The following is a 71,460-nucleotide window of genomic DNA, read 5'->3' as shown; positions in this document are numbered from 1 at the left end:
TCCGGGTGCCAATTGCAGAGTCCTTACCAAGTGCTACTGTCACGGTGAAACGAGATTGTGTGGTCTCTCAAGCGTCCCTGGAGTTGCCTACGTGAACTCTCCTGGGTCGTGTCTATAGAACACCATCAGTCCGGCTCAGATCAAGCAAAGCAGATGTGAAAATTATTGATCGATTTCATCTCCAGGGCCAACTGGATACAGAGGAGATACGATAAGGATCTGAAAAAAAAGAAACGCCTCCTTTTCACCACCACGTGCAATTTCCCCTCAAGCACTCTTAGACCGAGCGTTCAGTAGAGAGCTTGTCTCCTCCGCTGTTTGGCAGCACCTTCCGCTGCTGTTTTCTCCGCTCACAGGTAGATACTCCAGGTCTCTGCTCAGAATGATACAAGGGTCCCCAGCCAGTGGCACCAGGAGCGGCAAGGACAGAGAACCGTGAGCTCCATGTTGCATCCAGCTACATCCCAAGAGCTCCTTTGACCCTGCGGTCATCACTCAGCGAGTGCTGCTTTCTTATCAACTTCCCTTTGTGTCTCTTCCTTGACCTTCCAAACCTTTGAGCCCGTATCCTTGCCGACACTCCATTTTACTTACATGTACTAGCATAACTCAATTTATGTCCCATAATGAACACAGGAAATGTTCTGTAGCCAAGTGATTGCCTTCTTGGTTGGTGTGGGATTCTCAAAGCAATCTAGTTGGAGAGGGGATGGAAGGACATCGGTCGGTATGTAAATAACATGGGGCACCCCCGCCCAGCGTTCGGAGGAAACCAGCGAGTGACTGTTTTGTTGAACGCCCCTATGCTAAGGGTTTGAACATCATCTTTGAGGAGGATAATAATTATTTTCTCAGTATGATGGACTCCTATCGGATGCCAACAGCCAATCCAGCTTCTCCTGCCCATAAGTGCCCATGTGACGTTTTCCAGAGACTTCTGTGGACAACATCCTTGGTGGAATGGGGCCTTTCAGACTGGAGTGAAGAGAGAAATTCTTACATGTTAAAAATGTTTGAGGAGGGGTTGGGGATTTGGCTCAGTGGTAGAGCGCTTGCCTAGCAAGCGCAAGGCCCTGGGTTCGGTCCCCAGCTCCGAAAAAAAGAAAAAGGAAAAAAAAAATTTGAGGAGTGCATACATATCTAAACCCTAACAACACAACCACTATGTCGCGGTGTGATTCCTGTTATCGTCTCTGTGTAATGTAGTGGTGGGGTTGCGTGTTTTCACAGCTACACATGGAAGGCCGAGAACCTAGCTTGTCTCCAGCACTCACTCCCCACTTTGATTCTGAGATGGGATTTCATTCCCCACTTTCCCAAGGACCTTACTAGTTTTGCTAGCCTGTCAGGTTAGCCAGCCCAGCCCCAGGGACCTGCCTATCTGTCTATCCTCATCACGGGGATTACAGGAAAGTACCATCGTGCCCTGCTTTTAAAAGTAGGCTCTGGGAATCAAACTCAGGTCCTGGCGATTGCACACCAAGCACTTCGCAGACCAAGTCCCCTCCCTGGCTTGTGCTTTCCAATATTCTGGAAACATCTGAAATAGATGTGAAATCACGTTCCCATAAAAGAGAAAAGCAGATGTCTACTGTTGATTTCAGGGGGTTGTCACCTATCCTGGGGCCACCTCTACCAGAGGCTCTGGTCTACATTGCGCCATTCCCACAGGGCATCGTGTTCTGGAGTCCTGGTGTCATTTACATCGGAAGGATGAAGTGATGAAATCATTGATTATAACATGGCTCAGGTCTATTAAAGCAACAAGCTAGAGCCTCCACTTCATCTTTAATGGTCTTGTCGCTGTAACCTAATAACAGCGTCTGGTTATCGGAAGCAACGGAGCCTTCTTAGACGGTTTTAACAGTCAATTATTTAAGTTTCCTGTTTCCACTTAACAGTCTCCGTATGAGACCGTCACCCCCATCCCTGCCCAGTTTGCAAATTTGTCTAATTATTGTCCTCGGTGCCTCTATGCAGAATGTTCTCGAATGTGCTCATTCTGATCTTGGGGAAGGATTGCTGAGCTAGGACATCTGTAGGTAAGAGAAACTTCTAGGGCCAATTTACTAATAAAACCTGGCATGGTGTTAGCCGGGAAGATGCAGCCTGTCAAAGGCTTAATCAGGGAGAATAATCTTGCCCACTGTTGCATCCTGGAATGTCAGTGTTTATGACTTCAGAGAGTCCTGTCTTGTTAACTTAAGAAATAAACCAAAGGGGACCCCCTGGAGGAAACAGGCATAGAGGGGCGGGGGTGGGAAGGCACTGAGGGTGCCTTTCACTTACATATATTCAGGAAACCTAAAAGAACTCTGGAAGTCTTCCGGATGGGGGAAGCTGCTGGGTGATCTTTGACCTCTGCCCACAGACTTCACCTACCTGACCCTGAGCAGCTCAACCACAGCCAGCCTTGGGGAAGAGGTCAGACATAGAGGAGCCACAACATTGGTCCCTACCACCTGCAGTGAAGGTCCCAGGATGCTCATGTCCCCCTCACCTGGGAGCTTGTTAAAGAAGCATAAACCCAGGCTGTGCCCCAGATCTAGTCAATCAAACCCTACATTTTTATACAACCACTACAATCAAACTCTACAGTTTTATAATACTGATGTTAAAACCGCTGGGGAGGCACTGGAGGGAGGCGCACTGACCTCCAATGGTACCCGAGGAGATCCCTCAGGGGCATGTAAACCATGGTAAGATGTCACTCAGCTCCGTACACCTGTGTGGTTTCGATCTCCTGGTGCTGCTAATGTGCTATTGTAGAGTCACAGGTAAACATTATGAAGAAACACGTTTGTTTTTATCAAGAGCTACCGGCCTTGCCACAGTCTTCTTCAGGGCGTGGTGCAAGGTTTTCATTCAACCAGGTCTGGTGGGGGCTGATCAGAATTCAGAGCTCTGGGTCCCACTCTGAGTCACTGGAAAGGATCTCTGAGCTTGGCATGAGAACTTATTCTAAAGACTCACGGGCCACTCTGCCACACACTGATTTGGGCTTCAGTGCTGCCTTGTTAGACCATCCATCTGGTTGGGTTGGAAAAGAGTGAGAGCTGGAGTTCAATTGCTTTCCATCATAATTCACTGTCCAGCGTTTGTCAGTTTGGCTCCACATCCAGCAACAATTTCATCCTAACCCTTGGTGACCTTTATACCACGATGCCCTTTCAATGCGTCTTGGAATATTCCGAGGCTCCGGAGGTACACGTCAAAGAGAGCAAGCCCATTCCTAGGCACTCTTCTCTCTGGAGCTTCTGGATGTCACCCTTCTGTTCAGCCCCCTCGGTCCCTAAGCCTGCGAGGTAACAGAGGACGCTGAGTGGGGATAGGCAACAGCTGGGTGAGGCTGTTCATACACGTGGTGTGTGTGTGTGTGTGTGTGTGTGTGTGTGTGTGGGTGAGCTTGTATATGTGTGAGTGTGTGTACATGTGAGTGTATGCATGTGAGTGTGTATGTGTGAATGTGTATGTGTGAGTTGTGTGTGTCTGTGTGAGTGTATGTTTATGTGAGTGTGTTGTGAGTTTGTATATGTGTTAATGTGTGTATGTGTGAGTGTATATGTGTGAGTTGTGTGAGTGTGTCTGTGTGAGTGTGTGTCTATGTGAGTATATGTATTTGTGAGTGTGAGTGTGTATGTGTGAATATGTATGTGTGAGTGTATATGTGTGAGTAGTGTGAGTGTGTCTGTGTGAGTGTGTATATGTGTGAGTGTGTATATCTGTGTGTGTATCTGTGTGTGTGTGTGTGTGTGTGTGTGTGTGTGTGTGTGTGTGTAACCCCAGAGCTGGAAACACAGAGACAGGAGGATCCCTGGGACTCACTGGCCAGCCAGCCACCTTTGACAAATTTGTGAGCTCTAGGTTTGGCGAGAGATCCTATCTCAAAAAACTAAAGAGGATAAGAATTGAGCCAGACAGAAGACATCAAGCTCTGGCCTCCATAGATGCATGATGGACATCTATGTGAACGAGTGAGAGAGAACACACACACACACACACACACACACACACACACACACACACACACACACACACACATCACTCATTGCACCAGCTTGTCACTCTAGGGATTAACTGTGCTCCACATGTCACACACTGTGGCCTGACATACACTCAGTGTGACACACACTGCCCTGGCCTGTGCACACGTGTGACCTTTAAACATTTTCAAACTCAAGCTAAGAAGCTGGAGAGTAGGAACAGAAAGTGTGGGGAGTTTGCCCCACGTCACTCAGCCGGTATGAGGTTCAGAACAAGGTAAACAGAGTCATCCGTGCTACGGGGCAGGGGTGCCAGGGATAAAGCCAAGTGTCCCGTCCATGACTCCAGACCCCAGATTAACTCTCCAGGCCAGAGTAAGATCCCAAGCTGTTGTCCCGGAGTGGAGGCTGACCTGTCCCTGCATAAGTATCAGGTACCACATTATTTTCATTCCTGAAAAAAAAATGTGATTTTTCTAAAATGTTGTCAATTGCCTAGCCAGCTTTAGAAAGAAAAGTTCCTGCTGTTTGGGGAGCAATCAGGAGGAGCTCTTGGTGGCAGGGGGATGTGAACCCTGACACTGAAGACCCCAATACTGACCTATCTCCACTGTGACTTTGGTCTCCCTCCCACTTGCTGCTCAGTTTACGAATCCAAGTCTCCAGGACTGAATAGGGTCCTCTTCCTCAGCCCTAAATTTCTCCTAAAATTTATTTTCCCAAACATTATTTTTAATGTTAAACAACCCCCAAACGCATTTTTCATGTTTATTGCTAGTACATAAAATTACAATGCTGCGAACATTTTTTTAGTCACATACCGATATGGTGATCCGTGATTTAAAGGCTGCCTTTAGTGTTGCCATAAATTCCGGGAGACATTGGGACCTCTGCAGGAAGGATGCAAATTAGGGGCTGGCCACCAAGCCAGCATCTGGGGGTGGGGTGGGAGGCGGTTAATTACTGTTTCCTCCATTAGAGAAATCTGTGGGGACAGTGGGTGGCTGCTCACAGGAGGAACTGAGGTGTGAGAAAGAAGGGGAGAGAGGATTCACACACTCCCGAAAAGGAAGACGCTGCTGACTGTTAGCACATGTAGTTAGGGAGGTGGAATCAGGGTGGCATATGCCTTCATCCCCACCTCAGCCCCCAACCCCAGTTCGAAGAGGAGAAAAATCAAAGCCCATGCACATATACACATATGCACACATGCACGCATGCACGGTCCACTCAATGGTAACCACTCAAAAGTAAATGCCCTTTCTGGGTGCCCTATTAGCTCTCACTGGCTGGGTTTCACAGATTGAAACCATTATTATTATGTGCTTTCACATATATATTATTATATTCTGTTCTCCTGGGGTCATGACCAAAGGCTGCTTTGTCAGAGAGAGTCTTTCATTCATTCGTTTGTTTGTTTGTTTGTTTGTTTGTTTATTCATTTATGAATTTTCAAGGAAGGTAGGTGGGGTACTGAACAAGTCAATCACTCCTTCAGAAGTCCACATCTGCATGGCCTCCCACTTCAGCGTCTCCTAAACTGGAGGCAACTCGGGTTTTTTTCTTTCGGTTTCTTCCCCAGGACACAAGGCCCAGTTAGGAATATGGGAACCGTTTTCACTGGGCAGGAAAACCCATGCATCTCTGATTTCCCTCAGGGAGCGTGACGGCTAAAGGAGGCAGGGTGGTATTCTGGATGGCTCCCACAAGACTCAAAAATGACAGACCTGCTTAGTGGGCCACTCTGTGGGCTCCCAGGAAAGGACTTCACGACAGCAAGAAGACAATTACCACAGAGTTCTAATAAAGCCACGGCCGTTAGCCCGCCCACGAAGTTGCAGGCCAGAAGCCGCTAGCACTCACTGGGGCTTGCGCCTCGTGTGCCTGCCCCAGGCGATGGCGTTTAAGATGGCTCCCGCATTGGCATTGCTGTCCTATGTAGGGTAATGACGTCTGGAACAAACGGAGCTATCACGGTCCTGAAAATGATAAGTACCGTGTAGAAAGGCCCCCTGGGAAAATTTGGCCTGTTAGCTTTACAGGTCTGATGGATTTTTTTTAATCTGTCTGCCAGACTGTTTGAAAGCTAAATAGATGCCCATCAGCAGGCTGTCTGTCAGCCATCAACAACTTTACATATTTCGCTCATGTTGACTTTGTTGTTGTTGTTTCAATCGAGTGGGTTGCTTGCCAGATGGCTGCTGTCCTCATTAGGGACTCTTAGCACATCAAGGGAGTATCCTCCATGTGCAAATGGGCTGGCCCTTCCTTTTGTTCCGTGGAAAAGTCTGAACTGTCTGAGGGGACACGTGTCTGCGGCTACCATGGAGGCGATGTAGGGCTGACAGAGTGGGCTACAGCCATGCGGTTCTGTCTGCCTGCATCCTAAAGACTGTGGGAGACTACGTCGGAACAAAGATATGGGTGTAGCAAAGCTAACACGTCTACACAGCGACTTAATGGGAAACAACTGGGAATTTGATTTCATCAGACCAGGCATCCATCTCTTTCTCATGGTCGCTTCTGAGGGCTGTCACCAATCTCATGGTGGCTCACCTAGGAAGGGGCACTCACTCACAGCCCCCATCTTTCCTTAGCTGTCCTCCTTTAGGGAGTTTCCTTGAGTTCATGGTTCTAGTCAGCACCAACAGTCATCGACTTCCAAATTGTATCCCCAGTTGATGCTTTTGTTACTACCATTCATTTGATCTCTCCCTTGGATCAGTATTCCCTCATCTCCAGCTTAACACACTCATCCATCACGTGTTGCATTTTCTACCCCTCCCTAAACTGAGCCTCAACGTCTCTCAGTATGACGCCCCTCATTGACGGTCAGCTTGATTGGACGGGCTGTGGACCAACAGACAGGCCTCTGAGTGTGTTTGTGAAGGCATTTCCAGGAAGGATTAATTGAGGGGGAGACCCTCTGCCAGAGTGGGTGGCAGCTTCCCAGATAGAAAGAAATCCCAGGAAAAACAGTACTGAAAAGCTGCCTGCCTGCCAGTCTTGCTGGTAAGTGTATGTTTCTACTGCCCACAGCCATCTTTCATGGGCACTAGAACCCAGATTCTTCAGCCTTCCGGTGTAGACCGGATGTCAATTCCCCAGGAATCCTCAGGAATCAGCACAGTGTGTGGACTCCTGAGGCTTCCAGCCTTGTGTACTGAGCAGCTGTTGCTTTCTCAGTCTCTCTGTGGGGCAGGTGGCCATCACTGGACTACCCAGCCATTGTTGTGGAAGCCAATCTCACATGCTCCCTCTGTAATACACGACATTGTCATTGTATTGGTTATGCTTCTCCGGGAAACCCTGACACAACCACACTGGCAGCACCTCCTGTTCAGGTCCTCAGGTGGGTGTGCTGGGGGTCATCTCTGAGTTCCCTTTGGGTCTTCTTCCTATATCCCATTCATCGTCATTTGCTCTCAAAACAGCTCTCATCTCTTCTCTTCTGTATTTGTTCCTTGTTATGGTCACCTCCTCGACACAACCAAGAGTCACCTGGGAAGAGGGAACTTCCACTGGGGAATTACCTCTGTCATATTGGCCCATGGGCATGCCTTTAGGACATTTTCTTGATGGCCAATTGATGAAAGACCACTGTGGGCAGTACACTCCCTAGGCAAGTGGGTGTTGGGTGTATAAGAAGGGCAACTGAATGTGAACCTGTAAATGAGATGGCATAAGCAGGGCGGCTCAGCGGTTTCTGCTTGAGCTCTGCATTGGCTTCCCTCAATGATGGACTGAAACCTCTAAGACGAAATAAACCCTTTCCTCCCCAAATCAGTTTTGGACTGTGTTTATCACAGCAACAGAATGCAAATAAAGACAAGCCCTCTCTCTTCCTCTATCCTGCACAGCTCCTTTCTTCGATGATGGGAACTGTCTTCTTTATTTGCCTTTTGACCCCTACTCTTGTTTCTTGACCAAAAGCCCCTTGACTTTTCACAGCCAAAATGGTTATCTCGATACACTCAGCAGGGCCTTCTCGTCTTCCAATACAATTCCTTCCTTGGTTTCATGATATATGCACAGTGACTTTCCACTCCTCAGCATCTTCAGTACCAAGTAGGATGGGACCATGACAACCTCTTGGTTTCTATCTCTTGCTACTCCAAAGGACAATGCACCAGAGCTGTTCCAGAACATTCCCTTCCTATTTATCTTTGGGGCGTTTCCTTTTCCTCTTACGGTGGCTTTGTTTTTTCAGGGTGGGTTGCTCCACCCTCAGACTTCATACCTTGTCTTTTTGTCTCTTGGGTTCCATCTCAGAGACTTCTGATTATCCTCTCTGGAGGTTGACACCCCATAAGCCAATCACGTCCCCCTGTCTCAACTCATCTCCGTCACCACCATCAACGGTCGTCTTGCTCTCAGACTGGTTTTTGGGCTCATGGTCTCATTTCTCTGGATGAACCTGTAAGTTTTACTGGCTCTGCTGCTGCTCATTCTTGTGTGTCTGACACTTTGGACAATGGCGAGGTAACCAAAAATAAATAGTTATTTCTTGATCAAAGAGTCATAGACATAGGGGTTTCATCACCCATAAGACTCACATTTAGATCCTAGTTGCCACCATGCTTCCAGGAAGGAAGACCTTTGAAAAAGAATGCATTTCAAGGGCAGAGCTCCTGTGAATGTACTGGTAAGAGACACAGTGTTGGACCTCAGCCTGTGTTCCGTGAGAAAACCCAGTGTTGAGACAGCCCCCTGTCAACTGGATTGGACATCTTCCCTGATATCTGACCTGCTGGCATGATGACCCGGGACCTGCTCACCTCTAGAGATGTGATAGACAGCTGTCGCATACTCTATGAAATGGATGAAAGTTGGTATTTTATTTTGATGCAACTTACCACAGAACAATACACATAGTTTTTCTATTTAATAAACCATGAGTCTCAAAATTCCTCAAGTAAACTGAAAGTTTGAAAGAAGAAAGTACCAGTAAGGGTTCATGACCACGTTAACGTATAAAATGGATCTGGTGACGCCAATCTGTGACCCCCAGAGGATCACACCTATTAATGAGCTCCAAGCTCAGTGAGAGGAACCATGTTAAAAGATCAAGAACGATAAAGACACCTGATGACTTCTGACTTTCACATGTGTGCACCACAGGCTCTAACACACACACACACACACACACACACACACACATCTATAACTACCTATAAAGAAGAAGATCAAGCCTTATAATCTTTGTAAACTAGTCCAGACCAATTGCCGTAACTCTGTTCTGCTGTCTGTTTTTATAAATAAAGTTTTATTGGTATATCTTGCTCATGAATTTTTTTTTTATAATCCAGGTAGTTGTAGCTGCACAGTGCAAATTAAAATTTGTAACTCACACCAGATCTGCAAAACCTGAGTGTTTTGTTTACTCTCAGGCCCTTCATAGAAAACATGTTGCAGCCCATGATCTACAGCTACAGCCCAAGGTTATGGGCATGGCCTCTGGCCTGGACGCCCAGGGTGTGATGACCTAAGTAAGTTTCCTTTCTTTGTGCCTGGTTTCTTTTTCTAGAAAAACAGAGGCGATGAAGAATGTTCTTCATGGAGACATTCTAAGGGGTTTAATTAGTTGTTGTACCTGGGTTGGGGTAAGCATTCCCTAAGCATTAGCTGTTACCTTGACTTCAGTCCAAGACCTTTCTTTGTACATTGGTTGAACCCAAAAGGCTCTCAAAAACCACCTTCATAGGTGTCATAGTTTAGTGTGTGAGGTCATCGGCTATGGGCTCTTGTGCTTGAACATGGGGTGCCAAGCTGTTGGAGCTGTTTGGGAGAGGAACTGTGAAGCCTTTGGGGCAAGGAGAGCATGAATGGTAGAGAGGGAATCGCTGGGACCAGGCCTCTGACGGTTAGACTCCTCCTCTGCTGATGTCTGAGCTGTCTGCTTATGGGTCAGCCTAGTGTGAGCAGCTACCTTTGCAAGCTTCATGCTCTGCTGTGCCTTGACTCCCACGAAGGGATAAGCTTTTGTGAGCAAAATAAAGCCCCCTTCCCTTGTGGTGCTTCCTGCCAGTATGTTATCCCACTGACAAATAACTAACATAGCAGAGCACCTCTAGCTACGGCCAAAGCCAGGAAGATGGAGGCAGAAGTGGCCGATGAAGCCCATTGCTTCCTGCGTGTGCGAGGAGAGAGCCATCCCAGAGGCCCCGCCACACACACTCAAGAATGACCACGTTCTGTTTATGTGGCAGCTCCTGTTGTGTGTATGTTTTCTCTCTCTCTTTCACACATATAATTTTATTTTCTTGGCTTGGCCACCCCGCTGTCTGTTACCTCAGCTGTGGCAGCATTCTCTTAATAAATACCGGGTACGTCTATTTTTCTATTTTGGCTCTTTTCTTTTCGATCGCTCTCTCTGTACAGATCCACGACTTAAACCTATGCTACCTGGTGTTAAATTGATTCCTGTCCACCTAGAGGTCATGGTCAGCCACATGGTCTTGGACTGGAATGCCATCTTCATCCCTTTCAAGCTGGCCAACTTCTGTCAGCCTCAGTTTACCTACCTGTAAAATAGAGACACTCCCCTCCCCCAACTGCAGGCTTGGCATCAGGAATTGGTCGAGTGATATATGTAAAATGCCTGTCACATATCAGTGTGGGACATAAGTCTGTTCTACTCAGTTGTTTTGTTATGGAGTCTGACGCTGGGGACCTTCCGGTTCGTATTGCTGTTAGCGCTGCTCTGAAAAGCTTCCTTCCGATTATTCAGCAAGAGAAGAGAGTCTGCCCTCCTAGGAACACCGTATTTTTTTTTCCTGAAGCACACTTAGGCACTTTCTGACTGTTATTAAATTAAAATGTTTATCCCTCAGGAGAGAAAACAATAAACTCCCACACTGATTCTTTTTATGAAACAAAATGCGTTGTATTTTCCCTGATGCAGATCTTCCTTTGTATGTAATCTGTCTGAAATAGACGGTTTTTAGTGTGTTTGTTCACACTGCACCTGCATTCATTCTCCTCTCTCTCTCTCTCTCTCTCTCTCTCTCCTTTCTTTCTCTCTTTCGCCTTGTATGTGAGTGTGTGTGTGTGTGTGTGTGTGTGCGCGCGCGCGTGTGTGCAGGTATGTGTATGCATGTGTTTGTGTGCAGGTGTGTGTATGTGTGTGTGTGCGTGTGTGTATGTGTGTACATGTATGTATGTATTTATGTATGTGTGTGCGTGTAGGTGTGTGTGTGCGTGTAGGTGTGTGTGTGCGCGTGTGTGCAGGTATGTGTATGCATGTGTTTGTGTGCAGGTGTGTGTATGTGTATGTGTATGTGTGTACATGTATGTATGTATTTATGTATGTGTGTATGTGTGTGTGTAGGTGTGTGTATGTGTGTGTGCAGGTGTGTGTATGCATGTGTATGTGTGTACATGTATGTATGTATTTATGTATGTGTGTATGTATGTATATGTGTGTACGTGTATGTATGTATGCATTCATATGTTTGGGGGATTAACTGATGTTTGGGGATTGTCTTAAGAGTCACCGTTCAACCCATAAAGAAGGGGAGGGGGAGGGATTAGGGGGATGATTGCCCGGAAACCGGGAAAGGGAATAACACTTGAAATGTAAATAAGAAATACTAGAGTTAATAAAAAAAAGAGTCACCGTTCACTGCTGTAGGTGAGAAGGGCCTCTAGGATGGAGCTCCTAGCCATAGTGGACCACAGTAGACTTTATAGCTTGAGTGGTTTAGCACTATGCTCAGTGAGGACAGTGAGAGTCCCAGCATCAAAGGCCAGCAGAACCAAACTTTCAGAGACATTTGTTCTTTTCTATGGTGGGGGCGGTTCAGCTATTAATAGACACCAGCCAGTCTTCTATCGCCAGATCCCAATCAGTGTTCTGAGACTCAGTATTCACACACACATCTCTGCACTCCTGCACACCTCCCCTCTAGTCTCACTGTGCATTAGAAGCTGACAGGCCTGGGGACAAGCAGGTGTCCTTCTTAATTTCACTAACCACAATTCATGTCTTTTTACCCTTTTGAATGGAAACTCATTTACTTGGAATCAGAGATCTTGAGACCTTTTCCTAGTTTCTGTTCCAACACTGACATCAGCAGTTGTCCTCTCTGGGGACATTCTGATATAGTTAATGCCACCCCTAGGAGCAGGCCCTTCCCAGTGTTCTTGCGGCTTCCAATGGACCTCTTGCTTTGAAGCTCACCTGGCCGCACTGCTGTGAGGTTGTCTTTCTTTGGGCGTCAGGACTTGGTGTTTTATCTGTGAATGTCCAGTGTGCATCCTAGCTGAGGGCTTTGGAGTGCTCAGTGAGCTGTGGTGGAAGATGGAGTCACACAGGACGCAGAAGGCACAAGGGCAGCACCGAGAACGAGCCATGGTTGAGAACGAGCCATGGTTCCACCCACACCTTCTCAGTGCGGTGTCTGACTCAGCCATCTCGTCTGGAATGTTCCAGGCTTCACCGATAAACACGACTGAGGCTAACAATTATTCCTAGGTGAGGAATGTCCTACAAGCTGTGGCATCATTGCATGGTGCGTGCTCTCTCTCTTTCCCTCTCTCTCCATCTCTCTCTGTCTCTCTCTGTCTCTTTCTCTCTCTGTGTCTCTCTCTCCCTCTCTCCCTCTCTCTCTATCTCTCTCTCCCTCTCTCTGTCTCTCTTTCTCTCTCTCTCTCCCTCCCTCTCTCTCTCAAATATAAATGTGTGTGTGTGTGTGTGTGTGTGTGTGTGTGTGTGTGTGTGTGTGTGTGTGCGTGCGCGCGCACAGGTGTTTGGGGGTACATGTGTGTAGGGTGATGTCATTATACAGGTGAGGGCTGGCACAGATTAGATCAAGGCCATGATCAGACAGTAAAGGAGTAAGGCGGGGACAGAGGTTTTGTACGGAGGGAGGGAAGGAAGGAGAAGGAGGGAGAATCAAAATGGAGACCGAGAAGGATGACCCAGATCCGGGTGGTCCTGAATTGCCAGGGTAGCTGGGACAGATTTCTGTAGGCAAATTTACCTCATCTAGGTGGGCAGTTTTATCCTTATCAATTGATTGTAAGTCATTGTGTGGATGTATTTCACATTGAGTATTTAACATATAAATCTGGTTGTTGGGTTACAGTTTATTGATTCTTGATGTTACCGGGTGGCTGGGACTAGAGTTCCCGGCTGGCCAGGGCTGGTCAGGGTGACTAGTGGTGGGAGTGGAAAGACCACTGGGGCCAGAAGACGGCGAGGCTAACATGGGGTGGTACCTCACTGAAGCCAGCTGCCGCTGAGATAAATTAAGGTTAGTTCTATATGGCCCTGTGGTGCCAAAACTAATGCCAGGGAGTGACTGCCCGGGTCTGAGAGTACCAGGGGCCCAGCGTGGAGTGGTGACGCACGGGAACCCGTCGTGGCCATTTTTAATCTTACCGCAACACATGTGCACGTTTGCAAGTACAGCTCAGAGGTTGCCGTCCAGGGTCGTCTTCAAATCCGCTGTAGACTACGATGTCTCTCACTGAACTCGGTGCTCCTGATTCACCTAGACTGGCCAGCCACCAGGCTCCAGACAGGCTCCTGTCTCTGCCTCCCTGGTGTCAGTCAGGACTGCAGGCACCTGCTGTCACTTCCGTTTCACACTGCCGCTGAGGATACGAACCCAGGTCCCAAGCTTGTGAGTCAAGGATTTGAACAACTGAACTGTGTCCCCGCCTCTCCTTTAAGCCAAGGGAATAGTCGAATGTCTCCTGCTGACCCCTTTCCAAATTTCCCTTTTGGTTATAATGGCCCTTGGTTCTTACAGAAGCCATTCCTCCTCCAGGCTCAGGCCAAACGGTGGAATCTACTGTTGACTTAAGGCTCCAACATGTCCTCCAGGCCTGGCCAGTCAGAAGCACCTTTCTCTGTGTTTGCTTCAGTTACCAAGGGTCATGCACCAAAGCCCGGCCAGCCAGCCACAGTTTGGAAACTCTTGCTGGGGACAAGGAGAAACCCGTGCTCTCAGTCTCTCAGTCTACGGACACTTTTAGCGGAAAGGTGGAGCCTCTGATGTCAGAGAGGAAGCTTGTGACGAAAAGCGACTGGCCTCCTTGTGAAGTCAGTGACGCCGACTCAGAGAAGCTGAGCCGAGAGAGATAGAGAGAGGCACAGGCTGCCAACGCCTCTGAGCTGATGGATCGGCCCTGCCAGACTGTCCTGGCTGTTTTAGGGAAGTGAGTATATTTTTGTTCTTTAGTTTGTTTGATATGGAATTCAACTTAGAGCCAAAGAATCCTAACATTGTAAATTTACATCAATACAGGATGTTGAAGATCTAATTTTATATATATTCTTCCCACTTTCCAAATCTATTAAATTTCTAGTATTTTTTTTAAATCCTCCTTTTGCGATCCATGACTGTACAATTTTGTGTTTCTGTGCAGAGAGCGGAGTGAAGGGGAGGTTGTTTAAATAGTTGATGAGTGAAGGCAAAACAGAAAGGGGGGATTCCCTTCTCCCCTCCCCTCCAGCAGAACCCTGACTCCAATTAGAGACACCTTAAATGCTCCTTGCCTACTGCTTCCTGGAAGTCTAAAAGTCACCTTGGTGGAAGGGATGTATCTGTCCCCGTTTTCCAGGTGAGGTAACGGAACTATCCTCACAAAAGCCGCCTAACAACCGTCACACAGGCGACAATCAGGGGCCATGGGTGCACGGGCTATAAGCTAGTAAAAATGCATTCCTCTGTTTATGTGTTAAGCAAACGTGAGTGCCTGCTCTGTGTCAGAAACAGTTACATGTGCGGAAAGACTGAGGTGAGCAAGAGGGTCATGGGGATTTGCATTCTAACAGAGTGACATAATGCGTAAGAAACCACAGGAATATAATTTCCGGCACTTAGGAGAGCCCGGAGGAAAATTAAGGGATAATCGGTGGCTGGAATCAGGGAAGACATCAGATGAGCTTGTCAGAGTGCATTCTCTGAACAGACTCTTCCAGCGGAGGCCCGAGTGGTGACAGGAGCTAAGAGGACAGGAAGAGTGGGAAGGTGGATTCCTGGGCGGATGATGTAATACGTACCTATGGTTGGGCTTAGGGCTTCAAAGAATGCTTCTAGAGCAGAATGCTTGGCCAGTTGCAGGTGCCCATGGCTGCTCAGGTTTTGTTTTCAGTTGGGAACGGCAGTGAACTAAACCTCTTCAGGGGATGAGACACCTGGGACCCGGCTCTGTGTGTTTGGAGTTCCGTGGACACCATCTATCTCCGATTTATAGACTGCTCAGTCCCGCGCATGGGTTCCCTCATCGCCAAAGAATGCACACGTGGCACTTTGCACGGTGACTGCATACGAAAAGCACCCAGAAGTCGGCCTTCACCGAGATTTTTAATTTGGGAAACACAAGGGAAAGCATTCCCAAGCGGAAAGGATCTCTGTTCTTCAACACATGTCTATCTCAGCAGGTGAGCCCGTGAAGTCCTCAGACGGTAGCAACAGAGGTACATCAGGTGCCCCTGTGAAGCATGAAGAGAGTGCAGGAGAGAGAGCCCACAGGAAGAATATATACCAGAGCATCCAGTAAAGGGGAAACTATAGGACCAGACAGCGAAAGGCATAGGAAGCAGGACCACAGAGACAAGCCAGCTCCTGCTGTGAAGTGAAATCCTTTGTTCTAGCTGGGCTCTCATCCCTCTATCAGGCCAAGGGGCTGTGTAGAAACTTGACTGACACTTGCTAACTCTGAAACTGATGAGAACTGACAGAGAAGCCACAAGCGAAAAGCAGAGGGCTGGGCGGATGGCTTAGTGGGTAAAGCTCTCTGTGCAAGCATGAGGACTTCGCCTCCAACCCCTTTACAGCATCATCCAATTAAAAGTCACTGGTGGTGCTCACCTGTAACCTCAGCACTCTTATAGAGAGACGGAGGTTGAGACAGGAGCATTCCCAGGAGTTTTCAGACCAGCTATTCTGGCATATACGGTAACATGTTGTATGTTAATTTAAAAACAGGCTACCTCCTTGCCAAGGTCCGTGGCCCAGCTTAGCTCTGGGTGAGATCACACTGCCACCAGCCCAGGCTCCCAACCTGCACACGTGCTGATCTCTCCCGGTTTAGCTCCAAGATTGGTCGCTGGCCTTGCCCCCAAATTGCCCCTTCCCACTTGCTAGCTTTGCCAAGCCACTAGCAACCACCTCATCTCCTCCTCTCTTTCCCTTACCCACCTTAGCTCCATGGAAGAAAGACTTTAGACCGACGTATTATTTTAAAACTTGCCAGATGACACAAGTGCTGGGCGAAGGATTTCCTGCCCTAACCTCATTGGCTAGCCTATTCCAGCCATCCTCTGGTGGTGGAGGCCGCCATTTCTGATAGCCCTAACACCTTACATGGCTGTTACGTCCTACTGGATCCAAAGCCTGGTCTGAAGAGCCCTCCTCTCTCCCTGCATCTGCCCTTCCTCCTCCTCTCCCTCCTCCTGGGGCTAGGAAGTTCCACCCTTTCCCTTTCCCCCAGAAATGGGCTTCCTCCTCCTTTACTGACACCAAGAACCAAATATGGGACCAACACCTCCACCTGCAGTAGCGAACAGCAAAGAGATCCTGGCTGAAACGAGACGAGAGATACGGACAAACTGACAACCCAGATTGTCTTCTGACCGCCATGCCCACGGTACAGTACGGAATGCACATATACTCACAGACAGGAATGGACACCACAAGGCAGAGCGTAAATAGCCATGACACTGCACAGACAAAAACACATCACACTCCCCACAAGTAAAATGGATGCAAACTTCTACCAAAGGGAGACTTCTTCCTCACTTGTCAACAGGACGTAAGGGCAGAGAACAGGAGGGTCTAGTATAAAGTGGGTTTTAGAACTCGGTAGCCAATAGGAGCACGGGATCAGGCCGTTAGGATATGAACCACAAACATCTCCACCAATGAGCAGGGGCAATGTGATCACGTGACTCTCTCCTCCCACTCCTCTGTAACATCTCTGTCCCCTCATCTGGGAGGGGAATCTGCCTCATGAGCTGTTATCTGGGTGTGAGCAGCACCTTTTAGGTGTCCTTTCAATACAGCTACCACTGGCTGACACACTCTAAAATGGAGGGACTTTGGATGTTGGCAGAGTCTATACGCTGCTGAAGCTTGATACACAGAAATGTGTACATTGGCTATTTCCCTGTTCTTGTGAACATGGTCCTCCCATGCAGAGGACCGTAATAAGAATGAAATCCCCAGAGTGGAGACATTGATGTGGCATGAATATAGGCCCATGAAGCATGTGACTCTTCGAGGTACCACAGGAGAAATGGAGGAGCCTAAACAAACACCTCCAGTCGGAAGAACCACCATCAATATTCAGTTGCCTGATGATTAAAAATTTAAATTGTTCCATTTTCCTTGTGAATAAGGCATCCCAAACAACCCCTTTACGTATTTTAGTGTTGATTTTGACTGTTTTCTTTACAAAGTGTGATACTTGTGGAAATCACCTCGATGGTGGCTTATTATCAAGAACCAGTCTTTGGGTGTAAGGAACAAGTATTTAGAATGCCACTAAAGATTACACTGAAAGCTTTCAGCCAATGGACATCCAAGACGCTTCTCTTTGCAGCAGACAGTGACCATTGCCGAAATCCACAACTGGCCAATACGCAGAGAAGAACTGAGTGTGGGAGCCCAGCCCCAACTGGCACACTTACAACACAATCTGAGCATCCCTAAGGCTGAGGGAACACCTCAGAAGAGGCCGTAGAGAGATTGTAAGAACCAGAAGATCACGAAGTGTCTTACAGATATGATGGGGAAGGAAGTACCGCCCACGAAATTTCAACTTCAAGAGTATGGTTACCCGACGAAGACCCTAACAATCACAACACCGGTTACGATGGCAACATGGATAGAGGAACACCTCAGAAGGCGCCATTCCTAGATAAAGGGCTACCAATGAGTAATGACTGCTGAGAGAAGAAGATTGGTCACCCCCGGGAATGACCTCCCCCAACTGATCATCCAATCCCAACTGGTCAGCTCTGAAATCGTAGACACAAGCAGCACTGCGTGAACCAGAAGGTTGCATCCGTACGTTACTCTCTGTAGATATTCAACAATGACAACTAAATAGAGAGAGCTCAGGGTGGGGTGGGGTGGGGTGGGGTGCGGGTGGGATAGAAGTGGAGCTGGGAGGAGAGGGAAGGAAAGGTTGTGAAAGAATTAGTTATACATGTTTTAAAAGAATGAACGAGGTAATCTTTGTGTTCTGAGAATCAAACTCAGAAAGTCAGCAAATTAAGACCTGCTGTCACAATGGAAAAACAGTCAATTGTGTTTAATTTGACAATGATACAAATTATAGTTAAGGACAGTAGATTGCCAATAAAAACAAAAAACAAAAAATAGATGAAGGAAAAACCCCAAGGAAGAGCAAAAGCATCCTCCCTACAAACCAAGGGTGGTAGGTCTCTCCCCCCACCTCTCTCTCCTCTCTCTCTCTCTCTCTCTCTCTCTCTCTCTCTCTCTCTCTCTCTCCCCTCTCTCTCTCTGCCCCCCTACTCTCTTTCTATGTTTCTGGGTGTGATTTCGATGCCGGACTTCCCCTGAGGTGGGTCAAGAAACAAACAAGCTGGGGGAATCCAGATCGCTCCAGGGATGCAGGACTGAGCCCCATGGCGGGCCGGTCCTCGGTCTCCCTCATCTCTCTCTGTCTGCGTTTCCTTTAACACGCCTATGGTCATGGTCGAAATGAATAATGATATATTTTTGTTGTTGTTTGAGAGAAGCCCTTGAAAGCCATTCTGAGACCGGGGGTTCAGAAATCTAATCTTTGTTTGATTCTTGTTTAGTGGGGATTCAAATCCCAACTTAATTTAATCTTTTGACTTATCCTGCAGGTTCTACTTGATTATATCCCACTGCCACCAGTAATAGGGTTGTGGGGACCGACTCTCGCCATTAGCACTTTGAGAAACAGGAGCAGAGCAGGAACCAATGCTGGCCCTGGCATTAGTCAATGAAACCCACCACACATGAATGACCTCTCCCCAGCTTTTCCCCACTGTCTCATTTTAATAAGCTATAGAGGAGATCGCCAGAAAACTTTGAACTTGACTGAACTACGTACAGAGTGTGATATGCTAGGCTCATAGACCCCTTAGAACAACCATGCCCTGCAACGGACAGGTGTTGGTAGGAATTAGTTTACAATTTTGTCTATGGGTCTACGTGATGGATTTTCTTAGGGCTTTATAGTATCCAGAAACACCGAATCAATACAGAAATAAGCTACGTCTCTGGAATTAGGATTCCTGGCTCACTATCCCGTCTCCTCCTCTTGCTAGAGAGGCATCCTCTGGGGAGGGCCTACCTTATTCTAGATTGAGTTTCCCATTCATTGCTGGGCTGTCTCTCGGATTTTTGTAGTTTAAGGTCAACCATGCACGGGAAGTCTTTGGGAAATTGTACAGCATATGCAACTTACACATAAAATGTCACCTGTGATACAGGCGGAAAGGGCAGGAGAGTAGACAAGAAAAGAAGGAGGAGGAGGAGGAGAAGGAGGAAGAAGAGGAAGAGGAGAAAGAGGAGGAGGAGGGAGATCACACATTAGCCCAAGAGCTATAACTATAGCTGGAGTCTCTGACTTCATCGCCCGTAGGGAGAGAAGAGTAACTTCCCTGAAGAGGGAAGGATGGTGTAAGATCCAGTCGATCAGGATGTGTATAAAACAACCCTGAGAGTCAATAACAACATTTAAACAAAGAGGCGTCAGGTCTCTACTCAGAAAGTAGACAGAAAGGGGTGGGGAGACACTGTATAGAAACGTTAGCGGTCTCTGCAAACCATGGTGACATAATTGGGTTGATTGTAGCAAGAAGGCAATTTATTATCATGTTATTGGGTCATGCACAGCCTCCGTGGGAAAGACGCAGGCAAGTCCAGTGTGAGCAGGTGCCTCAGGTGCCATGCAGAAGTGGCCCAGGGCTGGGTGAATACGCACTTCAGGTGCGTACACTTCACCTACACTTCAGGCGTTAGCCTCATGCTGGGACAGCTTCAGAAACTGGGTCTCCACTGCAGAGCCTCAGAGCTGCCAGGGAGACAACCTTGAGGTCTGCTTTCCACTCAGACTCCAGCCATGCCTGGGCTCGTTCCGAGGCAGGCCAGAGATGTCTTAGCTTCATAGATAGCATGGAGCATCCTCTACCCACAAAATAAGGGAATCACTTCAATACAGCACGACGTGGTTCAGAGAGGTAAGAGAAAGGCTCGGAAGGACAGGAGAATGAATGGAAATCTGCGGCTGCTGGGGGCGGGGATGGGGAGAATCTGTAGGAAGATTCCAGAGACTTGAGATGGGGGAGGCTCCCAGGAGTCAGTGTGGGTGACCTTAGCTGAGGTGCCTAACAATAGAGACATGGAACTTGAAGAGGCCGCCCCCTGTAGCCAGACAGAATCCCCAGTGGAGCATAAGGACACCAACCCACCCACAAAACTTTCCACCCAAAATGTGTCCCGTCTAAAAGAGATGCAGGGACAATGATGCAGCAGAGACTGAAGGAGTGGCCAACCAATAACTGGCCCAACTTGAGACCTGTCCCATGAGCAAGCACTGACCCTACTAACGATGCTCTGTCGTGCTCACAGACAGGAGCCTAGGATCACTGTCTTCTGAGAGACCTTACCCAGTAACTGACTGAAACAGATGCAGATGCCCACAGCTAAACATTGGATGGAGTTGGGATTCTTATAAAAGAGTTGGGGCCCTGAAGGGGATGAGAACCCCACAGGAGGACCAACAGAATCAGCTAACCTGGACCTCTGCGAACTCTCAGAAACTGAGCCACCAACCAAAGAACACACACAGGCTGGAACGAGGCCCCCACATCATATGTACCAGATGTGCGCTCAGTATCCATGTGGGTCTCCCAACAACTGGAGCAGAGGCTCTCCCTAAAGCTGTACCCTGACTGTGGTAGTGCCTCTCCCAACATGGCTGCCTTGTCTGGCCTCAGTGGGAGAGAATGTGCCTACCCTGGCAGAGACTTGATGCACCAGGGTCGGGGCATACTTAGGGGGGAACCCTCTCAGAGGAAAAGGGCAGTGGGGAGTTGGGGAAGACCTCTGTGAAGGGGGTTACCAGGAGTGGGTAGACTTTGGGATGTGAATAAATAAATATGAATTTAAAAAAAAATAAAATGGCTTTGTATAGAAAAAAATTAAAACGACTAGGGCATAGTACACACTACTGAAAGCTGTTATCTTACGTGACAATTGAAAGCATAAAGTGGTTCACTCTTTATCTGAAAGCAAGTTCGAGATAGAGAGGCTTAAAATCACTCACATCCTCTGAATATACAACAAAAATAATAAATCACTCACTGCTGGTAATTTATCCAGAGCAGCACACACACACATACAAGGATATTAACCAAAGCTTTATATATTGATCGAAAATGACAATGCTCTAAATTCTACAACAAATAAAGGGTGATTTAACAATGGTAAATTCATTATTTTCAATGTCACTTGAACTACAGTGTTAAGAGAGAAAACGAGAACTCTGAAAATTAGCATTTCTAATGCAATCCCGAGCTCGACGCTGTTTAAAGAGGTTTACATTAGCCATCTTGCCGGGTCGTCAAAACAACTCTATGAACCGAAAAAGGAAAGAAGCCATTTCTACAGGAGCTTAAGTCAACTGCCTCTAAAGAAGAGGACCAGGGATGGAAGAGGGCGTTGGAGGTGCCTGGTAGACAGCCAAGAACACTTTCAAAGTGGTGGAGGACCTCTGCCTTGGGTGTTGCTCCCTCCAGAGCAAAGCTTTCTCTCTGTGACAAAAAGGGAATTTGTCTTCAGCTGACTTCACATGCAGACACCCAGATCCCTTCTCTGAAGAGGGATGTCTCTTCCCGTAGGCCAGACAGCCATGGAACTGGGGCATATCCTTCAGTGGCAGAGCCTTGCCTCTTCTGCGTAAGATCTTAGGTTTGACTCCTAGCCCTGTAAACTAAATAAAAATGAACGGTGCTTATTTCAATGTAGAATTCTGCCACGTATTCATGATTTTCTACAAAAAATTATGATTGTTGACCTTCGAAAATAACCTTTCTGGGGCTGGGGAGATGACTTGGTTGGTAAAGCGCTTGGTATGCAAGAATGAAGGCCTGATTCAGATCCTCAGGACCAAAGTGAAAGCCAGGCATGACAGTAGGTGCCTATAGTCTCAGCAATGCAGGAATTCATTGGCGAGCCACTGATTGAGCACCAAGTGTATGCCTATGAGATGGCTCTCTTTGGACATCGAATTCTTGTCTCTTTACCCCTTTGTTTCTTCTCCTTTAGCCAAAATCAAGCCTTCGATATCATCACGGAATCGGTTTCCCCAATGGTTGGTCTCCAAGACCCTTCCCAGAAAGCCAGACGGATCCAGCTCATCTCAACTGTATGCATCCCCTGGTATGAGGACGACATCAGAGGTCCTCCCCTGTCTGCTGTTTGATACTTCAGACAGCCGCCTTGACTACCTCAGCTCCTTGCTCTTCACGTGCTCTTCAACAGTGCTCTCTCCCAGCATTGACCAAGACCATGTTCACCCGAATGAGGTGTAACTGAAAAGAAAAAGCCTGAGGTACAGGTCTGGGCCTCCTCTGGCTCTATCATGGTCCACCTACACTCTCTCACTCTCTCTCTCTCCTTTTTCTTCTTGTTGTTCTTCTTCTTGTTGTTCTTCTTCTTGTTGTTCTTCTTCTTGTTGTTCTTCTTCTTCTTGTTCTTCTTCTTGTTGTTCTTCTTCTTGTTGTTCTTGTTCTTGTTCTTGTTCTTGTTGTTCTTGTTCTTGTTCTTCTTGTTCTTGTTCTTCTTGTTCTTCTTCTTGTTCTTCTTCTTGTTGTTCTTCTTCTTGTTGTTCTTGTTGTTGTTGTTGTTGTTGTTCTTCTTCTTCTTCTTCTTCTTCTTCCTCTTCTTCTTCTTCTTCTTCTTCTTCTTCTTCTTCTTCTTCTTCTTCTTCTTCTTCTTCTTCTTCTTCTTCTTCTTCTTCTTCTTCTCCTCCTCCTTCTTCTTCTGTGACTCAAAGTCAGTTTCCTGACTCTATTCTTGAAATTCCTCCCTGGATGCTAACTCCCTCGCTGGCCACTCGTCTTTCTGTCTTTTTCTGTCTTCTTTCCTTCCGTATCACCATGGCCCCTTTACCACCACCATTAACATTTTTCCAGCATTATTGAATATTCAAATCCATGCCAAGCCCTAGGAGCAACACATAATAAGCAATTCCTTTCCTCATAGCATGGAGCCTAAGAAGCAGATATTAACGGAAGCCTTTTCAAACCGGAAGTCAGATTTGAAGATACAAAGGAAGTTGGTTGAGGCCATCTTCACGTTGGAAAGCGGCAACGTCAGGTAGCTATGACATCAAGGAACTGCAGAAACTTCTAGATCTTCGCACCCACTTGAAAGGTCATTTCCTCTGTTCTTCATTTCCGAGAGAAATACAAAACACTTGTTTCAGTTACCTTTCTCCTTAGCATGCCACTAACATACTAATACATGCTCTCTCTCCTTGGCATGCCACTAACATACTAATACATGCTGTCTCTCTCCTTAACATGCCACTAACATACTAATATATGCTCTCTCTCCTTAGCATGCCACTAACATACTAATACATTCTCTCTCTCTCCTTAGCATGCCACTAACATACTAATACATGTCCTCCCTCTCTCCTTAGCATGTCATTATCATACTAATACATGCTTTCTCTCTCACCTTAGCATGCCACTAACACACCAATGCACACATTGCCTTCACAAAGTCAGTGTTGGAGTAAAATTGAAAACATACATGAAATCTGTGACCCCCACAGACAGAAGGTCCAGGGCCTGCAAGAAGAACAAATAAAACCTAGAAACCAAACATGCATCACCCAGGGTCCCCGGGCAGTAAGTGTTAAACTGAGCTGGCCCGGAAAACAGTAAGCTTAATATACACAGCAGCAAATATTTCCACAACTGCTATCCTCCGGGTAGGCGTGTAGAAGGTCAAAGGGAGACAGAGATAGATACATCTCAGGGCCTCAGGTGACTGTAAAATTAAAAACACAAGAGTTTTGTTGCTGGCCTCTAATATTTTGGCTTCTTTTTCCTTTCTTTTATTATTATTATTATTATTATTATTATTATTATTATTATTTTCACAGACAAAGGAAACCATTCTCACTAGGAAGGTAAATCATTCATTCATGGGTTATTTCTTGTCTCTCTACCTCTCATTCAATTTGAGTTCAAAATAATAAGACAGCCCAGGAACATCTCTGGCTGGCCCTGATGACTTGAACTCAGGCTTCTTCAGTGTAACTAGGTAGTGAAAGGGGTTGTTAGTTAAAACAAGTTTAGCACTACTCATAGAGGGAAGTCAGAAGCTCACCCCAGGTAGGATGGGCCTGGCGTGATATTAAGACTCAAGGTTGGGGACAGCCACTCACGTCCCCCACACGGCCTTTCCTTCTCCCCGGCACTTGACTTTTCCAAGCCAGATGACACTGCTAACTTGCTCCTGACACTTCACTCTATTTGTGGCCTTAATTGAGGGACCCAAACAAACAAATTAATCACTCTGGCCCATAAAAGTGACAGAATTCATATGTTAGCATTCTTCATTCTCTCCAATTTGTTTTCCAGAAATCCCCACAGCGATTTATTTGCTGAATACGCGAGTTTTTTCCCCCTTATGAAAATTACAAATTGTTGCCAAGGTTAAGGAGTTAATATTCTCATTCAATATTTATTTTATGGGGGGGACGGAGGAAGCACAACTGTCTCTCCTCTCTCTCTACCACGAAGTCGGGTTTCTTAATCAAAGTGACAAGAAAACCGTCCTTCGGATGATCCCCTGAATCATCGAGACTAAAATATGAGCTTTATTAATCAACAGACCCTGATTAATTATTATAAAGCACGGCTTCCACAGTTCTGTACGTTTTAATAATTCCTGCAGAAGGCTAACAATGTCCCAAGAGAACCGGAGTCTTCGGGGTTTAAATTTTTCTCGGCAATGTCACAATAAATACTCAGGAGCAGCAGCGAGCTTCCTCTCATCCACTCCGCTGCAAGCCAGCAAGCCAGAGACAACCTTCCCCTTCCTTCTATCTATAATTCATCATTTGCATACAAAGCAAGGAGCCAAGAACCAGCCGTTTCATCGGCTTTCAAAATAGCAAGGGACGAGGAGGGTGATTTATGGGAGGTCACGTGATCTGGTTCACACAATCAGGCTAACTCTGTAGAAAACAGCCTGACTCGATCAACTGATAAGAGTGACCATGCTCAAGACGGATGGTGGGGAGGGGGGAAGGCTGTGGCTCTGCCTGGGAACTCCTGAAAATTTGGACACTCCGACCTTGTTCCTGTGCCAAGCCCATCTCTTGGCACCAGGACAGGGCTCTGTCCTCGCAAACCGGCCAGCGTGCACGTGTTTGTGAGGCTTCCTGGACAACGCTCTTAGTCCATCACCCAGCAGCTGATGGCCTTCTACTTGCCTGAACTTGGGTCACGGCAGGTGTGCGTGTGAACCAAAGCTGGTGACGTCATGCCTTTAAAATATGCCCTGTGCGTTGCGTGACACTTTGACCTCCGTTTAAGCATACATTTATTCTTTCTTAAAGATTATGGGAAATAAGAACTCAAAATCCAAGGGATGCACGTGTGTCGTGTGTTGATAATGTAAAATGTTAAGTATGTGTGCACACAAATGTAGATCCATGTAGGTAGATATATTAACAGATAACCTTTATACATACACAGAATGAGAAAGAGACAGGGATGCAGGAACTCTGTGGAGACATGGGAGACATGTTGCACTAAACAGAACACTACAACAAAGGCCCGACATCTGGTTTCTGGGAAGCCTTTTGGAACTCAAGATGGAGAAGATAATCTTAAATTGAAATAGCTTTTTTCTATCATTTGACATAAGAACTTGAATCAACTACAAATAAGATACAGATATATGTTAAGTAAGAACTCAAACAATGATATGGGAGAGGAGTTCCCCAGAGCCTGCCAGTAGACATTTGGGGGGTCAATGGAAGAGAGGGCTCAGCCTCTGTCCAGGAACCCCAGCTCGCTTACTTCTGTTCTTACACACGTAGCCCGAGACTTCCAGATCCATGTTCTTTCTGGAGGTCTACAATGGCTCCTAGAACACCGACCATTGAATCAGCACCCCAGAAAAATAACAAGGAATTGAAGCAGGCACAAAGAAAAGTCAGCCCTTTGGTGCATTTCTCTTTCTGGACACTCCAGCGATCGCGGACATCTTATCCACACATGGCTGTCAAGTGTCGCCTTTAGCTGGCCTCAGAGTTATCCTGAAAAAAAAAAAAAAGAAAAGAAAAGGAAGAGTAAATATGAAAAACGGGGCAGTGGGTGATCTCCACCCCCAATCTCACAAGAGAAATTAACTTCAAGAGTGTCTGAGATGGTAGGCTTCATCTCATACTTGAGAGCCTACATCCGTTCCCACCACGGCAGCACCCCACATTAGGCGGGAGATAAAACGTTCAGGCAGGGACACAGTACATGGCCTTAGAGGCCACACACAACCTTTCTTCTCCACGGTAGGGCTCATTCTTAGCGTGAGTGGTTTAGATTGTGTTGACACTGTCCTACTCATTGTTTATGATACCTCTGGAACCTACAGGGGACTCTGTAGACAGAAGACCCTGGACAAGGCCCTGGAGGGACGGCCAAACTGTAAAGAGCATATTCTATTCTTCTAGAGGACTGAGATGTCACCCCCAGGTCTCACACCAGGTGGCCCACAAACCTGTGACTCAAACAGCAGGGTCTCTGATGCCCCTGGCCACCAGAGGCATCCCGTGCATGTTATGTGCATAAACACACAGAGACATGTGTAACTACACACAAATAAAAGCAACACAATGAATTATTAAAAAAAAAATAACCCTTGCCCTATCTGTTTCTAAGGCATAGAACCCTAAGACTAATAAGATCCTGGCTGTGGCCCTTCCTGAGGTCACCCCTGCTTGCCTTCCCATTTCAGGGGTTCTGTTCTCGGAGAGTCCATACACGGGCACATCGGGCTTCAGGGAAACCCCTAGGGCACCTTCAAGGGCAGCCACTGTTAGCGGTAAGGCATTCTCTCCTGCAGTTTAGCAATGCTAACTTCGGGCTCTGGACTCTTCGGCTTCTCCTCACTCTCTTGCCTGTTTGCCCCATGGAAGGTTCAAGTTCTCATCGCAGATAACGAGGAAATGAGATTACGACGTTAGCTTTCTCTAGAGATAACAGCAGTCCAGGTCATAAAACTACCATATGGCAGATTTGGCAGTCTCTGCCAAGCACCGTGGACTAATTATCACATAGACAGACTCTGGACCCCCTTTGCCAGCGCCTCCGGGCCCCCTGTGGCAGGGCTCGGCAACCTGGCGGGGGCGCGAGGCTGCACTGCGTTTGGCAGGGATACGGGGTGACCTTACTGTGGCCAGTTCTGTCATCTCTTAACATTTTGCTCGTGATTAAGTTTATCATTTCAAACACACAGAAAATGTCAGGTCTCTGGGTCTGCTTAACTTGGAGAGCCAAAACAGACCTCTGTTTGATTTGAAGGGGGTTCTGGGCCAAGAAAGCAATCTGATCAGTTCCCCCATCTGACTTTTATTAGAGCCATGGAAGAGCAGGGGGAGGGCAGCATCCTCTTTCCAACTGGACGGCTGCCACCAGCCAAACCCACTGCGTAAGGTCAAGGACTCTCCTCGGTCCTCTGGGCTTACCGACTCAGAGCAGAGGCCCAGGGTTGACCCTCCTGCTTGGTACCTGTGAGCCCCGAGTTAAGTCACCTGCACTTTCTGAATTCAGCATCAGGAAGGGGAAGCCACACCTGGGACCGTCCTTCTGAAGAAATGCCCCCTGATAAGATGAGGCCGAGGGTTTGTCAAAGTCCTCCTCCAGCCGGCCCTGTCCTGTAGCAGATCTCTTGCTGTGCTTCTGTTTTAGACACAGGCTCTGAGAATGCTGGACCCCAACCCCAGCAAGCATAGGCTCTTGTGGAAGGCACCGACGGGTAAAGAATGGGTAAAGGGAAGGAGAGCTGTGAGTGTTCAACTGGAGGGGAGACGCAGTCATCTGGGTTTGCCAACAGAGAGGCTGGATTCTTCCCCCTTCCTCCTCCAGCCTTGTCTCTGGTTTGATTGCAGCGTGCTGAATTGAGTTCGTCAGTACCACACAGCCGCAGGTTCTGGGCAACTGTGGGACTTAACTCAGAGCAGAAGTCAAAGTCCCTGCTCTCTGTGAGCCCATTTATTCATGCATTTATTTAATAAACGTGAACACGCCTGGTCTGCTTCCTGTCCACTCACCTGCTCCGCCACTCAGACGTTTCTTTCCCCAGCTCGCTCTTCCTCTGTCCTCAAGCCAAGTGGACCTTCAATTTGCATTCTGGATAAGCTGTAGTCCCGGCCCTACCTCCTCTCGAGTTTCCTACTATTCCATAACAGAGCGAGCCTCTTCCTCGCTCCACTCAAATATCATTTCCTGCTTAACGCTCACTTACTTATGTCCAAGGGGCTCCTTCTTCAGAAGATAAACCAGAGAGGTAGGTGAACGTAAAAAGCACAAAGGACAAACAGCAGAGATGGTAACTGCTAACTTCATCGTGCTGTGGGTTGGTACCCACCCTCTCTCTGGCTTGACACAAGCTCCATCAAAGTCTCGGCTCCAGATTGATCAACCCCCACTAACCAGCTCAGTGTCTTACACACGGTGGCACTCAATAAGTATTTGTTTATTGATAAATTGAGCACTTGCGAGTGTCGCCAGAAGGGTCTCTCCTGAGACGATGACAGAAAGGCTCCCGGCTTCACAGGTAAGGTGACAGTGACGACTCGGAATGATGAATGCTATCATGCGTCGAGGGGGCTGGCTGCCATGCTGAAACATAGCCGGGGCTGCCGCCTTTTACCATGCGTCTGTAACATCCGAGAACATCCTCCAGGGGAAGGCAGATACACGCCAACGCCAACAAAACAAAAACCAAAAAGCAAAATGTGATTTATGGAAGACATAAAACAGACAATTTACTGAAAGGGAAAATGGTTTGACTTTCTGAAATCTGGCAGTTATTAGGATGCTAGCAGTGAACGCTAAAGCTTGGAGGGCTACTGTGGTTTATAAATTAACCTAAAATAATAAACAAACAAACAAACAAGGGAGGGGTAATTGTGCACCCTTAACCTCATCCAGGAAAGGAGATTTTTAAGTCATGCAAATGGTGGGGAAAGTTTTTGAACAAAGCCAAAGCGTTGGGCAACTGTCCAAGAATCAGCTTTACCCTTCGTCCCTTGAGTGGATCCCCTTGGGCGAGAGAAGCTGGGTGGGAAAGATGTCACTGAGTAAGCTCAGAGAAGTCCCTGTCAAGAGGACAGATAGCTCCCTTCCTGCCTACTCAGACCCAGTGCGACAGTGCAGGAAGATGGCACCCACAAAAGAGCTTCTGAGTAGTCCTGGTAAGTCCTGGGGGACGTCCCTACATAAAGAGCCCCTAAAGGACAGGCAGTGACACAGACTTCTCATTGTCTCAATGTGACAAAGTGCCCTCGAGTTCCCAAAGCACATGAATATAAGCAGAAACGTGAAGAATGTATAGTGAGGCCACACTTGGAAGGAGATTGAAAGCCATGACCTTCAACCCCTGGAGGGAACCACCTCCTTACAGTGAAGGTTGGTGGGTAGGACCCATGGGTGGCGTGAACTCTGGAAATTTCTCTCTTGCTATTGCCTGACCCTCTCATCAATCCCTATTCTACTCCCCTGGGGGTAATGGAGCTGGGGAAGGACGGACGCTAATGCAGATATTACTGAGACTTAGCCTGGGACTAATCAGAAGGATAAAAATCAAAAAATTTCAGCCACCAGTGGAAAGAAAAAAAATATATATGTATATATATATATATATATATATATATATATATATATGTTTGTAGGAAAATTAGGTCTTCTTTGATGCAACACGATTCTCTCCACACTGGGATCTGGGGCGATACACTCACTATGAGAAGTTGAGCAAGGCGGGCTGGATTTGTGTGAGCGCCGGGAAGGAAGATGTGAACTGGACCATGAACTGTAAAGTCTGAGATGATTAAAGGTGGATGGGAATGAATTCCAGAGCACAGGGGAAGGAGCGATGGTCAAGCGCGGGCCAGTCAACAGGAAGCAAGAGGGTCTGAGCGGCCGAGACCAAGGACCTTTCTAACTACCGATGCCAGTTAGGGAAGTTAAGGAAAACTGCGACGGAGAAGTCATACAGTCCTAAGTTTAAAGTGCATCACTTCCTCCAGGTCCCCGGTGTTTACCAAAGGCTGTAGGCTTTGAAGAATGGCAGATTATAACATGGGGAATGTCTTAGCTAGTGTTTTACTGCTGTGAACAGACACCATGGCCAAGGCAACTCTTAAAGGACAACATTTCATTGGGGCTGGCTTACAGGTTCAGAGGTTCAGTCCATCATCATCAAGGTGGGAGCATGGCAGCATCCAGGCAGGCATGGTGCAGGAGGAGCTGAGAGTCCTACTTCTACATCTGAAGGCTGCTAGTGGAAGGCTGACTTCCAAGCAGCTAGGATGAGAGTCTTAAAGTCCACACCCACTCCAACAAGGCCACACCCACTCCAACAAGGCCACACCCACTCCAACAAGGCCACACCCACTCCGACAAGGCCACACCCACTCCAACAAGGCCACGCCCACCACAACAAGGCCACACCCACTCCAACAAGGCCACACCCACTCCAACAAGGCCACACCCACTCCGACAAGGCCACACCCACCACAACAAGGCCACACCCACTCCAACAAGGCCACACCCACTCCAACAAGGCCACGCCCACTCCAACAAGGCCACACCCACTCCAACAAGGCCACACCTACTCCAACAAGGCCACACCTACTCCAACAAGGCCACACCTCATAGTGCCACTCCCTGAGTGGATCATATACAAACTGTCACAGAGAAGAAATGTTTAGACTTAACTCTTTAAAAATCTGAATCACTGTAAGCTAGAGAGCTTGTGACAAAACCCTGGTAGTCGACCTTCACTCCAGGGTTTTGCATTTTATTGGTCTGAGGTGTGACCTGAGCGAATGGCACTGCAGCCAGGCCAGAGAACCAACAGGTAAGAAGCAGGGAAGCCATCAGGAAGGTTACAGACGGAAGGCAGCAGAGGCCTGGAGATAAGTTATCCTGAAGAGACGACAGAGTGCCTGGTGACTGACAAGTGTCAAAGAGGGGATGGGATAGAAAAGGAGGAACGTCAAAGAACTTCCCATGTGTCCCGTGTGTGTGTGTGTGTGTGTGTGTGTGTGTGTGTGTACATCTTTAGAGACCAGACTTCTTGGGCATCATTCCCCAGGAGCTCTCCACCTTGTGTCTTGAAGCAAAATCTCCCACTAGCATAGGGGTCACTCTTAAGGCTAAACTGGCTGGGGAGAAAGACTCAGGGATCTGCCTGTCTCTGATTCCCCCCAAGCTGGTGTTAAAGGTTTTCATCAGCCTAGCTAGCTTTTAACTGTGTTCGTGGGGTTCAGCTAGAGTGCCTGTGCTTCTGCGGAAACCCCTCTACCAGCCGAGCTATATCCCCAGCTCCTAGTCCTGTCTCCTCTGGAATCTTCACTGGTTTGAATTCTTCTTACAGCCTTTGTTTCATCGTCTAGATACTTTATTCTTTCAGATTTGCAAATTTTATTTCACCCACATAAGCATTTTGCCTGTATGCATGTATGTATGTATGTAAGTATGTATGTATGTATGTATGTGTGTATGTATGTATGTATATGTTTCATGTGTGTGTGGTTCCTACTGAGGTAGGAAGAGCGCACCAGATCCTCTGCAGCTGGAGTTACGGATGATTGTGATTCGCTGCGCCCCCATCCTCTGCGGGAGCAGTACTGACCTCCACAGAGCAGTCTTTCTTGGACATAGCTGGGTACCTAACAAATCACAGCCGAATACAGTAAAAAAAGACCATCTGTGGGAACCTTAGTGAGGCCAAGGGCAGGCGTATCTGTGTTTGGCCATGGGCAGGCTACTAATGGTATCAGAGAGAGCGTGATAATTGAGTCAGAGCTTTTCTCAGCCCTGAACCCACTGGCAAACTGCACTGGGCAACCTTTTATTGGAAAGGCAGAGGTGCTGTGTACATTGTGAGGCAGTTGACCCTCACCTTTGGCTCCCACAGCACCAGGCCAGCCACTCTGTCACTACAACCAAAAATATCACAGGGCATGATTAAGGCTTATTGAGAAATTAAACCTTCCTTGGGGAAAAACCATCAGCTAAACCACCCAGGAGTAAGTTCAAGGAGTAAGGCTGAAGGCTTAACCCCTCTACTCACTGAGAAGGAACATTCAAGCAACTCTCACCAGCATGTTTTTTTTCCCAAGTTCTGAAAATATAAATGAACCAAGTTGTTTTGTTTCAAAGTGTTGGAAAATGCAGTGTGTGAAGCCACACATGGCCATTGTAGCCGTGCTTAAAGTATGGGTAGGGAGGAGAAATGGTCCAAATGTCCAGTTTAGGAGACTAATTCAGTAAGAGGGGAGTTATGTCAAAAGTTTCAATATTCTTGTTATTTCTAATAATTTCAGAAGGTGTCTGAGGTGTAAGTCTCCTTCATGTCTCCAGGAAGTTACTTAAGCTTCTGGACTTCCTGTCTCCTCGTTTGGGGAAGAACATCATGTATGTGCCCGTCTCACGGGGTAGTCAGCTGTTTCAAATGAATTCATATGTAGAGAAGGCTTACGACCATGCGATGTGTGGTGTATGTTACATCTGTCCATTAATGTCATTCCGCGCTTAAAAAAAATAAGACATAACCCAGCACAAATTGTGTCCTGTCACCTCTCTTTGCCATAGAGAAAACTTATATTGCTTGAAATATTATAGTACCTCTCTCAAAACAGATTAAAAAATGAATTCCTGGCAACTTGTGGGAGCTGGGCTACAGGCTATAGACTGAGAGTAGAGGTCACAATTATATTGTTCCAGGAGGCACATTGTGTTTTAATTTTAAAACAAGATGACAGTAATATTGTGTAAAACACATTTATTTCCTAGATCACTCTGAGGCAGGATTACACGAGATAAATTTCAAGAAACCAAACATGATGAAACTTTTTGTTTTCCTCAGATGTGAGGAGCACCGTGGTCATAAGAAAGCCGGCAAAGACTCCACTCCAAGCACAGTAACAGGGGTGACATCGTGGAATTGGACCGCGGCCTACAGAGGGGCAAGGGGGTCCCCCAAGTATTTTAAAGAGAACGGGCCAAAATGGAGCCACACCATTAAAAGGAATTAACAAACCTGAAATGTTTCAGGTTATTCGATATTTATAGCAGTTTTGTTTTAAAGTAAACTTACTTTATTAACATGCTGACCATCTTATTTAATAACTCCAGTCACTATTTATGACTTGTAAAATAATTGCACACAAGATAATGACTATGTTCGTGTAATATTAACTATTCCTAGATAAAATCAACAACATATTGATTCTTTAACAAATGCTATTTTAACATATTAGATAGACCGAATTTGATCCATAAAACATTTGTTAACTTTAGAATATTTACCATTGTGACACTGGCATGGCAACTCCGTGGTGACCTCTGTTTCTTTATTTGTAACGTAACTGCCAGCCTTTGGGAATGGACTGAAGTGAACAGCAGGACCCAGTAGTGCATCATGGTAAACTAACAGCTTTATCCCACAGTAAACTCGCAGGGGCCGTTTGTTTCCCCTACAAAGACCCCCTCCAGCATCACATGCAGTGGAGAAACCGGTTCCCAGAGACGTCGTTAAATCACAGCACCTTCTACCTGGACGCCATTGCCTGGAGTCCTGGAACAACACCTTACCCACAGGAGGATGCCTACTATTTTTCTTTTTAAGTTAGCCAAGGTGAAAATGAAAGACCTACTATGTTATCGGCATTTCGAAACTAACTCGGTAACTGACAAAAGCATTTCCAGACATGAGACACGCCCCTCTCGTTCCCCACCCCCAGAAACCAAACCACCACACTGCTTTCGCTACTCCAGAGTCATTCCCGGCAACTGTCCAGTGTTGTGGGATGGCCAAGCAGCAGTCGCTCAGTGTCAGCCCTGTGAAAATGAGCCGTGCTAAGTTGATCAAGTCATGGTAGAGATGTCCAGCCAGAATGTAATCAGCACTGACAGTTGCTGGGATTTTAAAAAACCAAATCAGGAAAACCACGTACAACTTACAGTGCAATGTGAAACATTCTTGAGCGCTGGCGGGGAAGTGGGCTGCACGACCCGTGGGGTCCCTGCTCCATCTCTAATTGCTATTGTTCTCCGGGATGTGATACCTTAATCAGAAACAATAGCTTGTTTAATTGACTAAGATGGGGGTGGGGAGGGCTGCCACCTCTCAAAGATATCCGGATGGCACTCAAAGCAGATGAGCTCCGGGGTGAAATTAAGAGGACTCCTTAGACAGTGTGGCCCAGGGCATTGTGGGATTGCAGTGCAGCAGAGGGCTGGGACCCTCTATATTTGAGGGATTTAAGATCCTTGAGATGATGATCCTTCTGCAGGATTGTAGGATTCTCTCTCTCTCTCTCTTTCTCTCTCTCTCTCTCTCTCTCTCTCTTTCTCTCTCTCTCTCTCTTTCTCTCTCTCTCTCTCTCTTTCTCTCTCTCTCTCTCTCTTTCTCTCTCTCTCTCTCTCCCCCCCACCCCCCGGTGTGTGTGTGTGTGTGTGTGTGCATGCGCGTGCACACATGCACGTATATATGCATGCACACATACATGTGTGGTTTATTCTCATTCTCACCCTTTTTTGTGGTTGAGTATACCCTCCTATGTCTATGTGGAGGACAGAGAAAGAAAGTGGGTATCTTCCTTACTTGTTCCTTTGAGACAGGGTCTCTCACTGAACCTGGAACTAGGCTAGCAACTAGCCAGCCCCATAGACCGTTCTGTTTCTGCCCCCCCCCCCCCGACAGCACTGGTTTTACAGGCGCCTGCGACCATTCCTTTGTTACCCGGGTGTTGGTCATCTGAACTCAGGTTTTCCTGCTTGTACAGCAGGTACTGGGCTCTCTCCCTAGATCCTGTGTCATCTTTTATTTGTAAGGTCGGATGATCTGTTTTGTAAAAGATGTTTGTTATTATAATTCATGTATACGGTGTCTCAGAGGCACTTTCGAAGGACATTGACATATATTATTCTTATGTCTGGAATATAAATGCCATAAAATGGAGTTTATCATCATCTGGAATGTTCGGACCTGGTCTCTAAGGCAGAGGTTAGTCCGTTTTCCACAATTCACCAACACGCAGCAAAAAAACCCATCCATACAAAGAATAAGAAGGACTCTATCACTCAAACCATATCCCTAGGGGACCCCGATGTCCTCACACGTCTGTTAGGGACATCATTCTGTGCAAACAAAATGCTATATCAGTTTTTATTCAGACCTGAACTTGGTTTGAATCTTGTGAAAGTGGGGGGAAAAGATCTTTTCCCATAAAACTCTTTTGTAAGAGAGACTTGTTTGTGAGGGTTGAGCATACTTTTCCCTAAGTTCAACTGCAAAGTTGGAGTGTTTTTTAAGAGGTGAGCTCCTCATACTGACTTCTGGGAGCCCTGCCACCACCTGGGTAGTCCTATAATCTGGGGAGAGGTTAGTGAATGTCCCTGAATACTTCTTAAGGTATCCTGTCGAGCCTTTCCCCCCATTCCAGCAGATCCTCACATCTCTGCCACACACACACACACACACACACACACACACACACACACACACATGATGGGACCTGACATCTCTTTCTCGTCTTTTATTACGTTTCTCTTCATCCATTGACTGTGGTCAATGCTCGTGGATGGACCATCACCATTCTTCTTACTGGGATGTGTCCACATTAGGACGTATTGATTAGTTTCTGAAGAAGTCTGTTAGGGCTGTGTCCTAACCAAACCATCTCAGGATTGACTCTCCCTTCCCATGAGGGGTTTATAAGCCCAGGAGGCCCAAGTTGAGAACTAGTGGGAGAGTCGCTTCCAACAGTAGTGAGCAAGGGAGGTGCAGGTTAAGATTAGAGTGGACCTACGGCCTCTGCGAACTCCTTTTGAGAGAATCAAGACACCCCAGTCTCCCCAAGTACCACAGATGTGCCAACCCCAAGACAAGGGCCGCCCAGTGTCTAAAACCATAAATCCCAGATCTAGCATCTATGTGAGACAGAAGTGCTGGGTCAGCATTGCTTCCAGGAAGCCTAAGACGTACGTGTTGAAGATGCGTCTTAATTTCTCCTGAGTTAAGCAAAAGGGGGTCGGGGGGGTGGGATTCGGGGAAGGAGGGGGAGGAATAAAAACTAGAGGATTGGGATACTGAGAGTAACCCGCAAGGCCAGTGGGTTCTTCCTCTTGCTCAGCCTGCTATTAGCTATTCTCAGAGCTCAAACATTTGATGACCTCCTTGTTCAACATGGAGAGGATGTAGAGACGACAGGCCCTTCACCCCACATCGTTTTTATGTAGGTGCTTGGAAGTCAACTTGGGGACTCAGACTTGTGCAGCAGCTGTTTGACTAACCGACCTCCCTCCCAGCCCCCTTCACCCTCCTCTTGCCTCTTGAGTGGTAGAGCTGTTTTAAAAAGCCATTATTGGTGCTTTGGGGCCCGCTATTCCCGATGGATTCTGCACCCTTCCAACAACGTTGTGGACGGCTCCCTTACTCTCTTCAGAACTGGGCAGGGGACCAACCATAGACCAAAGCTAGATCCAGAAGAGTTGGGATCAAAAATACTTTCTTCGTTTCATCTCGTTTGAGACAGGCTCTCCAGCCCAGGCTGGCCTTGACCACTCTAAATAGTTCAAGATGGCTCGGTGTCTCGGCGTCTTAAGCACTGAACTTGCCACAGTGCCTGGTTCCCCAAATACATTATATCCAGCCATAGAGCTTCCACGTCCGTCCCAAGCTATGGGCAGACAGTGCCACCACAGACGCTATTGAACGTGGAAAAACATTTAAAACCGAATAAAAGGTACCCTGGGGCTGTTGAGAGGGGGACTGTTGAGTGTGTAAATCCAGGGTATTAGTGTTACAGCACTGCTGCCTTCCAGGGAAATCCCTGCTTGACGTGAGGTGACTCCGGGATGCAACTGTTTCCGATAGAGAAAATCTTTAGGAAACAGGTTCTATCCCCAAAGTTCACTCTGCATAAAAAAGTGTGGGTTTACCGGATCCTGAAAGGTGGCAGGGGATTCACTGCTGCCTGGGAGAATGATTAGCCATCAGGGATGTAGTGCCTCGATCTGCAGCAGGACCCAGGGCATCATGAATTTCATGAGTGGAATTGTCGGGACTGTTTTGAGAGTATGCTCTGCATTGCTTTCAAAAGGTAACACAGCCTCTGGTGTGTGTGTGTGTGTGTGTGTGTGGTGAATGCATAACTGTGCAGGACGTGCACACAGAGGACCGAGCAGGACATTGAGTGTCCCCTCTAATAGCTCTCCTCTCTGTTGCCTTGAGGCAGGGTCTCTCTCTGCACTGCACAGTCTCTGACTGGAGAGCTCTGAGTATCAATCTTTCCCAACCACAGCCCACCCAGTGCTGGGGTGACAGGCATGCTCACCTATCTTTTGACACGGGTTCTGGAGATTCAAACCCAGGTCCTCATGCTTGCAGAGAAAGTAACATTGCAGGGACCCATCCTCCTACTTGCTGCAGCATTTTCAGAATTCTAATAGTAATCTTCTTTCCTTGTTCTTATTTGTGTGGTTAATACTTACATGTTAAGACATCCGTTGTGCATTTCCACGTTTTAGTTTCTTTTACTGTAAAGCTAGCAATGCCACTAACATGGTAAAACCCATCTTTAATGGACAATTTGTATGTACCAAGCCTATACTAATTTATTCATATGCATTTTCTCAATGTGCTCTGTATTTATTATGACATTATAATCATTTTATCTATTAGATTTGTGATTTTTACACAGCTGCAAAGAAATGTCTGAGACAAAACAAACAAACAAACAAATAAACATCCTTGATGTAATGGGAAGATTTATTTTGACTCCATGTTCAAAAATCTCAGCCCGTTGTCTGTGTTCTGAAGGGCGTCCACAGTGGGACAGAGCTGCTCATCTTGGGGTTATAAAGAAAGGGATGGGAAGAGGCCAAGGTCCCAAATCTCCTCCAGTGACTGTCAACATCCATTGGGCCCAACCTTTTAAGAGTCTGGTCCCCCGGCAGTGGTGACCTGGGCTGCCAATCAAGCCTCGTGCACAGGATCCTGGGTAGGGTGTTTCAGATTTAAAGCATAGCGCCACCACCACAAGAAAGTAATGACCCTGTGAGGTTGCTTACCGTGCACTGTGGCCGTCGGTGAAGAAATGGCGGAGCAGAAGCATGGCAGCTACACCATGGGCCCAGCGCTCTTAACTTTAAATGCAGCAGTACAAAGCAGATGCAAACTGAGACCAGAGAGGCACACAGTAGGGATCCATCCAGCTAGAGAAAATGAAGAGATCCAGCCAATGTCACATCTATCTGCAGATGCCATGTGGCTCTGACTGCTGTTCTTCAAAGCACAGAGATCCGGTGGAGCGGTGTCTTCTGTGTTTTAGAAGTGGGGGTCTTGGATTTTCAATGGCATCTCTGGATTTTACATGCAAATGATAATTCACGAGTTAGCTGCGCACTCACGTTCAGCTTGTGGGCGCCTGGGCTACGTCTCTCCTCAAAGCCTTCACAGTAAAGACAAGAAACTGGCTTGACTCATTTCACAGTTCAAAGACTTGTCGGTCTGCCTTGGAGGCTGGGAGCATTTGCAGGGCCCCTAAGTGAGCCCCAACACCGTGAGGGCATCATCCTAAAGTGAGCCACAGCATGGTGACCGAATCATCTTGGATCTTCCTGACTCTAAGTCCCTTCCTGTGGGAAACCTTAACCTTAGCCAGTTTGGGACAGCTGGCCACCGGTCTCTGCAGAAAACCAACTTCTGGCATGTGTAAACGCTACAGGTCAAATTCCCCGACCTTCAGCACGTGTCCTTTCCGGGGAATTTTGTCTCCTTTCCAGGTGCTAACGTGCTAAAGCTTGGGTGTCTCAACTTCAAAAGCGAGAGGCTGCCTCTGGTGCCCGGACGTAAGACCCTTGCAGCCGCTCTCCCCGGCCCCCACAACAACCAGTTTTCTAGAACTCTCTGAGAGGAGGAGAAGGCACCGACAAGCGAGCGGACATCCCCAGGAGATATCCTGGCTGTTATTTGTCAGCGAATCCTAATTCGAATCCAAACGGGAGCTGGCCATTATCTGAGACTCACGCAGACCCAGGTACACAGCTAATGAGCAGGTTACCCGGGCTCCATCTTTCTCAAGAGCCCTCGGAGACTTAACCGCGCCATCTCATAAAATATGCAGATGATAGTGCGGAGAGAAGAGCAAAGGCTTTGAAAATGATTCACACAACCTAAAAATGATGTTGAAAAGGGAGGAATTAAATATTCACAAAGTGAGAGAAATTAAGGCATATTAACTGTTAGAATGTGGAAATGAAATGACTAACGGGCACGCCGTTGATGAGTACGGCATGATTACAGATCTGTCAAAAGTTGCCAATTCTGACTCTGTGGGATGCGGAGGTGCCAGCCGGCTGGTAAGGGCAAAAAAATTAGGTATGGGACAAGCCGCATGGTAGTGACAGATCAGAGTCAAAGGGAGGAAGACAGTAGTGATTAACACCGGGCTCTGTTCTGTGGGGAGCTTGAACTCCGAAATCACAAAATGAATGCTAATTACCAGGACGGAACAGACTCTGAGTTGACTGGACCCTCGAAGCGGAATGTGCCTATTAAGTCCGTAATGGGGAAGGCCAAAGAAAGCCTAAAGGCTGGAGAGGCTAAATCCGGTGAGGTCATCGCAATTCTCCATATTCAGAAGCAGGGGGGATAGAAAGCCAAATTGTGGCCCATCCAAACTGGAATTAACAGTAATTATTATATAATATGTAGTGATGGGATTTAAATGGCTTACACATTTTCTCTGCTGAGATCATTTAGACGTGATTCATACAAATGATTAAATTAATAGATCTTCCTTTTCTCAGACTGCCAGGCAGCTTAAACTAGATTTTTCAACAGAGATGGATCCTAGCAAAACCGCACGAATTGTGAGATTTGGGGAGATTTTAGGAGAATATGGAGCTCTCAGAATAACAGATTCACTAAGAGATGAAGACTGGGTGCCTGGCCTTTGTCTTCTGTTGATTCCTTTATTTTCCTACCTCTAAATGTAGGTGTTGTAAAAGAGTGTTTTAGATGATAGATCATCAAATATCCTCAAAATAGACATCATAGCCAAGCAAGAGGAAGAGGAAGAGAGGGGGGAAGAAGAGGAGGACCGGGAGGAGAAGGAGGCCTAGGAGGAGGAGGTGGGGGAGGAAGAGAAAGAGGAGGAGGACTAGGAGGAGAAGGAAGAAGAAAATCCAATAGGCATAGAAATGCACCCTATATCATAACAGAGAGGAAATGTTGGGTAGTTTACATTTTAGCAGCAGTGAAAAACCACTTGGAAGCTGACGGAGTTTGCAGACAAGTGTGGTGCATTTCCAGACAGAAACGAAGAGAGAAAAAGGAATTCTCTGAACCCAGACAGAGGCCAGCGCCGTCCTTGTAAATATTCCCTCTCCCTCTCCATCTGCAGAAGCCCATCATCGGGGCTGGGTGTGAGAATGTTATCTCCAGCAGAAGGAGGACGCCGTCCACAGAGGGAAGAACCGCTTGAGGTCCAACGTGAGCTCCCAGTGGAGACTCCTAGTCCACAGCAGGAGACCTGGGAACGTAACAATTAACTCCACCTTGGTAGCTCCTTGGCGTCTTGGAATGAAAATATTAATCATTCGCAGCTGCAATTGCCTCCGAATCTCCTCCTTTATGGCCCTGACGCATCCGTGAATAATGCCACTTACGAGTACTAGCAGCATAGATGAGCGTTTTTACAGTAAGGCTGCTTCTCTAGAAGACATTGCAAAGCTGATGGGAAAAGTGTTTCCCTGGAGCACACGCTGATAAGCACCTCGCCCTCCGCCGGGACTCCACTCCAATGAGCACCTACGATCCAACAGGATACCCATGTGCTTTTTGCCCAAACCTTACTCCCACTCAGTGGTAGGCTCTCTGTTTAGAATGCAAAGATACAGAGTTTTGAGAGGAAACTGAAGCTCCTCCCAGAGCAGAGAGAACTCTGACTGCCACCATGGATCTGGTTCCCACGGAGCCCTCTGGTTGGTCTCAGAGAATAGTGTGGCCGTTGATTCGTTTGGAGACACTGCTCTTCTGCCTCTCGCCCTCTGCTCCCTCATTTCCATCAGCCTTCTTTTGCACCCTTCTTACCCTTGACTTGAGAATTCAGATCAAGTTCATGCTCTTCCCAACCCATTCTCCATGCTGAAATGGGAGTGAGGGTCTCCCAAGGCCAATTTATCTGGGGGATTCCTAGGCTTAAAATCTTCACATTGCCTACCATGTACTTAGAATACGGATGGAGACTGCTTTCTTCCCACATCCCTCAAGATCCCCAACATCATATGTCCTTGATCTTGTGTCTCATCTCCATACCTAGACATTTCTCCATCACTGTGACAAATGTCTGAGAACCAAAAGCTTGAAGAAGGGACTCCTATTGGCTCACAATTTCTGGACAGTCAATCCATGTGGTCAGAAGGATATGCAGGGAAAGCACAAAACATATCCTAGAGACCAGATAGTAGGGAGAGAGAGAGAGAGAGGTGGGGGGGGGGGCAGAGACACAGAGACACACACAGAGACAGAGACACACACAGAGAGACAGAGACACAGAGAAACAAGAGACAGTGTGTGTGTGTGTGTGTGTGTGTGTGTGTGTTTGTCTCTGTATCTCACTGACTGTACCCCCTCCCCCTTCCATTCCCTGGGTCTGGAGCCTAGGGGATGATGCTACCCATCATCCCAAGGTTACTGCCTTCCCTTAGTCAATCTTCTCCTGAATGAAGTGCACCTAGAAGTATACTTCATAAATCTCTTGGATGTTTCCCAATTCAGTCAAATTGGCACTCAGGACTAACCAAGGCAATTCTTTACTAATCAGTTGGAGAGGGGGACGCTGTGACCTACAAGGATATATGAATATCTAGGCCATCTAAAGCTTTTCACCATGCTAACACATCTACATCTCCAACCAAGCTTTACCCACAATGCCACTGCCAATCCCACACCCTAGACGGTTCTTTCTCTTCTTTTGGCTCCTCCATTAACTTTCTTTTTTTTTTCGTTTTTGGATTGTAAGGGCCGGAGGTGAGAGAGGACAAGAGCAAAGCAGAATCTTCTGCACATAAAGGACTGTGTCATTCATGCGCTCATTAACAGTTGGGATTTCCTACACGAAACCAAACTGCACAACACGTTCACATGGAGGAGGAGGCAGATTTATTAGTCCCCACCCATAGCTAAGGAGAAACAGGCAGTCGAAGGCGTATGAGAGAAAGAGAGTCAGTTTTATTTAAGAGTCTATCTCCCAAGAGCTCAACCATGCCCCAGTGCATAGCCCCACAGTCAGATGGACAAGGACAGCACAGATCTGAGTCAATGGCTCTTTTTTAAAAGGAAGGGAAAGGAGAAGGCACAGAGGTGTGGGGGAGGGCCTTTGGGAGGATTTGGTGAAGAGATCAGGTGAATATGATCAAAACACTTTGGATGAAGTTCTCAAAGAATTAACAATCTTTTATTAAGTTATTTTGTTTATTTACACTCCAAAATGTCCTCGTTCCCGGCCCATTGTCTCCAAGTTCTTTACCTCCCCTTTAAAAGAGCACTCCCCCACTCACCCACCTGCTCCTACCTCACCCACACCAGCATCCCTCTTCCCTGGGGCATCATCAACTTTCCACAGGATTAAGCGCATCCTCTCCAAATGAAGCCATACAAGCCAGTTCTCTGCTATACGGGTGCTGGGGTCATGATCCAGCCCATGTATGTTCCTTGATTTTTGGCTTAGTATCTGGGAGCTCTGAGGGGTCTGGGTTAGTTGACACTGTTGTTCTTCCCATTAAAAGTTAAACACATCACTCTCTAGTCTACTCAGGAGTTTGTGTTTCTATGACATTATATACCTGCAGATCAGCTGCCACAGTTCTCAGTCACTTATGCTTTCGGGGCTGTGTCTATCACAACATCTGACCTTCCTAACCGAGTTCATTCTTAAGGAGGGCAACAGCCCAACTTCTCAAGGCCAGGTTCATGGAACACACTCAGCAGGTGTGTGTCGAAAGGAGGCTGTCTGAAGCATTCACCTTGGCCAGAATTACTCTTCTGTCATCTCACTCAACAAAGAACTTTCTCCTGCTGACGTTCACACGCATTGGCAACAACCGACCATGATTACATCATGAGCCACCCAGAGGGAGGGCTGAGTGTACGTCCTCAGAGAATCACCTGCCAGAGATCTCACTGATTCCCCCAGGCAAAGGTAGCCTGCCCTCTGCTTCTGGCTCCCTGGGCCCTAGTCTGCGGTCTCTTAGGTCTTGGTAAGCGAGTACTAATTGCCTGTGTGCATGGCTGGCTCCCTCGTTGGGCTCCCCGGGCGAGGACTTAACTGGCTGGTATTCACATCCCTTCGTCATCCAGCACAGGGCCTGAGTACCCTAGATACTTAGCAAATGGCTGTTGATAAACAATTTCATTCAGTAGTGACTTGGTAATTGAATATCTAGAGGGATCAGTAAGTTAGTGAGTGAATAGAAAACCCAGGAAAGTAAATGTAAAAACAACCATTTCCTACCATTTCTTAAACTATGGTGCCCCGGCCAGTGGTGCGACTTGAGGTGACTTTAAGAAATATGTAAATGAATCTCTTTTTATGTCTTCATTCGTTGTTTGTTTACATGCTTTGAGGATAGCTACACTCCAGCAGCTCCGTCTTATCTTGCTACAATGTGGACTTGAACTGGGAATTCTCCTGCTTCAGCCTACCTGGTGCTGAGATTATAGGGTCGTGCCACCACACCCAGCACCTGAATTTTATTTTAAATGTTATTCACAGAGAGATAAAAGGGTAGATGTTAGGAAAAGTCCATTTGTATAATAAATCCTTTATACCATTCATGGGACAGATTAAGGCACTTTCTATTCAATAAAATAAAGAGTATTGGTAGAAGTGGGATTACAGAAGATATTTGGATATGGTAAAAACTCAGGAAATATGTGTAAGTGAGTAAGTTTTAAGACTATAGGTATAAAATGAATAAGGGCTGTCCCTTCCCTGAGACCTCATGAGCATTTGTAATGCTCTAGTTAAATATTTTCCTATGCTATACTCAAGAACACCACAAGTGAAAACTCACTTCACTTTATAGGTTAGGGAGCTAAAACATGCTGGGGGGGGCGGGGAGAAGGGGTGGTCGCTCCCTGATGACGTAGATCCCCTGCGCAGGAACCAGGATGTAAACCTGAAAAAAGCGGGTGGCGGTCTCAACCACAACTCTACTCACGCCCCATGGCAGAGGAGCCCATGGGACACAAGAAAGGGGCAAAGAGACCTTCCAGAAGGTCCCTTGAAAATGGCACTAGCCCTTTGGTTCACTTCCTGAATCTTCGGTAAAAGTGTCCATTGGAGGTAGACCTCCTCTTACGGGTTACCTAAGGCTCGCGAGAGGGGGAAATGTCCCATCATCCTCCACTGTGATGAGGGTTGGGAGGTTCTATCTCAGTTTCCCTCCAGGAGCAGCCAGTGAACCCATTTGTTCCTAGGTAACCCAACCCACCATGAACTACTTAGGGCACCCATGCAGGGCATCACCATGTAAGAGGCACCATACAGAGAGTCCATGCACTGCACCTTGCTTACTCAGATGACCCAAGGCCCTCCACCACTGAGTTAACCCTTGCCATTCAAAAAGTTATTTTGAGACAGGATACCATTAAGTCGCTCAGGATGGCCCTGAACCAGGGCCAGCCTTGAGGCCTTCCTCTATACCTGAGTATGCATATGTAGCTGTACACCCACACACATGCGAACAGTTATACATATGCACACTCCTCATATCCCTCACACAAAGTTTTTGGAATGCTCTTTGACGGCAGAAACAAAGGTACCACACCCAACCTGGTTCTGGATTCAGAATTGGCCAATGCCTGGAAACCGGTTCTGCATTTAGCACAGACATGAAGACCAGGGCTATAAGTAACAGAGCTTTGAAGAGGCTAGAGAAGCAGAAAGATGTCCCTTTATCCCCGAAAGCACGCACAGTGGAGCAGAATGGGGAAGGAACAGAAATGGAGAACTTGTAAACTATTAGGAAGTAATTCTCCCCCAGTCTCTTCATCTTCCCGAGACGCTACACATGTGACCTGGCGGTGCTCTTGGGCAGGAGTCATACAGGCTACAGGAAGCCCCATAGCCAGGCTGAGGCATCAGCTGAAACCATGCAGAAATCAATCTGGCACCCACAATCCTCTCCCCAGCCTCCCTACTGAGGCATTGCACAGAGCTGGTTCACAGTTCTGTCATGCAAACTCAAATGTTTTATCTTCCAAATGTCCTTTCTTTGTCCGCAACACCACCTACCTCCTTAAAAACAAAACAAAACAAAACAAAACAAAACCTCTTTCCATTATTTGTGTGTGGGCACGAGCACGCGCTTGTGCGTGTGTGCGTGCATGTGTGTGTGCGTGCGTGCGTGAGTGTGTGTGTGTGCACATGTATGTGTGTACATGAGCTTGTGGATGGACTTATATGGGCCATAGTGCTCACGTGGAGGTCGAAGGACAACCCCTAGGGATGTTTTTTCTCCTTCCGCCCTGTATGTTCTGGGCGTGGTTTCCGCTCCTCGGTATCCAGAGCATGCGCCGTTAGCCTGCTGAGCCACTTGCCAGCCCATTCCTCTCACTTCCAGGTTAGAAAACTGAAGCCAACGTGGACGAAGCCCTCCAGGCTAACATTCGAGTCTCCTTGATCTTACACTCTTTAAATTTGGGGTCACCCTTTAAGTAGAGGACTTGAAGTACAGACATAAAGTTTGCTAAGAAAGTGAATATTCAGAACGAGGAATTAAATCAAGACAAATCATTAGTTTATAAAAAAGAAAACAAAAACCAAAAACCAACACACCACGGATTCAGAAAATCCAGAAAAATAACTTCATATTTTATGAACTGTCTGACACCTCTAAAATATTTTTGTTTCATATCCTTTGATCACCTCTTTATGATAGTTTATTTTTAAAAATACTTTCTTTAGAAAAATAATTTAGTCTTTCTCCTACTGTGACTGATCAAAACTTCGTAAAACTATTGACAATTTACAAATATTCATATGATATCTAAAATGCATTATCAATTACAGCATTTACATTTCAGAATATTTGTAGGGAACACTCTATCAAGGTTCACGCACAGGCTATGGGATTTGCTTACGGGCTAAGCTTTCTCACGTGGTGGTTGACCGTGGCCATTCTTTGAATTAAGGCTCCCAGTTTCCCACTTGTCACTAACACCCTTAAAAACATATTACAATTTTTCGTTATTGTTGTGTATTGTTGTGTATTACAAAATTCACTTACAGATCAGCAAGACATTCTAACAGCAGAATTGTGACTTTAAAAAATTTTCCATGAAGAGAGAAAAACAATACGTGGTATATCTTACGATGTATATGAGGCATCAACAAAGACACTGTTGAGTGTTGAGTGCACAAGAGAATCAAGTCTTCCTTTTCTCCCTGGGGCCAGGTAAACTTCCAGAATCTTGCGGGCCCAGCTACAGTTCTCTGACGGCCATTGGGCATCTCTGGTTTCATTCATTTTGTGGTGCTGGCGTTCACCCTGAGCCTGCCCACCATAGCAAGGCTTCATCCGCACGCTGGTAGTAGCATCTTCCCAGACAGCCCTCCTATACCGAGATGCTAACAGGACCTTAACCGTAAGTGCCAATGACAGAGGACCACATCAATTCATCATATTAACCCCCATCCACACTCACCCCTGACTCACCCTTCCGTAAACCGGATTTCAAGATGCCAGGAGTCATTCAAACTGCACCTAATTCCAAAGGAAGGTTGAGCGGTGATGGAGGAGGAGTTGGAGGCAACATCGTAACCAATTGGACATAAAACATTTCACTGTGCAGATGTTGTCTAGGCAGGTAACCATGACAACACACTGGCAGAATCCCTCCAGAGCTGTTGTCTAACTCCGCAACCCCTCTACAGGCTCACATATTTGAACGTTGGATTCTCAGCTGGTGATGCTGTTTGGGGAGGCTGTGGAGGAGGTGTGGCCCAACTGGAGCACGTGGGTCCCTTAACCTCACTTCCGCCCTTTCTCTGTTTTCAGATCTGAGCTGTAAGCAGCAGTCACCTCATGCTCCCTCCCACGCATTGCCTTCTCTGCCACGATGGACTGTGCCCTCTCAAACCAAGAGCCAGAATAAATCTTTGCAGCCCTAAGCGGCTTCCCGTCAGGTGCCCGATAACAGCAGCTTCTGAGGCATGGGTGGGTACGCTTGGCCGCAGGGTCTGGCTGTGAAGCCAGAAACCAAACCTGGAAATTCTCATTCTCTTCACTCGGGCCCTCAGACCCAGGTACTCCAGGAAGCATCTGCAGAGTCTAGGGACACCTTCTTGCTCTATATTAGCTGCAATTAATAATCAGAAGCAGAGACACGGCCACTTAACGTATATCAACCACTCTTCTGGGAGAGGGCTGTCGTCCTCCGCTTCGCTTTTTCCTGAGATAGGAAGATTGATAGGTCACCAGTGTCCGTGAATAGCACTCAGAAGGTAGCGTATTTATTTTAGCTGCGGCTTCAAGTCAGTGGCTATCTGCACCGCGAAGAGCTCCACTCTATAAAATACATTTGGTCTTCATTTTTCAAAAGCTCCTGAAGGGAGCATATGGTAATCTATTTAGTTTTGCATTCCATGGAGATACCGACTCCCTCCACAAACCCTCATGCTATTTCATTATGAAATTCATGTCCTTTTTATACCCCCGCATACTCTCCCTTCTTTTCTGTTAAAAATACCTGACGATATGACACCGCCCTGTTCACCATTGAATTCATGAGTCATACCCAAAAACCATTAAATACAGCAGAAATAGTATTCGCTGGGGCCCCGGCCAGGACCCAGCCGCAGAGCCTATATTCTCTTGAGTTTCAGAGATGAACCACTCAGAATGTGTTTTTATTTTCTATTAGGGCTCGTTTTAACACAAGCTCTAGGTTTCAGCTTCTTATTCATCTCCTCCTGGGATTGAATCCTTGAGGTTTTTTTCCCCCTTGAGTGTCCAGTTTTAAAGGCTGTATATCAAAATCTGATTATTTTTCCAGATCTGCATCTGTCTTCTATCCTCCTGCACTCCCTGCTGTGGTATTATTCAAAAATACTGATTTGTGGTCTTAAATATTCCTAAACTCGCTGTCCCTTCTTTCCCCCAAGGTGACCTCAGGATGGACACTGAAAATGGGAGCTCAATCCTCTGACGATGCAGGGACAGTGATGTCTGAGCTGTATCCAGGGGGGCTGCTGAATTGTAAGTTGCTTGGAACTATAATGGAGTGAGTGCAGTTCCCAAAACCTGGTCTGTGGGAAACCTTGGGCTTCTCCTTTTTACAAAAGAGCAGTCTTCTCCTATCTTTCCAGCCAGGCACAGACATGAACCATTAGCCCACCCTTTCACACAGACAGCAGCATTGCCACGATATGATCTCAGAGCTGGTGAGTCCTTCTAGTCAGATAGACTTAGAGAGCACTTTAGTTAAATGGCCATTCTTTGGTTTTCATAGCATATTTAACAGTTCAGAAATCCCTCACTAAGACAAATGCAGTTTTTTTTTTCATTGATTTCCAAATTGCCTGTGGTCACGAACTTTGGGAAACAGTGTTGTGGTTCCAAATGTTAAGTGTCAACTTGACACAACTTAGGATGATCTGGAAAGGGAAACTCAATGAGGGACCATAGGCACGTTTTTGGCAACGTACTTTCAATTAGGGGTGGAGACCTCTCCTCTAGCCCACCACCCAGCAGAGGTCATGGAAAAGAAAAGTTATTAGGATGTGGGGGGAGTGGACCTGCTCAGCAATAGTTCTTTGGGGGTGAGCTCGATCTTCTTTGGTAGCAGTTCAGTCCTGTAGCAAACACCAAATATGATTCAGACGCTGCAGATCAGGCCTCTAGGTAGGCAGACACAGGACAGCTGTAGATCAATCCTGAAGGAAGTGCCAGGCTCACCAACTGGCCTGAGGGGAGGCTGCAGAAACAGCAAGGTGCTGAGGGAACTTCGTACGCAGTTCTTGGGCGAGTTTCTCTCAATGATGGTGTTACCACAAGTTGAGCTCAACAACGCTCTGTAAGGCGAACTAATACATGTGAGTCTTTAGCAAAGAACAGGGAGGTGGAGCAAACCAAACCATTGCTCAGTGTTTGTCTCCCACTGTCTGTGGGGTCATGTTTATACTCCCTTCATCATGTGTCCTTCACGTCTTTGCTACATCAGAACATCCTTTCACCTGTGTCTGCTTCAGGAAAGCATCATTTGACCTAACTAACTTTCCAAATGAACTGTAAGTTTCCATTTCAAGAGGTTATGTAAGTCAGGTTGGCCTGTGGGTTTGTCTTACTTACATTAACTGAGGAGGGAGGATTTAGCCCACTGTGGGTGGTGTCATTCCCTAGGAGGGGGGTTCTGAACTACAGGAGAGTGAAGAATATGAACTGTGCACTAGAGTGTGTTAATTCATTGCCCTCTGCTCTTGAATGTGGGTGTGATGTGCCCAGCAGCTTCACCCTCCTGCTATCTTGACGTCCCCCTGAGATGCTATGATGGACTGTCACCTGGAATTGTGAATCAAGTCCCTTCTCCCCTAAGCTGCTTTGGTCAGGGTGCTTTATCCCAGCAACAGGAAAGGGAAGTGAAAACAGGTGCCAATATAAAGTTACTCTGATTTTAGCAACATAGTATGCCTTAAGCAGATAGGGTTTGTACAGAGTAACAGTGCCTCTTAGAATAGAATGAGCTGCACATTGGTATACTTAAGGCCAACCTGCCTGTAGGCTGGTGCCGAAGGGATGGGCTGGAGCAAACTGGTTTGGAGCAAGAAGGAAGAATCTCTAGGAACAGAAACAGAATCTGCAGGAGGGATTCTATTACTCAAGAAAACAGATGATCTGGAGCTAAAAGAGAAGAAAAAACAGGGTTAAAGTTGGGAAGATAAACAGGGACCCATGCTCTCAAGGAAAAATAAAAATGAAGTCCTAGTTTATGGGTTTGAAAATGGACTATTCCCTGGTTGTTTAATAATAAAAGATGGCATGCAAAAACAACAGACAAAATCAGAAGAGACAGGCAGAATGAACCACAATCATTTAGAGTCCAAGTTGAACAGTCCCAGGGCCAGAGTTGTGTGCAGCCTAAGCAAACGTGGTGTCCCACATGGATGCGATCAACACCCGCTCCCACAGCAGCCTGGCCCTCGATCCACTCTCCTTAGTTCCTCTCTCTGATGCATCCCCACGAAATTACTTCTAAGCACAGTGAGTGAGCAAAAGGGATGTGGGATTCTCTTCTCAGCATGAACGTGTTCTCAGAACTGTGGAAATGATTCCACCTCATCATAGCCAGACAGTTGGCTATCAGCTACTTACTTAATGCACTTTTAAAATTCAGAGTCTGTGTCTTCGGGACTGAAAGTCAAGGTTTGTGACCAAGTATTGTGTCCCTAGCCTGGGAGTGCCTTTATGAGGTGTCGCTGAGGGTCAGAGAGTTTCACTAGCCACTGGGTAATTCTTAGAAGGAAAACTGCCTGCTTGGAGCAGTCTGTGGAGAACAGCGATGACTTGAAAGCTGTTTTATTTCCCCAAAACTTTGTCTCTGATCTCCCTTAGACCTGAAAAGTGACATTTATGGAATTGGAGACACTTACCCACAAAACTGGCCTTTCTCTCTGGCTTTTCAATCAACCCTGGCAGCTTTGTTCTTAATCAAGCTCACTGTTTCAATCTCTGTCTCTGTCTGCCTCTGACGTCTCTGTCCTCTGTCATCTCTGTCTTTGTCTCTGTACGTCTCTCTTTGGCTGCCTGCCCCTTCTCCCCCACCCCTTCAAGCCAATCTGTTTTCTTCTCAGAAACAGAGGAGTAATTATTGCAGATGCCCCGCAGGTGCATGCTGGGTAAGATAGTTTTTATCACTGCTAGTTCTCTCTCTACTCTAAATCAGAGTGTGGCGGTTTCAATGAGAAATGCCCCTAAGAGGCTCAGGTATTTGAATACTGGATGCCATGACTGGTGGCACGGTTTGAGAAGGTTAAGAGGTGTGGCCTTGCTGGAGGAAGTGTGTCTCTAGCAGTGAGCTTTGAGAGTTTATGGCTCACCCCACTTCCAGTTCACTCTCTCTGCTTTGTGTTTATGGTTAAAGATGTGATTTCTCAGCTTCTTGATCTAAACTCTCCTTCATGAGTTGCTTCTGGTTATGGTTTTCATCATAGCAACAGAAAGTAATTAGTATGCAGACGACCGATGAAATAAGCCTTATTCAGATGGGGAGTTTCAGTATTTGATCTCTTGTGTGTGTGTGTGTGTGTGTGTGTGTGTGTGTCTGTCTGTCTGTCTGTGTGTCTGTCTGTGTATTTGTGTGTTTGTGTGTGTGTGCTACAAGTGTGTGTTGCAAGTGTCTGTTTGGTGTCAGTGTATGGGTGTTTTTTGATGTAGGTGTGAGTATATGTTTATTGTAGGTAGGAGGTTGTCATAGGTATGTGGGTGGTTACGGTAAGTATGTGGTGTTTGTTGTAAGTATGTGTCTGTATGTATTGTAAATGTGTGGGCGTGTGCTTGTTATAGGTATTTGGAGTGTATGTGTGTGTGTGTGTGTTGTAGGTAGGTGTGTATGTTGTAGGCATGTTGGTGTGTTTTTGTGGTAGGCGTGTAGGCTGAGTGTTGTGTGTGAGTATGTGTATGTTGGTGGTATGTGCGCATTGTACATGTGTGTTATAGGTGTGCGTGGGTATAGATGTGTGGGTTTTATAAGTGTGTATATTTGTAGGGGGCAGGGAGGTTGTTGGTATGTAGTGTTTGTTGTAGGTGTGTGCGTATGTGTATGTGGGGGTAGGAGTATTGTAGGTGTGTGAGTGTGTGTTGTAGATGTGTGTGTGTAGGTATGTGTATATGTAGGGTTGGGGTGTTGTAGGTGTTAGTTTGGTGTAGATTTGAGGATGCATGTATACATGTGCATTGATATATGCATGCACAGAGGACACTGGAGGATCTTTGCCATCCTGCTCTCCCCCTAAACCCAGGGCCAGGCTGGCAACCAGCAAGCCCTGGCAACACTCCCATCTCACCCACCCACCTCCCCACCTCCCCATCTCTGGGTTACAGGCACAGAGGCCACACAGGTCTTTTTATGTGGCTGCTGAGAATCTGAACTCAGGTTCTTATGCAGCATGCAGTCAGGCCCACTGAGCCGTCTCCCCGACCCGTGATTATAAATGTTTATGTCCTTATTATTTTGATGAGTAGGAGAGACCGTGGAGGCAGTATATATCCTCCTGTTCAAAGCAGCCTCTCTGGTTTCCAGTCTGAGCCTCACTAGTTATTAGAAGCAAGTTTCTAATCTCCGGGTTCTTTTCTCAGTTACACAATGAATGATAATATCAATTCTTACCTCATAAAAATGCTAATATGTGTAAATGCCCAGACCATTGCCTGGCACACGAGAGCCATCAGTTAATGCTGGCTGCTAGAATTAGCTGTTCTTTCAGTGACCATTTAAGGGGAACAAGTACAGAACTTGGTCCTTTCCCCCAGGACAAATTTAAGTCTCATTTTTAACCTCTCTTCCCAGGACAGCTATTAAATTCATGTGTATAAATTTACTTTGTTCACTTGTGTGTGTGTGTGCGCGCGTGTGTGTGTGTGTGAATGTGTGGGTGAGTGTGTGGGTCTGCATGTATCCATGTGTGTGCATGTGTGTGTCCAAATGTATGTGTGTCCATTTGTGTCCGTGTGTGTGCCTGGATGTGTCCGTATATACATGTGTGTGTCCATGAATATGTGTGTGTGTCCCTGTGTGTATCCATGTGTGCATGTGTCTGTGTACATCTCCATGAGTATGCATATGTGTGTGGTGTGTGTGTGTATGTGTTCGTGTGCATGCATGTGTGTGTAGTGTGTGTGTGTGTGTGTGTGTGTGTGTGTGTGTGTGTGTGTGTGTGTGCTGTCCTGTTGCATGCTAGGCACTGTGATAAGAAGGCATGGGGTCTGGAAGCAGACAAACCTCTTGTTTTTATGAAAAGACACTTTGGTTGAGAAGCAGAGGAAGTGCATGATGCAGGGCCTTGTGATAGAAAGGAAAGAAGAGGGGCTGGGGATGTGGCTCAGTGGTAGAGCGCTTGCCTAGCAAGCACAAGGCCCTGGGTTCGGTCCCCAGCTCCGGAAAAAAAGAAAAGAAAAAAAAAGAAAGAAAGGAAAGAAGATGTTACAATAATGTCATCGTTAGGTAGGGCTCTCTGCAAAGGTGACATTCCAGCTGATGTCTGCCATAGCAAAGGAAGGATCACACCCAGAGCCAAGAGAATGGGACACCAGACGGATGGGGCAGATACAACCCACCAGGAAATTATCTTACTAACGTCTGCCTCGTTCATTTAGACCACAGATGAGGGGTCTCGACTGTGGGTGTGGCGTAACCAGTTGTTTGAGGTTCTTGTCTTGAGTTCCCCACAGCGACAGACCTGGAGCTATAAGTTTCAGTGAACTCTTCTTTCCTACATTGCTTTCTGTTGGGAAGCTTTATCAGAGCAATAGAAACAAAACTAGTCTGCACTGTACCCAGTACCTGCCAGGAACATCCCTACTCTGATACGAGGGTTCAAACCACCTCCACATCTTCCCAGTGCTTCTTAAGGTAGAAGAGTAGTCAGGACCCCACTCGGCTGAGAAATCCCGCACACTCTATAAAATTCTTCCTCCTCCCAGGAGAACCTGAGTTGCCTGCAGAAACTTTTGTAAATGTATGCTCAGAGGTCAGTGATACAAACCAGCCAGCCCTTCAGTTCATGTCAGACTGTTACAGTGGTTCTCAATCTGTGGGTTGTGACCCCTTTGGGGGTTGAACGACCCTTTCACAGGGGTCACATATCAGACACCCTACATATCCGATTCTTACATTACGATTCCCAACAGTGGCAAAATTACAATTAGGAGGTAGCAACGAGCTAATGTTACGGTTGGCGGGGGGTGGGGGTCACCACAACGTGAGGAACTGTGTTAAAGGGTCTCAGCTTTAGGAAGGCCGAGAAAGATTATGCCATACTTATTCTTACCTCCAGAGGGATGAGGTTTGCAGAGAGATCGCGTGTGGGTTAGGCCTGATAACAACATGAAGAGTTAGTTCTCCCACTCTTAGAGAAAATTTGGTACCATTGCGAGTCAGGGGCTGTGTTCTGTCTTTGGGCCTCGGCTGCTGCCATGATTACTGTCTGACTAAATATCCTGCTGGGCACGAATGCCATCGGGGGTTGGTCATTCCCACATTGCTCATATGACAAGAAGCCTACAGATCTCTCTCTGCTGTCGATGTGGGCGGAGCTATGCTGCAAGCCTGCCGGGAGCCCCTGCTTCTCTGTGCAGCATCCAGAGCACAAAGACCTACAGGGAGCCTTCTCTGCTGAGAAGACAGAAGGGCTCATAATAAGGGAGGGACAAGAAAAGCCAGAGTGGCCAGCACCCACATGGGTCAATCCTACAGCACTGTCCTTTAAGCAGGCCTAATTAGGTATTAAATCTAAATATTCAGTGGTCTTTTGTGTGCTTGATCCCCAAAATCACTTGCTATTTTGTTTTTGAGGGATTTTTTTTTAAACTGACTTAGTTTCGCCCAGAACTGTGTGGTACAGGTCAGCCTTGAACCCTTGCTCCTCCTGCTTCAACCACCTGTGCGCTGGGACGAAGAGGTTTTGACATTGCAGCATAATATTTCTAGTTGTATAACCATACAATTTCGGCAAAAAAAAATTTCCAAACAAGCAAGGGCTCCTGGGCTGTAAAACAGCGACCTGGCGATGCGTTTCCACACCTGTGAATAAGTATGTGAATAAATCCACATATGTAAACCACACTAATGACACAAGTAAGTGTCCCCGGTTCACATTTGAGTTCTCTATCTGAGGGATCAATATATTAAAATAGAGGGAATGTTTCCCACGGAGAAGTTTGGATGGCTTCTTTTCAAACCCCGAAGGATTCGACATCATCACTAGACCCTTTCCTTAAGGCACAGCAGTGCCTTGGAACACAGTGAAGGGTGTGCTCTCAGGCTGACCCTCAGCTCCATCCCCTCCCACATCTGGCTTCCTGCCTGGGATGTGCAGGCTGTGTGACGACAGCCTCTTCTATCATGTTACCCCAGACCTCATCTTCTTTCTCCAGCCCAGTCAGATCTCGTTTGCACTTTCAAATAGTCTCGCCCAAAAATGCATTATTTCCACAGCAATTTGCCTGACGAATCTTATGTAAAGTTCTTCTTTCTGCTGTTTTTTTTCCTCACATGCACACATAACACCTCAGACTTGGTGACATTTCCCCCAAACGCACGAAGTGAAACAGATCCATGTGACCTAGAAAACATAAGCAGACCGGCTAGAGAGACGGCTCAGAGGTTAAGCACACCCGCTGGTTGTGAGGTTGGTTCCCAGAGCCCACAGTGTGCTCACAGCCGTCTGTAACTCCAGTTCTAGGGAATCTGATGTCCCCTCCTGGCCTCCAAGGGTTCTGCACACACGTGGCATACATACATACACACTACTTTTGGTAATGTTTTCAAACATAGCTATGTTGTGAGGTCGTTGTGAAAAAAAGGAAAGATTACATCACCATAGGAAAGCCGATCTTTTCCTTCATTTCCTTGCAAAATAGCATTTCTGCTACTCCAGAACTGGGGGTGTAGAGGCAGTAAAATCAGAAGTTCAAGGTTAACCTATTGATCTCTCAGAAAACTAAAATGAGAAGTAAGGATACTTACTTGTGCCCTACGTCTATCAATGCTTTAGTTCATGTATTCATGCATAAGAGGGCTACACCCAGGCTGGCTTCTAACTCGCTGTGTAGTCCAGGATGACCTTGAACTACTGATTTTACTGCCTCTACATCAGGAGCTCTGGAAAAAATTGGAATGTAATTTTGCAAAGGAAAATCATCTAAAGAACAAGAGAGAGATCCTGGCAAATTGGCCCACACTTGTAATCCCAGCCCTCTGAGGCTGAAGTAAAAGGATCACTGCGAGTTCTAATCCAACCCGAACCACATAGAACTTTGTCTCAAAAAATTATATAAGCATGTATTGAGAAGTCATTTTAAGTACCATATCTAGGCGAAGACCATCCTTTGAACAGGGTCTGTTTGGTTTATAGATCGTGTGTGGTATTTCTCCGGTTTCTGTTATTTCATTGAAGATACACTTTTTTGTTTGTTTTTGTTCTGTTTCAGAAGCAACTCTGTTACAAATTGTCACCTAAGTGAGTTTGGGGAACATTTGTCTGCCCTGCATTCATCCTGACAACAGCTTGAGTCCAAAACCATTGGAAAAATCGTTCACTCACGGGAGAATCGTCAGTGAACCTTTATACAAATGTGTCTTTGGAGCTATGGGAAAAACACTGAAACTATGGAGTAAGATCTGAGGGAGGAAAGCATGAACGTGGAGTCGGCCGGGAATGGCGTCTGGTGGTTCTTCTTCCTGCACACTGGTCCGTCATGCATCGGAACCGCCTGTGCAGTTCTTGCATGAGCAGCTCTCCAGCCTGGACTGATGGTGATGGGCCAGAGAGAACAACAAGGAAGCCAGGGGACGACCTTGAACTGAACGGTACCAGGTCAGGTCAGAGACAGCCAGACACTACCCGGACAGCGGCAACATTGTTGCCCCACAATATTGTCTGTCTCCAAAGATGCTTTTCAGACAAATTCAGGAGGTGTGTATGTGACTTTAAGGAAATGAGGACAGGAGGCTCACATGTGCCACTATTTACCTCTGTGTGGATAGATCTTGCTCTGTGACTAGAGCAGCAGCTCTCAACCTGTGAATCACAGCCTCTTCGGCAAACCTCTATCTCCAAAGATACCTACATTATGTTTCATAACAGTAGCAAAATACAGTTATTAAGTAGAAAATGCCTGTGTGGTTGGGGGTCACCACATCATGAGGAACTGTATCTAAGGATCTCAGCAACAAAGTTGAGAGCCACTGGACTAGAGGGTGACCTCCCAGTCACAGAGCAAACTAGAGCCAGGGCTTCACAGAAGCCCTAATGGAGTTTATAAATGCTGCTTTTATTGTAATTGATCCATCCCTTGGTTGGGGTGATGAAATGCAAATGCAGAGATTCCAAACACCTGGTTCCAGCTGAGAAGATGTTTTGTTTGTCTGTTTGTCCTCTTAAAGTTAATGTCTCCATAAGAGACCATTCAGGGCTAGGAAGGAAGGTACATATCTTAGGAGCCTCCATGCCTGGATGCAGTAAACCTTTCCTTAATACCTTTGTGAGGAAAGAAAATAGGCAAGGAACAAAGACTGGAGACCGGAGTCTTCTGCACACACTCCCATTTTGCGTTTGCTAACTCAACCTTTTGTTTTGACCCACATGCAATTGTTAACGCTGCAGGGAGATCCCACGTGCCCTTGACCCAATTTCTCTTGGAGGAAACATCTTGCAAGGCCATGGTACAACATTACAGGCAGGACACTGACAGTGATAAATACTCCCTTCTCCCACCCCTGCAAGCATCCTTCATGCTGCCCTTCCTTAGCCAGAGTCTCCTGCTCTAGGTAGATCTTCAGCTTCCCTGCTGTTGTGTGAACTTTTCCTGAGAGACGAACAAATGTCTGTGCAACCCAGGTAGCACCCCCCAAAAGACCAAAGAAACTATTGCATTCAATACAGCCTGATAAAAACAGTGAGTTCAACTAGGGTGAGTCATAGGAGCATTGGGAGGTGCCACAAACAAGGTCGGGGTCAGGGTCCAGTCACAGCAGCATAGGTGAGGGATCACCCACAGAATCATGGGCTCAGGAATGAATGCACCATTGAGGAAAATGTCCCCTCTTTTCCAGCATCCTTTAACCCATATATACCTCCTCTACAGGGCTGGGCCCAATGAGTCCCTTCTCTCTAATGACTGCCGATTACATGTAAATCCTCACTCTCCCTGACCAATCATCAGGGACCCAGTCTTTTCTGGTCATTTGTAGATAATCACAGACCTGAGAGTACAGAGGGACAAGGGCAATGTCACACCCAGAGCAGAGTGCCACAACTCTCCCACCCTTTACACAGAGATGGGTAGAATGCCTGGCTCTCAGAGACCTCCACGGTTGCCACTCTGGCTGAGAACATGTGTGTGCTACCCTGTTGCTCCCACATAGCCACAGATGCCCTGGGGTTTGGTGGCAGCTTCTTACTGAGTCATAATGAAAGCCCAGATGTTTCTTAATTCTTTAGCTCCCAGGGTTTCCAGGAAGCCTCAACACATCTTCCTGGGGGAAGAGGCTGTTTCCCACAAGACTTTGCTGGCTTGGGAGGGTAGAGCAAGGTACGCTTGTGCACAGGAATGAATGTCTTATTTGATTTGATTTTGAATCCCTAGTACCCAACAGAAGATCGTTCATAGAAGGATGAATCTTCTATCAACAGGCCTATTTGGAAAACAAAAAGAATTAGAACACTCTAAGAAACAAGAAACAAGACCTTGACCAGGGGATCAAAGTGGAGTGGTAAAGAAGTTAGGCTGTCGTCATGTTTTAATCTATGTAGATACTCATGATAACGCCATTTTGGGCACCGAGAAGTTGAAAGTGACCTAGTCACACAGCTCAGAATGAGCAGTGTCCTCAGCGGTTTTAGTGGAACGAGGAGGGTCAGTGCATGGTGACATCAGGGGACCTCAAAAACATGGCTGAAGGGGAGAATCAAATTATACATTGTGTTCAACTCAAGGACACCTCTAGATAAAAAACAATCAGACACTAAGCAAATCTATACATTCATGTAGGAATAACAAAACAATTACAGATATTTTCTCAGGGGGTAGAGCGTAGATGTAATTAATGTCATTACAAAAAGTGTCCTGGCACTTTTCCAGGGTATAATACAGTGTGCTTACCTTACACACCAAAGGCTGTGGGTTCAATCTTCAGGTTTACACACACACACACAAAATGTTCAGAAAGACACATTTTGAGACTTTAACTATTTTCCTTATGGGAAGAAATGGAAAAAATATTCTCTAAAATTTTTTGATCTTTTTATCTGTGCATCTGTGTATGAGAGAGCATGTGTGTGTACATGTGCATGTATGTATATGTGTGCATATGTGTGTGTTTCTTGTGTTCATGTGCACATGTACTAGTCCGTTTGTGTATGTGTTTGTATTCTTGTGACTGCAGATATGTGTGTGCTTGTCACAGCACATACGTGGAAGTCAGAAAGACAGCCTTGGGTGTCATTCCACCTCCCACCCAGTTTGAGGCAGGGTCTAGTTTTTGCCACCAAAATGTCAAGCTAGTTGGCCCAAGTTTCCAGAGGATTCTCTCCTCTCTCTCTCTCTCTCTCTCTCTCTCTCTCTCTCTCTCTCTCTCTCTCTCTCCTCCCTCCCTCTTCCTTCCTCCCTCCCCCTCCCCCTCCGCCTGTCCCTCCCCCCTCCTGTCCCTCCCCCTCCCACCCTCCCTCCCTCTCTCCCCTCCCTCCCTCCCCCTCTCCTCCCCCTCCCCTTCCCCTCTCCCTTCCCCTCTCCCTCTCTTCCATCCCACCACAGATGAGCTGGAACTGGCAGTTCATGGTGCCACATCCAGTTTCACGTGAGTTCTGAGGACCCGACTCCAGGTCCTCACCCCTGACGCCAGCTCTCTGTCCATTGGGCCACCTGCCCAGCTCTTAAAATTCTGACTGCTCATTTCTATTCTTTTCGGAGCACTTAGTTTGCAAATATCATACTCAAACTTTTTCTTCTAGGTGCTGAAAATCAATAAATTCCTAGACTTGAGCCTTCCATGTGGTGATACCCCCTCGCAGGGCTCCAGGATACCTTATGAAGACTTGTGGGCTACTCCAACCTTCTCTTTACCCAGAGTACTTGCGAAGCATAGATGCTGTGTGGACCCATCCTCTGAGCGCGGGAACCATCTCTCTGTTTGTCAACTGCCAGCGTTGACATTCTCTCTCACTTCCCACGGTCTGGCACCAGAGAGGGGATCTGGAGCCAACTTGATTCCTCCTCTAAAGAGACAGCTTTGCAGTCTGCACTGTGTTTGTAAGGGAACTAATAAAATGTGCAAACCCCCACCCCCAATGCCTGCATGTGTGTTAGAATGGGGGGAATCTGCCTCCTGGCAGAAGTGGGCCGTCAGCATTCACCACAAGTCACCGTCGAACGCCCCTCACAGCTTGATGGACGGATGTGACGGTGGACCCCCAAAAGCTTCTGCACTCTGACCCTTACTTCTGCAATTAAGGTGGGGCAATGTGAATGCAGATGCTTGGTAACAGAAACAAATGCTGGCAAGCGCAAAACACCCACAGTGCCCAGGAGCCAAGCCCTGAGACAGCCACACCCACTTAGCGGGTGACTTGACTGAGGTGAGGTGCAGAACCTTTACGTTGGGTAGGCTCTGAACTAAAGGCCACTGCGTAGAAGCAATGGCCAAGTTACCCACTCAAGGAACCAGGACAGGGAAAGCCATGACCTCATGCAGAAAATCAGCATAGGGCTTAGTTGTGAAGACGGCAATCTTCCTATAGCTATGGAGACGTTTATCTGAATTTCTACACCTGCCTGAAAGATTCTCGCACACCCTCTGGTGTCGGGTGCCCCACCCCCTGCACTCAGTAGAAAACTACTTCTTCAATCAGCAAGCAAAGAGTTGACTCAGTCAATTAGCTGGGTGGGCCTGACCTCCCCAGAGGAGGTAGTTTCTGAGAAGGTAAAGCATTAGAGAATGGAGTCCTTGCTGGCCCAATAGCCCACAACATCATGTGCTGTCCCTAGGGCTCCAGGCAATGCCGTGAGTGACCTCTGGATGCTGTGGGTGGTTTCTATAGACATGTAGCAAGGAGGTACTGGTCATAGTCCCGCAGGAAATGAACAATACCAACCACCAGGGGAGCAGAGATGGCCCAAAGAGTCCTAGCTTCTACCAACTCCTGACTGACCTGTCAGAGACCCCGATCGTAGAGCCCAGTTAAAACCATGTCCTGGTTCCTGGCCAACAGGACCTGTGAGTTATGACGTTTCTACTGTTTTAATCTACTAACTTAGTCTTCATTCTTCATATATCAATGGAAGACTCATAGACAGCGATGTATCCTATAGGAATATAAAACTTAAAAAATGAAAATGAATTGCTTAGCACGTGTAAGATTAGAATACCCACTGCTGGCTCCCTCGTGAGATCTGAAGCCGCACACTTGCTGTTCTGAGGTAGTGTGGTGCCTCGAGTCCTGGCAGCCATCTTGACCAGCGAGTTCGAGGATCGCACAAGAGGTGACAGACGGAAGACCAGGAGGTCCCAACCTGGATATGTGCGTGCGAGCGACACTTCTCAGTACTGAGTTACCCTCTGTAAGTTTCTCCTCCAACTCCCACCCAGGTCAGTTCTAACACTGACATGTTTCAGTCAACTAGGGCATAATCCAATCTACTCCTTCGTCACCGGAGTCTCAGAAAAATGAACTGGCATCCTGCTGCCGCGGTGAGAGGCTGGATAGGCTAGAGAAGAGCTCAAGAAACATGTACTTCGTGTTTATTCAGTCAGTGAGTTTGGTTTGCTCCCCTGTAGCCCCAGCTAGCCTTGAATTCATGATCCTCCGGCTTTCATTTCCCGAGTGCTGGGATGAGGAGAGGCATGTGATTGTTGCACCTTGCTCACTCCAAGCTGTTCTTGAACTAACCCTCCTGTCTCCGTCTCCCAAGTGCTCCCCACATAGGCGTGCCCCGTCTCCTCCACGAGAAGTAATGTATCCTTTCCAAAAGGGCGGAGGGATACTCCCCGGATGGCTATGAATGTTGGGAGGTGAGGTGAGACTTTCGTCTTCGATTAGATTCGATAGGAGTAAATAATGGATGAGAAAGCGAGCTCGAACAAGCCTGCAGTTGGAGAGAAGCCGATTCTGCAGGGCCCCGCCCTGCCAAGGAAGCATCCTTCCCCAGCTCTGCCATTATCTCTCAGGTCAGAGGAGAAAGAACATCCCATGTGATGGAGGACCAGCCACGCTCTCCCTGCCCCATCTCACTTCAGGTCTCCCTCTGCAGCCTCCCTTTTCCTAAAGAGGATTCCTATTTTATCATTAAAACTGCTGATCGCAACCCTGCTAATAGATGAATATTGCTCGCACACAGAGAAAAGCAGCTAATGCGATCAAACACAACACTGATATTAAATTACTGTAACTCATTTACCTCGCCCGGGCACGCCGAGCCCCCTCCCTTCCGTGAGAGCTCCCGCATGCACACGCAAAAAAATCTATAAACCCTTCCCGACAACACAAAAGCTCCCTCTATGATGTGGATAAGAAACAGGACAGTCACTCTCTCCTGACATATTTGTTCTTTAAAAACAAATCAATGGCGCGAGGATTTGGCACCTGAATGTGGCGCCTGGATTTGATGAGGCAAAGACTGTCTTCATTAAGGACATTAATATTCATAGGGAGTAGGAAAATCTGACATGAGAGAGGACTCGCTAACCTTTTCTCATATTAGATTTTTTACTTCTTAACACAATTACAGTCCGGCAATGACTTAATTAATGCCGCTTGTCGTCAGCCGCCTTTTAAGGGCTGTCAATTTGGTCCTGCTGAGGCTGTCAAGGAAACAGAAAGACAGTCATCTTGGTGAGAAAGACATAGGAAGAAATTCAAACACTTAATAATATTCAAAAATGCTAGGCAAAACTCACAGATCCACTGGCACGGAGGAAGGGTTTTGTCTCCTTCCTGCCTGCCTTCTTGTTGCACTGCGGCTTGGGGTTGGTGGGCTTGGGAGTGGACTGTGGTAGAAGAGGATTGTTTGGAAGATGGCCGGGAAGGGGGAGAGACATTCCCTACTCAAAAGAGCAGCATGTCGGCACCCAGGAAATCAGGGTGTCCGGCTCTTCTCCTATGCAGTCACAGGGCTGTGAAGTTGAGAACTGTAGGAACAGGCTGTCTAGCAACTTCTCTACACAGAGAAGGATACTGGTCTGTATGAGTCTGTCTGCAGCTGGACTCACACCTGAGTTCAGCAGGCCAGCGTCTCTCCTGAGATACTTTTCCTTCCTTGACGCAGAGCACGGTGATAATGTAGATTCAAGGATTGGCTGAGAGACCAACATTTCAGGGTGCAACTTTCATGGAAGACTCTGGAAGACTCAGAAATTCTACATCTTTGCGTTGTCACAGATATGCTATAGAGCCAGAGCCCTGGGGTTCCCCCTCTTGATCTACCGTGACTTGACAGACTGAGTCCACTGGACTCCCTACCCTTCCTTGTGCTTCCTGCTGTCCCCTCGAGATTCATGCTGTTGGCTTCATCCTGACGTCACCTCCCTTCACATCCCCGCCCCTTCCCAGGGGTCACGCTCTGTGTGCAAGTGTGGAATTGGCAGCTTGAACACACTGTGGTGTTCTGTGAGACAAGACATGGGTATTACTGAGTCACAGTTTCTCCTATGTGCAGACACCCCCTGCCAGCCGTAGCCCACCTCAGGGCTCCTCAGCCATGATGCTACTGGCAGAGAGACCTGAATAGTTCAGTGCTGGGAGCCTTTCTGGACACCAGAGAGCATTCTTGGCCTTCACCTCTTAGGCTCCAGGAGCACCCGTTCCCCCTCGATGAGAAAATCAAATGTGTCCCTAAAAGCTAAGGAGATGGGTTAGTGGGTGAAGTGTTCACTACATGATCGTGGGGACCTGAGCTCGGATGCAGTCACATACTGGGGCACACATCTGTAACCCCAGCAATAGGGTGGGGGCATGGTGATACTTTGAATGTGTCACAGGTCTGTGTATTTGAATATAGCTGGGATGTGGTTTGAGGTTATGGAACTTTTAGGAGTGTAGCCATACTGAAGGAAGTATGATCCCGGGACCATGTGAGGGTAGTAAAGGCTTCACCCTAGATCCTTCATTCCTCTCTTCCTCTCCCTCTCCCCTCCCCCTCTCCCCCCTCTCTCTCCTCTTCCTCTTCCTCCTCCTCCTCCTCCTCTTCCTCCTCTTCCTCCTCTCTCTCTCTCTCTCTCTCTCTGAAAATGTAGTCAGCTACCTTCCTGACCCTCCCACCATGGCCACACCCCCCTGATATGACATACTCTTACCTCTTTGGAATATTGAGGTCTTTCTTTACTAAACTGCTGGGGCCGTGGCATTTTATCATGGCAGAAAAGTTACTAATACAGGTGTAGACAGAAGGGTGCCCCCCAAGGGCTTGTCAGTGAGCCAGTCTAGCCAAATCCGTGGGTTCCACATTCAGTGGGAGACCCCTGCCTCAAGAAATGAAGTGGAGGGCAACAGAGGAAGGCATCCAACACTGACATCTGACCTCTGACATCTGACCTCTGACCTCTGACCTCTGTGCCTGCGTCTGTGATCTGCACACCCACCTGCATACAGCACTCATACACGGGGTCTGCAGACCTGACCCAAGAAGGGTGCCTTGGAGCAAAGACACTCTCAGCTGAGGACTTCTCAGAACCGATTGCCTCACCCTCCTTACCTTCAGTGTCCACTGCGAGGGTCCTGTCCTGAGTACTTTCTACTGTCCCCTATCCCTGCCATGGTCTCCCATGCATTTCATACCATATGCTACGATGGGGTCTGTGTCTATTTCTTTGTTCAATAGCAGGTTGTACCGTGAGAGCAGAGGCCACTCTAAATGCTGTCTAAGTAATGCAAGATTTCACAACTGGTGTAAGGTAAGCTCCCGTTTTCCTACACCAGCAGTGAGCTTCTTAAATGTGGTCTCCGGAGACCTAAAGTGAAGCTACTTTGTCACGCTGTCAGCCAGGGGTCACTCGGCTTGACAGGTGCCTTCCGGGTAGCCATGTGGTTCTGATTTCTGTGCTCACAGGTGTCAAAGATTGTCTCGTTGGTTGAACTCTGTATCTTGAGTTTTTGTGGAGAAAATATGAACAGGTTTGTAAAAGAGTGACCTTGGATTGATACCTTTGTGTTTGTAAGAGAAGCTACAGGCTGTGTCTCTCCTGTGAAGCCACAAAGGGAAAATGAATGCTCTTTTCCTCTGTGGAATGCTAACAGCATCCCATGATGCCCACACTACAAAGAATAGTCTGTACTCCAATGCTCGCAGAACAATGGTAGAGGCCCAGGGGATGCTGGGAGCTGAGAAGAGGATTTGGAGTTATATCAAGAAGTAACCAGAGGAAAATACCCTTGAAAATAGCATCACTTACTCAAACTGGGCACCCTGAGTTTGAGCGCTGGGGTTCTGTGGGATAGGGGTGGGAAAAGAAAGACACTTGTACCCAGAGGGCCAGGTTGAACGGAGATGTATTGGAGGACACTGCTTGGCTACACAGAGAAGATCTGGCTGGTACTTGTTTATACAAATTAGGAGCCTGTGGAAGCTTAGGTTATCACCTCCTGCACAGTTTGTCATTGGTTGCATTCCTGGACAAGAAAAGACAAGAAGCTCATTGCAAGTTCCCCAGCCCCTTTCTTTGAGGCTCATCCTCTACGTTCTCTGCTTGACTGAGAGCTTCCTGTCTGAGGTCTCTCCACAGCCCAGGCAGGAGCTCTCCAAAGGGAAATCCTCGATGATGATTCAGAGTTAATATAAGCCCCTAAGTACTTATGGGAGGTACAGCATGCAACCTCGGCCCAAGACATCCCGGGTCTTGCCATTCCAACTTGAAGGGCAGACTGTAGAAATCATGGTCAGGGGGCTGGGGATTTAGCTCAGTGGTAGAGTGCTTACCTAGGAAGCGCAAGGCCCTGGGTTCGGTCCCCAGCTCCGAAAAAAAGAACCAAAAAAAAAAAAAAAAAAAAAAAAAAAGAAATCATGGTCAGAAGACCTTGAACCATGGGACTCAAAGCTCAGGTCATATCTGGCAGAAGATAGGATCTTAGGCAACCTAATGCATCCTTGCAACAGTGGACATTGCCCACTGAGGCTGTGTGGGATCGGTTCCCAACATGGACACCACATAGAAAAAGTAGAAAGAAAAGCAAGGATCTGAGCCCAACCCCTGGACTCCCCAACCTGTCTTTTCTCTCTGCAAGTAGATTTTGAAGTAAGGATGACTCTAGGACACAGAGCCACTGGAGCTCAGAGGAAGTTCCTGGGTGCCTAGGGTCTAGTGAGGGTGGGGTCAAGGGAGCTTACAAAGACAAATATTGGGGTTTTAAATTCATGACTGTTTGTGGGTCTTCAAATGATTAATTGGAACTAAAGGGAAACATGTAGTTTTTTTTCCCCCAAATTACACAATAACATCATGCCAGCCATGCTTTTTACAGTATGCAAATTGACCGTCTCTGCTGTTTGAAAACAAAGGACTCTGTCCTAAGACCACCAGCAAGGACAATGCAAGGCTCTGAGCCCTGTAAAGTTGTGTTCTCTGTGTTAGGAGCTTTCCCTCCAGCCCCGAACTCACAATGGCTGGCCACTCCTGAATTACCAAAGTGAAAACAACACCATTCCTTCCGCTGTGGTTTTATGGGTGCTCTCCAAGATCTCTGTTAGAAGCTTCATAGCCAGAATGCCCTCCATGTGAAAAGGTAGCAAAACTCAGAGGAGGTGTGTGGTAAGGACCTTCCCCCAATGAATAAAGATTTCAGGGGACCAATGGTTGGTATCAGGAACCCTTTCACCTCCAGCAGTGACATCACCTGGTCACCTGTGTGTCTGTTGCCATGGCAACGGCCATACATTCCCAGCATACCTTTGGCTCAGGTCACATTTCAAATAAAAGGCAGATCTTTCCTGCCCTTCCTCTTCTCTTCTTCTTCTCTTCTTCTTCTCTTCTCTCTCTCTCTCTCTCTCTCTCTCTCTCTCTCTCTCTTCTCACTCTCTCTCTCTTCTCACTCTCTTAAACCCCATCATCCCAACAAACATCCTCCATGTGAGATCTTGTAGCCCTGGTGTGGTTCAATTTTCATCCCAACACCAACCACTGGGCAAGGAGTAGGTGGGACTTCCAGATTTGGGGAGTGGCGGGGGGGGAGAAGAGGAGTAAAGGAACTTGAGGCTTTTTGAATGGAGAGAGAGCTTGGGGTAGAAGATGTAATGAACTAGAGGCCCCTGTGAGGTGGTGATCTACCAGGATGCACCCTGAGGATTTAATTTGGTGTGGCTTACTAATTAGGATGCTAGTAGTCACACCCAGCGTTGGAGTTACCTGTTGATTCCGAACTAAGATTGAGTGGTGTTTTCCTTCACGGCAACACAACTGAGTTCAAGAGAAAGGTACGGGGCACTCAGAATGTGGAAGCTTGACGCTGGTGTGGTAGCAACTTATCAAGGGAACTTAACGAGTTGGGTGGAGACATTTCCAAGAGCCAGAGAGTCTGCAGAGTCTGGCTGGGATGTTAGCAGAGTCCTGAACAAGAGAACTGCAAAATTGGCGGTCTCTACGTTGGGCTGGACAGGGAGATAGCCAGACCAGAGAGTAGCTGGTGGTAGCATGGAATGATAAATTCTTTTAATTATTTAATGCTACAGAGGTGGAGCCCCAGGGGGGAGGTCAGGAGGGAGGGGGAGACACACACACACACACACACACACACAAAGAGACAGAGTGACAGAGATAGACAGAAAGACAGAGACAGAGACAGAGACAGAAAATTGGCTTTCCCAACTTTACAATGTATTGAAGTTTCTCTGGGATTAATTAGTATTCATAAAAGTAAGTTGTTATAAAAGAGTAATTCTGGGTTCCTCCCCTTCCTGTCTTCATGAGGGACCACTTCCTCCCACACAAGCTTTGAAGGAAACTCAAGAATTCTTTGGAAAGTCAGCTGTGTTGGACGGTATTGTGCTAAGTCAAACTCATGAAGGAACATTTAGCTGAAGCAGACACAGGAGAGAGGATGTTGTACTGAAGCAGACATGTGAAAGGACACATGATGAAGGATTCTTTGCTCAGGACACACATGTATTGGTCCACCTTAATTTGTGTAGCTGAGCTCCATTTGTTGGAACTCCATAGAAAGAAATGCACCAAGAAACTGGCAGCGTGCTCCAGTTTCTTGCCACTTCCTTGGACTCAGGCTGATTGGTAGAGTGATGTCAGCTGAGACAGACTCCTGTGCTGAGGCAAGATTCAAAGAGGATATGAGATGTTTGTAGGGACTGTCAAAGCAACTCAATGAACAGCGGCAGAGGCCGAGTTAGGCTTGCTTATAGAGCTAGCTGTTCAACGCCTGTTGGTCTCTTGTCTTCGCTGATCTTTGCTTCACTGAGAAAGGCACAGCTGAGAAATTTTGCTGGCAATCCTCCTGGTCCCTCCTGCTGTCTTCGTGTTTGCTAACCCAACACTACTCAACTACTGCTGGTGTGTCTGTGAAGTGTTTGTGAGTGGACGGAACTGCCGCTGTTAACCTGTGAACTGAACTGCCCATTTCCAGACCACACAGATGGGAGTTGCTCCAAAGACCCCTTTCTAAACAGGTCCACTTCCCCCCATATCTTTTCTTTTCCATTACCTCTGGTGGTTGGCGGGCTAAACGGGGAGGTTAAAGCATTTAAGAACCATCATTAAAAATAAGGTTTGAAAAAAAATTGAAGTCACACAAGCTCCTGCCATGATGCCATCTGCTCTGATGATATGCAGCCAACAGGTCCTTGACAGGGCCAGTAGCATTCTGTTTAGACTGTCAGACTCCAAAACTGTATATAAACCTCTTAACCTTCATATTTCTATCATATTATGACAATAGAAAATAGACTGATAAACCCCCCCCCCCCGCCACACTGAGTTCTGGGTTCCTGATGGTATAGGGTCAAATAGAGACATTGGCTGCGAAGACCAGGGATCACATCCTGCTTCTGCCACTGATCCTCAGTTCCTACATACATACAGTAGGTGATCAATACACGCTCTCATATTATTGATACGCATCGGAATCCTCCTACCACCACCCCTTGTTTTCAATTTATGATGAAATCCCTTGGTTAACTTTATCCTTGGCCTCATTCTGTTCATTTCAAGTTCAGAGAAAAGTCATCCTAAAATCATGTTATTATGTGTGCTTGTTCAAAGCCCGCCCTCCTCGTCACTACATCAGCCTGCCTCTTCTTGCCCACTCACAGTTTAAGAACCAAGTAAATTTTTTTCCATATCCTCCTAAGATGACTGTTGGGATTTCTGTCTAAATCGGAGGTGTGGCGCCTACAGTGAGAGCTTTCTCCAGGGTAGAGTGAGACTTTTAGGATAATTAACTGTATTGGATTAAGAAGTCTGAAGCCACGAGAACTCATCACTAAATCACGGTTGAAGCCGATTTGGCTCGGAAGCGTCTTTGGAGATTTAAGTCCTAGTTTATCATAATCAATTATTCTATATGAAACCATTTTCTCTTGGAGCTATCCCCGGAAGAACGACACTCAGTCTCTCCCATGGCCCCCTGGTCCTCAGGTTACTCCCAGCGTGGTGGTGAGAAGGGATTCTGATCGCCTTCATTCTGTGAAATTCAACTCAGAGACTCCTCACCCATGGGTGGCCCAGCCCACTTATCACTGAATGAAGCCACTTATCTCTGCGGACTCTGCGTCTTTTGGGAGTCACGGCTGTCCTGTGGGAAGCTGGGAATGCCTTTCAAAGAAAGCCTGATTTACTTAAAGAAAAGTGTGTGCGTCCCTCCGACACTCTCTTTGTGTACTCTTCCAGACAGCATGATGGAATGGACAAGCCCAAGCCAGGACACTTTTCTAAGACACCTGTCTACAGATAACCGATCATGAAATACAAGTGTCTTCCAGCACCCAGGAAGAATTACAAATGTGTCCCCTGCCATCGGCTGGGGCAAAGATGGATGCTCACACCTGCCCTGAGAAAACTCTTCTGCACTTACAGGAGCCAAAAAGGATGGTCAGCTCTGACCAAGAGCCTTCTGCACCCTGAATTCCCCACGCCTTCCCATCATGGAATCTGAACGACGTGTTAAGGAAATGAACAAAGTAACTCTCATTCTACCAAATGGGTTCAAAGCAACGTGGGGTGCGGTGGGGATCAATACGTATAATGATAAGCAATCAGCTTCGGGAATGAATGCACAACCATAAATGGTTATTGGTATCGATGGGCATTTATATGAAGCCAACAGAGATAAACAGGCAATATTTAATCAATGCTAAACGCAGGCTGGGCAATGTTCTAAGTCACTTACATATCCTTGCCCAGCTTCACATGGACAGCAGCTCAGTAGGGAGGACATTTCTGTTCATTCTGTGGGCACTGAGGCAGAGATAGGGTATGGCCTGTGTGTGCTGTATGGTAGCATTGGTGTGAAAACCAAGATAGTGTGAGCACACTCCAGCCTGTGCACATGTGTGTGCATGTGTGCATGTGTGTGTAAGAGACAGAGCTGTGTACATATGTGGAGATCAGAGATCAGGAATCCTCAACCGTGCTACCTCACCCTGGGTTTTTTGTTTGTTTGTTTGTTTTTGTTTGTTTGAGACAGAGTCTCTCACTGAATCTGAAGCCTAGCAATTCAGCAAGTTGTCTGGTCAATGAGCTCCAGAAGTCAGGTTGCTTCTGTTCCCCCAGACCTGGGTTACCAAGTGTTTCTGTGGGTGCTGGGGACCTGGTCCTCTTTCTGTGAGTGCTGGGGACCTGGTCCTCTTTCTGTGAGTGCTGGAGACCTGGTCCTCTTTCTATGATGTGCTGGGGACCTGGTCCTCTTCTGTGAGTGCTGGGGACCGGGTCCTTATGCTTGTGCAACAGTCATGTTATACACTGAGCCATCTCCCCAGCTCTTATTGGCACATTTATGCTCTTAGATCCATGCTACCTACCCACATCCCATGCACACACGTTGTACACACATTTTTGCCTGCCTTCCTACTGCCAGAGTCCTTATGCTTAGGCTTGCTCTCTGAGCTGCCTCCAGCGATGCTGGAAATACAGGAACAGTGAGGTGATGTGGTTCACAGTGGACATCTTCAGAGTGGTCTTAGTGTCAAGATAACTGGAGACAAATCACACACCAAAGTGGAGGTTTACAGGGGCTCTACGAATGTCTTTTTAGCACCCAATTCTGAGACCTGAGTGGGGGGAGGAAGGAGAAGGATTTGGTCTATCAGTGGAAGGGCACCTCACCTAAAAGCCCAGCACAACACTCATCTCAAAGGCCCTTGCAATACCCACAATGCATTTAAGCCAAGCCCATTTGGGAAACTTCTCTGAAGCTGTTATGGAAGGGAGAAATCAAAACGAACTTTTCAATAAAAACTTGTACTCACTCTCACATTGACTTTTAATGA

The 71,460-nt window shown here is 47.0% G+C and overlaps 3 long non-coding RNA genes across 4 annotated transcripts; all 3 read left to right on the top strand.

The window, feature by feature from the left end:
- The first annotated feature begins 30,831 nt into the window (after positions 1–30,831).
- On the top strand, positions 30,832–33,298 carry LOC134486315 (uncharacterized). Its single transcript, XR_010065127.1, has 2 exons — positions 30,832–31,105; positions 33,119–33,298. It is a non-coding gene; the product is annotated as an uncharacterized LOC134486315 (long non-coding RNA).
- Positions 33,299–46,726: 13,428 nt separating this feature from the next.
- On the top strand, positions 46,727–57,444 carry LOC103691976 (uncharacterized). 2 transcript variants are annotated; one of them, XR_005502023.2, is made up of 4 exons: positions 46,727–46,912; positions 47,326–47,484; positions 48,432–48,525; positions 56,473–57,444. It is a non-coding gene; the product is annotated as an uncharacterized LOC103691976 (long non-coding RNA). The 2 variants fall into 2 exon arrangements; XR_001837384.3 differs by lacking the exon at positions 46,727–46,912 and adding an exon at positions 47,105–47,233.
- Positions 57,445–67,302: 9,858 nt separating this feature from the next.
- Positions 67,303–70,268, top strand: LOC134486486 (uncharacterized). Its single transcript, XR_010065479.1, has 2 exons — positions 67,303–67,440; positions 69,863–70,268. It is a non-coding gene; the product is annotated as an uncharacterized LOC134486486 (long non-coding RNA).
- The last annotated feature ends 1,192 nt before the right edge of the window (positions 70,269–71,460 follow it).

Source organism: Rattus norvegicus, chromosome 3, assembly GCF_036323735.1.
Source record: "Rattus norvegicus strain BN/NHsdMcwi chromosome 3, GRCr8, whole genome shotgun sequence".
Classification (NCBI taxonomy): domain Eukaryota; kingdom Metazoa; phylum Chordata; class Mammalia; order Rodentia; family Muridae; genus Rattus; species Rattus norvegicus.
The sequence above is the reverse complement of the archived record's forward strand: the minus strand, read 5'-3'. Positions and strand labels throughout refer to the sequence as shown.